Source organism: Rhipicephalus microplus, unplaced genomic scaffold, assembly GCF_043290135.1.
Source record: "Rhipicephalus microplus isolate Deutch F79 unplaced genomic scaffold, USDA_Rmic scaffold_13, whole genome shotgun sequence".
Classification (NCBI taxonomy): Eukaryota; Metazoa; Arthropoda; class Arachnida; order Ixodida; family Ixodidae; genus Rhipicephalus; species Rhipicephalus microplus.
Window position 1 is genome coordinate 23,753,195 of NW_027464586.1, and position 72,089 is coordinate 23,825,283.

At 44.0% G+C, this 72,089-nt stretch overlaps 2 protein-coding genes across 2 annotated transcripts; both read left to right on the plus strand.

Annotated features, from left to right (window-relative positions):
* The first annotated feature begins 38,029 nt into the window (after positions 1-38,029).
* LOC142784035 (uncharacterized) lies at positions 38,030-42,624 on the plus strand. The gene has a single exon (XM_075882659.1). It carries the CDS (start codon positions 39,544-39,546, stop codon positions 42,304-42,306), a length of 2,763 nt encoding a protein of 920 aa, XP_075738774.1. The 5' UTR covers positions 38,030-39,543; the 3' UTR covers positions 42,307-42,624.
* LOC142784006 (uncharacterized) lies at positions 38,682-39,395 on the plus strand. The gene has a single exon (XM_075882622.1). The coding sequence runs from the start codon at positions 38,682-38,684 to the stop codon at positions 39,393-39,395; it is 714 nt and encodes a 237-aa protein (XP_075738737.1).
* Positions 42,625-72,089: the final 29,465 nt, after the last annotated feature.

Genomic DNA, 72,089 nt, shown 5'->3' on the forward strand with positions numbered 1-72,089 from the left:
CTACCACGAGAGCCATCCCCCAGCCACTTTATAAGGTTTATATGAGAACTAATCGTGGAAGTGTCAGTCAGCGCCACCAGTAGCCATGGCGGCGAGTGTGGCATACTCTTTTGAGCCTGTTTGGCGTCACTTAGCACGGGAATTCTTTACGAGTGGGCAGCTGACCACTAGTCCCTCGTATACAACCTAAAGGCACTTTGTCTGCCAGTACGAGACACTCTTTATTAATTAAGAAAAGAAGTGTACACCTAAGGGCTCATTTTTCCGCGTTTTTACACAATATAATAGAGATCTAACAGACAATGTACCAAGGAAAGTATAGGGGAAGATATTAGACCAAATTGTAAGGTAAAATGAAAAAAAGTGGGTGAAAAAATAACTTTCTATGGGCAGAATGCGGAACTGCGACTTTTTAACGGACGCGTTCGATGTTCTACCACTGAGATACCACGACAGCCATCCCCCAGCTCCTTTTTAAGGTTTATATGAGAATTAATTGTCGGAGTGTCAGTCAGTGCCACCAGTAGCCATGGCGGCGAGTCTGGCACCTGGCACACTTTTTTGAGCCTGTTTGGCGTCACGTAGCATGTGAACCTGTTACGAGTTGGCAGCTGATCAATAGTCCGTCGTATACAACCTAAAGGCACTAAGTCTGCCAGTATGAGACCCTCGTTAATGAATAAGGAAAGAAGTGTATACCTAAAGGCTCGTTTTTCCTTGTTTTTACACAATATAATTGAGATATAACAGACAATATTACCAAGGAAAGCATAGAGGAGGATATTAGACCACATTGTAATGTAAATATGAATAAAAGTGGGTCAAAAGATAACTTGCTGTGGGCAGGATCCGAACCTGCGGCCTTCGAATCACGCGTTGATGCTCAACCACTGATCTACAAGGACAGCCATCCCCCAGCCACTTCATAAGGTTTATATGATAATTAAACTTGGAAGTGTCAGTCAGCGCTACCAGTAGCCATGGAGGCGTGTGTGGGACACTATTTTGAGCCTGTTTGGCGTCACATAGCACGTGAACTTGTGACGAGTGGGCAGCTGACCAATGGTTCCTCGTATACAACCTAAAGGCACTAAATGTACCAGTATGAGACCTTCGTTAATGAATAAGAAAATAAGTGTATACCCAAAGGCTCGTTTTTCCTAGTTTTTTACACAATATAATTAAGATATAACAGACACTATTACCAAGGAAAGTATAGAGGAGGATATTAGACCAAACTGTAATGTAAATATGAAGAAAAGTGGGTGAAAAGATAACTTGCCGTGGGCAGGATCCAAACCTGCGACCTTCGAATGACGCATTCGATGCTCTACCATTGAGCTAACGACAGCCATCCCCCAGCCACTTCATAAGGTTTATATGAGAATTAAACTTGGAAGTGTCAGTCAGCGCTACCAGTAGCCATGGAGGCGTGTGTGGGACACTATTTTGAGCCTGTTTGGCGTCACATAGCACGTGAACTTGTCACAAGTGGGCAGCTGACCAATAGTTCCTCGTATACAACCTAAAGGCACTAAGTGTGCAAGTATAAGAGCCTCGATAATGATTAAGGAAAGAAGTGTATACCTAAAGGCTCGTTTTTCCTTGTTTTTTACACAATATCATTAAGATATAACAGACAATATTATCAAGGAAAGTATTGAGGAGGATATTAGACCGAATTGTAATGTAAATATGAAGAAAAGTGGGTTGAAAGATAACTTGCCGTGGGCAGGATCTGAACCAGCGACCTTCGAATGACGCCTTGGAAGCTATACGACCGAGCTACCACGTCAGCCATCCCCCCAGCCACTTTATAGGGTCTATATGAGAAATTAACCTTGGAGTGTTAGTCAGCGCCACCAGTAGACATGGCGGTGAGCCTAGCCCACTCTTTTGAGCCTGTTTGGCGTCACGTAGCACGTGAACTTGTGATGAGTGGGCAGCTGACCAATAGTTCCTCGTATACAACCTAAAGGCACTAAGTGTGCCAGTATTAGAGCCTCGATAATGATTAAGGAAAGAAGTGTATACTCAAAGGCTCGTTTTTTCTTGTTTTTTACACAATATCATTGAGATATAACAGACAATATTATCAAGGAAAGTATAGAGTAGGATATTAGACCGAATTGTAATGTAAATATGAATAAAAGTGGGTGAAAAGTTAACTTGCCGTGGGCAGGATCTGAACCTGCGACCTTCGAATGACGCGTTCGATGCTATACCACTGAGCTACCACGTCAGCCATCCCACCAGCCACTTTATATGGTCTATATGAAAAATTAACCTTGAAGTGTTAGTCAGCGCGACCAGTAGACATGGCGGTGAGTGTAGCGCGCTCTTTTGAATCTGTTTGGCGTCACGTAGCACGTGAACTTGTGACGAGTGGGCAGCTGACCAATAGTTCCTCGTATACAACCTTAAGGCACTAAGTGTGCCAGTATGAGACCCTCGTTAATGAATAAGGAAAGAAGTGTATACCTAAAGGCTCGTTGTTTCTTGTTTTTACACAATAATAATGAGATCTAACAGACAATATTACCAAGGAAAGTATAGAGGAGGATATTAGACCAAATTGTAATGTAAATATGAAGAAATGTGGGTGAAAAGATAACTTGCCGTGGGCAGGATCCAAACCTGCGACCTTCGAATGACGCATTCGATGCTCTACCATTGAGCTAACGACAGCCATCTCCCTAGCCACTTCATAAGGTTTATATGAGAATTAAACGTGTGAGTGTCAGTCAGTGCCACCAGTAGCCATGGCGGCGAGTGTGGCACACTCTTTTGAGCCTGTTTGGCGTCACGTAGCACGTGAACTTGTGACGAGTGGGCAGCTGACCAATAGTTCCTCGTATACAACCTAAAGGCACTAAGTGTGCCAGTATTAGAGCCTCGATAATGATTAAGGAAAGAAGTGTATACTCAAAGGCTCGTTTTTTCTTGTTTTTTACACAATATCATTGAGATATAACAGACAATATTATCAAGGAAATTATAGAGGAGGATATTAGACCGAATCGTAATGTAAATATGAAGAAAAGTGGTTGAAAAGATAACTTGCCGTAGGCAGGATTTTAACCTGCGACCTTTCAACGGACGCGTTCGATGTTGTTCCACTGAGCTACCAAGACAGACATCCCCCAGCCACATTAAAAGGTTTATATGAGAATTATACGTGGAAGTGTCAGTCAGCGCCACCATTAGCCATGGCGGCAAGTGTGGCACACTCTTTTGAGCCTGTTTGGTGTCACGTAGCTTGTGAACTTGTGACGAGTGGGCAGCTGACCAATGGTTCCTCGTATAGAACCTAAAGGCACTAAGTGTGCCGGTATGAGACCCTCGCTAATGAATTAGCAAAGAAGTGTATACCTAAAGGCTCGTTTTATCTTGTTTTTACACAATATAATTGAGATATAACAGACAATATTACCAAGGAAAGTATAGAGGAGGATATTACACCAAATTGTAATGTAAATATGAAGAAAAGTGGGTGAAAAGATAACTTGCCGTGGGCAGGATCCAAACCTGCGACCTTGGAATGACGCGTTCGATGCTCTACCACTGAGCTACCACGTCAGCCATCCCCCCAGCCACTTTATAGGGTCTATAAGAGAAATTAAACTTGGAGTGTTAGTCAGTGCCACCAGTAGACATGGTGGTTAGTGTAGCACACTCTTTTAGGCCTGTTTGGCGTCACGAAGCACGTGAATTTGTGACGAGTGGGCAGCTGACCAATGGTTCCTGGTATACAACCTAAAGGCACTAAGTGTGCCAGTATGAGAGCCTCGATAATGATTAAGGAAAGAAGTGTATACCGTAAGGCTTGTTTTTTCTTGTTTTTACACAATATAATTGAGATATAGCAGACAATATTACCAAGGAAAGCATAGAGGAGGATATTAGACCACATTGTAATGTAAATATGAAGAAAAGTGGGTCAAAAGATAACTTGCTGTGGGCAGGATCCGAACCTGCGGCCTTCGAATGACGCGTTGATGCTCAACCACTGATCTACAACGACAGCCATCCCCCAGCCACTTCATAGGGTCTATATGAGAAATTAACCTTGGAGTGTTAGTCAGCGCCACCAGTAGACATGGCGGTGAGTGTGGCTCACTCTTTTGAGCCTGTTTGGCGTCACGTAGCTCGTGAACTTGTGACGAGTGGGCAGCTGACCAATGGTTCCTCGTATACAACCTACAGGCACTAATTGTGCCAGTATGAGACCTTCGTTAATGAATAAGGAACGAAGTGAATACCTAAAGGCTCGCTTTTCCTTGTTTTTTACACAATATAATTGAGATATAACAGACAATATTACCAAGGAAAGTTTAGAGGAGGATATTAGACAAAATTGTAATGTAAATATGAAGAAAAGTGGACGAAAAGATAACTTGCCGTGGGCCGGATCCGAACCTGTAACCTTCGAATGACGCGTTTGATGCTCTACTACTGAGTTACCACGAGAGCCATCCCCCAGCCACTTTATAAGGTTTATATGAGAACTAATCGTGGAAGTGTCAGTCAGCGCCACCAGTAGCCATGGCGGCGAGTGTGGCATACTCTTTTGAGCCTGTTTGGCGTCACGTAGCACGGGAATTCGTTACGAGTGGGCAGCTGACCAAATGTCCCTCGTATACAACCTAAAGGCACTTAGTCTGCCAGTACGAGACACTCTTTATTGATTAAGAAAACAAGTGTACACCTAAGGGCTCATTTTTCCGCGTTTTTACACAATATAATAGAGATCTAACAGACAATGTACCAAGGAAAGTATAGGGGAAGATATTAGACCAAATTGTAAGGTAAAATGAAAAAAAGTGGGTGAAAAGATAACTTGCTATGGGCAGAATGCGGAACTGCGACCTTTTAACGGACGCGTTCGATGTTCTACCACTGACCTACCACGACAGCCATCCCCCAGCTCCTTTTTAAGGTTTATATGAGAATTAATTGTCGGAGTGTCAGTCAGTGCCACCAGTAGCCATGGCGGCGAGTCTGGCACCTGGCACACTTTTTTGAGCCTGTTTGGCGTCACGTAGCATGTGAACCTGTTACGAGTTGGCAGCTGATCAATAGTCCGTCGTATACAACCTAAAGGCACTAAGTCTGCCAGTATGAGACCCTCGTTAATGAATAAGGAAATAAGTGTATACCTAAAGGCTCGTTTTTCCTTTTTTTTACACGATATAATTGAGATATAACAGACAATATTACCAAGGAAAGCATAGAGGAGGATATTAGACCACATTGTAATGTAAATATGAAGAAAAGTGGGTCAAAAGATAACTTGCTGTGGGCAGGATCCGAACCTGCGGCCTTCGAATGACGCGTTGATGCTCAACCACTGATCTACAAGGACAGCCATCCCCCAGCCACTTCATAAGGTTTATATTAGAATTAAACTTGGAAGTGTCAGTCAGCGCTACCAGTAGCCATGGAGGCGTGTGTGGCACACTATTTTGAGCCTGTTTGGCGTCACATAGCACGTGAACTTGTGACGAGTGGGCAGCTGACCAATGGTTCCTCGTATACAACCTAAAGGCGCTAAATGTACCAGTACGAGACCTTCGTTAATGAATAAGAAAATAAGTGTACACCCAAAGGCTCGTTTTTCCTAGTTTTTTACACAATATAATTGAGATATAACAGAAACTATTACCAAGGAAAGTATAGAGGAGGATATTAGACCAAATTGTAATGTAAATATGAAGAAAAGTGGGTGAAAAGATAACTTGCCGTGGGCAGGATCCAAACCTGGGACCTTCGAATGACGCATTCGATGCTCTACCATTGAGCTAACGACAGCCATCCCCCCAAGCCAATTCATAAGAATTATATGAGAATAAACGTGTGAGTGTCAGTCAGTGCCACCAGTAGCCATGGCGGCGAGTGTGGCACACTCTTTTGAGCCTGTTTGGCGTCACGTAGCACGTGAACTTGTCACAAGTGGGCAGCTGACCAATAGTTCCTCGTATACAACCTAAAGGCACTAAGTGTGCCAGTATAAGAGCCTCGATAATGATTAAGAAAAGAAGTGTATACCTAAAGGCTCGTTTTTCCTTGTTTTTTACACAATATCATTAAGATATAACAGACAATATTATCAAGGAAAGTATAGAGGAGGATATTAGACCGAATTGTAATGTAAATATGAAGAAAAGTGGATGGAAAGATAACTTGCCGTGGGCAGGATCTGAACCTGCGACCTTCGAATGACGCCTTCAATGCTATACCACTGAGCTACCACGTCAGCCATCCCCCCAGCCACTTTATAGGGTCTATATGAGAAATTAACCTTGGAGTGTTAGTCAGCGCCACCAGTAGACATGGCGGTGAGTGTAGCGCACTCTCTTGAGCCTGTTTGGCGTCACGTAGCACGTGTACTTGTGACGAGTGGGCAGTTGACCAATAGTTCCTTGTATACAACCTAAAGGCACTAAGTCTGCCAGTACGAGACCCTTGTTAATAAATAAGGAAAGAAGTGTATACCCAAAGGCTCGTCTTTCCTTGTTTTTACACAATATAATTGAGATATAACAGACAATATTACTAAGGAAAGCATAGAGGAGGATATTAGACCACATTGTAAAGTAAATATGAAGAAAAGTGGGTGATACGATAACTTGCCGTGGGCAGGATCCAAACCTGCGACCTTCGAATGACGCATTCGATGCTCTACCATTGAGCTAAGGACAGTCATCTCCCCACCCACTGCATAAGGTTTATATGAGAATTAAACGTGTGAGGGTCAGTCAGTGTCACCAGTAGCCATGGCGGCGAGTGTGGCACTCTCTTTTGAGCCTGTTTGGCGTCACGTAGCACGTGAACTTGTGACGAGTGGGCAGCTGACCAATAGTTCCTCGTATACAACCTAAAAGCACTAAGTGTGCCAGTATGAGAGCCTCGATGATGATTAAGGAAAGAAGTGTATACCTAAAGGATCGTTTTTCCTTGTTTTTTACACAATATCATTGAGATATAACAGACAATATTATCAAGGAAAGTATAGAGGAGGATATTAGACCGAATTGTAATGTAAATATGAAGAAAAGTGGGTGGAAAGATAACGTGCCGTGGGCAGGATCTGAACCTGCGACCTTCGAATGACGCGTTCAATGCTATACCACTGGGCTACCACGTCAGCCATCCCCCAGCCACTTTATAGGGTGTATATGAGAAATTAACCTTGGAGTGTTAGTCAGCGCCACCAGTAGACATGGCGGTGAGTGTAGCGCACTCTTTTGAGCCTGTTTGGCGTCACGTAGCACGTGAACTTGTGACGAGTGGGCAGCTGACCAATAGTTCCTTGTATACAACCTAAAGGCACTAAGTGTGCCAGCATGAGACCCTCGTTAATGAATAAGAAAAGAAGTGTATACCCAAAAGCTCGGTTTTCCTAGTTTTTTACACAATATAATTGAGATATAACAGACAATATTACCAAGGAAAGTATAGAGGAGGATATTAGACCAAATTGTAATGTAAATATGAAGAAAAGTGGGTGAAAAGATAACTTGCCGTGGGCAGGATCCAAACCTGCGACCTTCGAATGACGCATTCGATGCTCTACCATTGAGCTAACGAAAGCCATCCCCCCAGCCAGTTCATAAGGTTTAATGAGAATAAACGTGTGAGTGTCAGTCAGTGCCACTAGTAGCCATGGCAGCGAGTGTGGCACACTCTTTTGAGCCTGTTTGGAGTCACGTAGCACGTGAACTTGTGACGAGTGGGCAGCTGACAAATAGTTCCTCGTATACAACCTAAAGGCACTAAGTGTGCCAGTATGAGAGCCTCGATAATGATTAAGGAAACAAGCGTATACCTAAAGGCTCGTTTTTCCTTGTTTTTTACACAATATCATTGAGATATAACAGACAATATTACCAAGGAAAGTATAGAGGAGGATATTAGACCAAATTGCAATGTAATTATGAAGAAAAGTGGGCGAAAAGATAACTTGCCGTGGGCCGGATCTGAACCTGTAATCTTCGAATGACGCGTTTGATGCTCTACTACTGAGCTACCACGAGAGCCATCCCCCAGCCACTTTATAAGGTTTATATGAGAACTAATCGTGGAAGTGTCAGTCAGCGCCACCAGTAGCCATGGCGGCGAGTGTGGCATACTCTTTTGAGCTTGTTTGGCGTCACGTAGCACGGGAATTCTTTACGAGTGGGCAGCTGACCACTAGTCCCTCGTATACAACCTAAAGGCACTTTGACTGCCAGTACGAGACACTCTTTATTGATTAAGAAAAGAAGTGTACACCTAAGGGCTCATTTTTCCGCGTTTTTACACAATATAATAGAGATCTAACAGACCATGTACCAAGGAAAGTATAGGGGAAGATATTAGACCAAATCGTAAGGTAAAATGAAAAAAAGTGGGTGAAAAAATAACTTGCTATGGGCAGAATGCGGAACTGCGACTTTTTAACGGACGCGTTCGATGTTCTACCACTGAGCTACCACGACAGCCATCCCCCAGCTCCTTTTTAAGGTTTATATGAGAATTAATTGTCGGAGTGTCAGTCAGTGCCACCAGTAGCCATGGCGGCGAGTCTGGCACCTGGCACACTTTTTTGAGCCTGTTTGGCGTCACGTAGCATGTGAACCTGTTACGAGTTGGCAGCTGATCAATAGTCCGTCGTATACAACTTAAAGGCACTAAGTCTGCCAGTATGAGACCCTCGTTAATGAATAAGGAAAGAATTGTATACCTAAAGGCTCGTTTTTCCTTGTTTTTACACAATATAATTGAGATATAACAGACAATATTACCAAGGAAAGCATAGAGGAGGATATTAGACCACATTGTAATGTAAATATGAATAAAAGTGGGTCAAAAGATAACTTGCTGTGGGCAGGATCCGAACCTGCGGCCTTCGAATCACGCGTTGATGCTCTACCATTGAGCTAACGACAGCCATCCCCCCAAGCCAATTCATAAGGTTTATATGAGAATAAACGTGTGAGTGTCAGTCAGTGCCACCAGTAGGCATGGCGGCGAGTGTGGCACACTCTTTTGAGCCTCTTTGGCGTCACGTAGCACGTGAACTTGTCACAAGTGGGCAGCTGACCAATAGTTCCTCGTATACAACCTAAAGGCACTAAGTGTGCCAGTATAAGAGCCTCGATAATGATTAAGGAAAGAAGTGTATACCTAAAGGCTCATTTTTCCTTGTTTTTTACAAAATATCATTAAGATATAACAGACAATATTATCAAGGAAAGTATTGAGGAGGATATTAGACCGAATTGTAATGTAAATATGAATAAAAGTGGGTGAAAAGTTAACTTGCCGTGGGCAGGATCTAAACCTGCGACCTTCGAATGACGCGTTCGATGCTATATCACTGAGCTACCACGTCAGCCATCCCACCAGCCACTTTATATGGTCTATATGAAAAATTAACCTTGGAGTGTTAGTCAGCGCGACCAGTAGACATGGCGGTGAGTGTAGCGCGCTCTTTTGAATCTGTTTGGCGTCACGTAGCACGTGAACTTGTGACGAGTGGCCAGCTGACCAATAGTTCCTCGTATACAACCTTAAGGCACTAAGTGTGCCAGTATGAGACCCTCGTTAATGAATAAGGAAAGAAGTGTATACCTAAAGGCTCGTTGTTTCTTGTTTTTACACAATAATAATGAGATCTAACAGACAATATTACCAAGGAAAGTATAGAGGAGGATATTAGACCAAATTGTAATGTAAATATGAAGAAATGTGGGTGAAAAGATAACTTGCCGTGGGCAGGATCCAAACCTGCGACCTTCGAATGACGCATTCGATGCTCTACCATTGAGCTAACGACAGCCATCTCCCTAGCCACTTCATAAGGTTTATATGAGAATTAAACGTGTGAGTGTCAGTCAGTGCCACCAGTAGCCATGGCGGCGAGTGTGGCACACTCTTTTGAGCCTGTTTGGCGTCACGTAGCACGTGAACTTGTGACGAGTGGGCAGCTGACCAATAGTTCCTCGTATACAACCTAAAGGCACTAAGTGTGCCAGTATAAGAGCCTCGATAATGATTAAGGAAAGAAGTGTATACTCAAAGGCTCGTTTTTTCTTGTTTTTTACACAATACCATTGAGATATAACAGACAATATTATCAAGGAAATTATAGAGGAGGATATTAGACCGAATCGTAATGTAAATATGAAGAAAAGTGGTTGAAAAGATAACTTGCCGTAGGCAGGATTTTAACCTGCGACCTTTCAACGGACGCGTTCGATGTTGTTCCACTGAGCTACCAAGACAGACATCCCCCCAGCCACATTAAAAGGTTTATATGAGAATTATACGTGGAAGTGTCAGTCAGCGCCACCATTAGCCATGGCGGCAAGTGTGGCACACTCTTTTGAGCCTGTTTGGCGTCACGTAGCTCGTGAACTTGTGACGAGTGGGCAGCTGACCAATGGTTCCTCGTATAGAACCTAAAGGCACTAAGTGTGCCGGTATGAGACCCTCGTTAATGAATAAGCAAAGAAGTGTATACCTAAAGGCTCGTTTTATCTTGTTTTTACACAATATAATTGAGATATAACAGACAATATTACCAAGGAAAGTATAGAGGAGGATATTACACCAAATTGTAATGTAAATATGAAGAAAAGTGGGTGAAAAGTTATTTTGCCGTGGGCAGGATCTGAACCTGCGACCTTCGAATGACGCGTTCGATGCTATACCACTGAGCTACCATGTCAGCCATCCCCCCAGCCACTTTATAGGGTCTATAAGAGAAATTAAACTTGGAGTGTTAGTCAGTGCCACCAGTAGACATGGTGGTTAGTGTAGCACACTCTTTTAGGCCTGATTGGCGTCACGAAGCACGTGAATTTGTGACGAGTGGGCAGCTGACGAATGGTTCCTGGTATACAACCTAAAGACACTAAGTGTGCCAGTATGAGAGCCTCGATAATGATTAAGGAAAGAAGTGTATACCGTAAGGCTTGTTTTTTCTTGTTTTTACACAATATAATTGAGATATAGCAGACAATATTACCAAGGAAAGCATAGAGGAGGATATTAGACCACATTGTAATGTAAATATGAAGAAAAGTGGGTCAAAAGATAACTTGCTGTGGGCAGGATCCGAACCTGCGGCCTTCGAATGACGCGTTGATGCTCAACCACTGATCTACAACGACAGCCATCCCCCAGCCACTTCATAGGGTCTATATGAGAAATTAACTTTGGAGTGTTAGTCAGCGCCACCAGTAGACATGGCGGTGAGTGTAGCGCACTCTTTTGAGCCTGTTTGGCGTCACGTAGCACGTGCACTTGTGACGAGTGGGCAGCTGACCAATAGTTCCTCGTATACAACCTAAAGGCACTAAGGGTGCCAGTATGAGAGCCTCGATAATGATTAAGGAAAGAAGTGTATACCTAAAGGCTCGTTTTTCCTTGTTTTTTACACAATATCATTGAGATATAACAGACAATATTATCATGGAAAGCATAGAGGAGGATATTAGACCGAATTGTAATGTAAATATGAAGAAAAGTGGGTGAAATGATAACTTGCCGTGGGCAGGATCTAAACCTGCGACCTTCGAATGACGCGTTCAATGCTATACCACTGAGCTACCACGTCAGCCATCCCCCCAGCCACTTTATAGGGTCTATATGAGAAATTAACCTTGGAGTGTTAGTCAGCGCCACCAGTAGACATGGCGGTGAGTGTAGCGCACATATTTGAGCCTGTTTGGCGTCACGTAGCACGTGAACTTGTGACGAGTTTGCAGCTGACCAATAGTTCCTCGTATACAACCTAAAGACACTAAGTGTGCCAGCATGAGACCCTCGTTAATGAATAAGGAAAGAAGTGTATACCTAAAAGCTCGTTTTTTCTTGTTGTTACACAATAATAATGAGATATAACAGACAATGATGCCAAGGAAAGTATACGGGAAGATAATAAACCAAATTGTAATGTAAATATGAAGAAAAGTGGTTGAAAAGATAACTTGCCGTAGGCAGGATTTGAACCTGCGACCTTTCAACGTACGCGTTCGATGTTGTTCCACTGAGCTACCAAGACAGCCATCCCCCCAGCCACATTAAAAGGTTTATATGAGAATTAAACGTGGAAGTGTCAGTCAGCGCCACCAGTAGCCATGGCGGCAAGTGTGGCTCACTCTTTTGAGCCTGTTTGGCGTCACGTAGCTCGTGAACTTGTGACGAGTGGGCAGCTGACCAATGGTTCCTCGTATACAACCTACAGGCACTAATTGTGCCAGTATGAGACCTTCGTTAATGAATAAGGAACGAAGTGAATACCTAAAGGCTCGCTTTTCCTTGTTTTTTACACAATATAATTGAGATATAACAGACAATATTAACAAGGAAAGTTTAGAGGAGGATATTAGACCGAATCGTAATGTAAATATGAAGAAAAGTGGGTGAAAAAATAACTTGCCGTGTGCAGGATCCGAACCTGCGACCTTCGAATTACGCGTTGGAAGGTATACCACCGAGCTACCACGTCAGCCATCCCCCCAGCCACTTTATAGGGTCTATATGAGAAATTAACCTTGGAGTGTTAGTCAGCGCCACCAGTAGACATGGCGGTGAGTGTAGCGCACTCTTTTGAGCCTGTTTGGCGTCACGTAGCACGTGAACTTGTGACGAGTGGGCAGCTGACCAATAGTTCCTTGTATACAACCTAAAGGCACTAAGTGTGCCAGCATGAGACCCTCGTTAATGAATAAGAAAAGAAGTGTATACCCAAAGGCTCGTTTTTCCTAGTTTTTTACACACTATAATTGAGATATAACAGACAATATTACCAAGGAAAGTATAGAGGAGGATATTATACCAAATTGTAATGTAAATATGAAGAAAAGTGGGTGAAAAGATAACTTGCCGTGGGCAGCATCCAAACCGGCGACCTTCGAATGACGCATTCGATGCTCTACCATTGAGCTAACGACAGCCACCCCCCCAGCCAATTCATAGGGTTTATATGAGAATAAACGTGTGAGTGTCAGTCAGTGCCACCAGTAGCCATGGCAGCGAGTTTGGCACACTCTTTTCAGCCTGTTTGGAGTCACGTAGCACGTGAACTTGTGACGAGTGGGCAGCTGACAAATAGTTCCTCGTATACAACCTAAAGGCACTAAGTGTGCCAGTATGAGAGCCTCGTTAATGATTAAGGAAAGAAGTGTATACCTAAAGGCTCGTTTTTCCTTGTTTTTTACTCAATATCATTGAGATATAACAGACAATATTATCAAGGAAAGTTTAGAGGAGGATATTAGACCGAATTGTAATGTAAATATGAAGAAAAGTGGGTGAAAAGATAACTTGCCGTGGGCAGGATCTAAACCTGCGACCTTCGAATGACGCGTTCAATGCTATACCACTGAGCTACCACGTCAGCCATCCCCCCAGCCACTTTATAGGGTCTATATGATAAATTAACCTTGGAGTGTTAGTCAGCGGCACCAGTAGACATGGCGGTGAGTGTAGCGCACTCTTTTGAGCCTGTTTGGCGTCACGTAGCACGTGAACTTGTGACGAGTGGGCAGCTGACCAATAGTTCCTCGTATACAACCTTAAGGCTTTAAGTGTGCCAGTATGAGACCCTCGTTAATGAATAAGAAAAGAAGTGTATACCTAAAGGCTCGTTTTTTCTTGTTTTTACACAATAATAATGAGATCTAACAGACAATGATGCCAAGGAAAGTATACGGGAAGATAATAACCCAAATTGTAATGTAAATATGAAGAAAAGCGGTTGTAAAGATAACTTGCCGTGGGCAGGATCCGAACCTGCGACCTTTTAACGGACGCGTTCGATGCTGTTCCACTGAGCTACCAAGACAGCCATCTCCTCAGCCACATTAAAACGTTTATATGAGAATTAAACGTGGAAGTGTCAGTCAGCGCCACCAGTAGCCATGGCGGCAAGTGTGGCACACTCTTTTGAGCCTGTTTGGCGTCACGTAGCACGTGAACTTGTGACGAGTGGGCAGCTGACCAATGGTTTCTCGTATACAACCTAAAGGCACTAAATGTGCCAGTATGAGACCTTCGTTAATGAATGAGGAAAGAAGTGTATACCCAAAGGCTCGTCTTTCCTTGTTTTTACACAATATAATTGAGATATAATAGACAATATTACCAAGGAAAGTATAGAGGAGTTTATTAGACCAAATTGTAATGTAAATATGAAGAAAAGTGGGTGAAAAGATAAATTGCCGTGGGCAGGATTCGAACCTGCGACCTTCGAATGATGCGTTGGAAGCTATACCACCGAGCTACCACGTCAGCCATCCCCCCAGCCACTTTATAGGGTCTATATGAGAAATTAACCTTGGAGTGTTAGTGAGCGCCACCAGTAGACATGGCGGTGAGTGTAGCGCACTCTTTCGAGCCTGTTTGGCGTCACGTAGCACGTGAACTTGTGACGAGTGGGCAGCTGACCAATAGTTCCTTGTATACAACCTAAAGGCACTAAGTGTGCCAGCATGAGACCCTCGTTAATGAATAAGAAAAGAAGTGTATACCCAAAGGCTCGTTTTTCCTAGTTTTTTACACACTATAATTGAGATATAACAGACAATATTACCAAGGAAAGTATAGAGGAAGATATTAGACCAAATTGTAATGTAAATATGAAGAAAAGTGGGTGAAAAGATAACTTGCCGTGGGCAGGATCCAAACCTGCGACCTTCGAAAGACGCATTCGATGCTCTACCATTGAGCTAACGACAGCCATCCCCCCAGCCAATTCGTAAGGTTTATATGAGAATAAACGTGTGAGTGTCAGTCAGTGCCACCAGTAGCCATGGCAGCGAGTTTGGCACACTCTTTTGAGCCTGTTTGGAGTCACGTAGCAAGTGAACTTGTGACGAGTGGGCAGCTGACAAATAGTTCCTCGTATACAACCTAAAGGCACTAAGTGTGCCAGTATGAGAGCCTCGATAATGATTAAGGAAAGAAGTGTATACCTAAAGGCTCGTTTTTCCTTGTTTTTTACACAATATCATTAGATATAACAGACAATATTATCAAGGAAAGTTTAGAGGAGAATATTAGACTGAATTGTAATGTAAATATGAAGAAAAGTGGGTGAAAAGATAACTTGCCGTGGGCAGGATCTAAACCTGCGACCTTCGAATGACGCGTTCAATGCTATACCACTGAGCTACCACGTCAGCCATCCCCCCAGCCACTTTATAGGGTCTATATGATAAATTAACCTTGCAGTGTTAGTCAGCGGCACCAGTAGACATGGCGGTGAGTGTAGCGCACTCATTTGAGCCTGTTTGGCGTCACGTAGCACGTGAACTTGTGACGAGTTTGCAGCTGACCAATAGTTCCTCGTATACAACCTAAAGACACTAAGTGTGCCAGCATGAGACCCTCGTAATGAATAAGGAAAGAAGTGTATACCTAAAGGCTCGTTTTTTCTTGTTTTTACACAATAATAATGAGATATAACAGACAATGATGCCAAGGAAAGTATACGGGAAAATAATAAACCAAATTGTAATGTAAATATGAAGAAAAGTGGTTGAAAAGATAACTTGCCGTAGGCAGGATTTGAACCTGCGACCTTTCAACGGACGCGTTCGATGTTGTTCCACTGAGCTACCAAGACAGACATCCCCCCAGCCACATTAAAAGGTTTATATGAGAATTATACGTGGAAGTGTCAGTCAGCGCCACCATTAGCCTGGCGGCAAGTGTGGCACACTCTTTTGAGCCTGTTTGCGTCACGTAGCTCGTGAACTTGTGACGAGTGGGCAGCTGACCAATGGTTCCTCGTATAGAACCTAAAGGCACTAAATGTGCCAGTATGAGACCTTTGTTAATGAATAAGGAACGAAGTGAATACCTAAAGGCTCGCTTTTCCTTGTTTTTTACACAATATAATTGAGATATAACAGAGAATATTACGAAGGAAAGTATAGAGGAGGATATTAGACCAAATTGTAATGTAAATATGAAGAAAAGTGGGCGAAAAGATAACATGCCGTGGGCCGGATCCGAACCTGTAACCTTCGAATGACGCGTTTGATGCTCTACTACTGAGCTACCACGAGAGCCATCCCCCAGCCACTTTATAAGGTTTATATGAGAACTGATCGTAGAAGTGTCAGTCAGCGCCACCAGTAGCCATGGCGGCGAGTGTGGCACACTCTTTTGAGCCTGTTTGGCGTCACGTAGCACGTGAACTTGTGACGAGTGAGCAGCTGACCAATAGTTCCTCGTATACAACCTTAAGGCACTCACTAAGTGTGCCAGTATGAGACCCTCGTTAATGAATAAGGAAAGAAGTGTATACCTAAAGGCTCGTTGTTTCTTGTTTTTACTCAATAATAATGACATCTAACAGACAATATTACCAAGGAAAGTATAGAGGAGGATATTAGACCAAATTGTAATGTAAATATGAAGAAATGTGGGTGAAAAGATAACTTGCCGTGGGCAGGATCCAAACCTGCGACCTTCGAATGACGCATTCGATGCTCTACCATTGAGCTAACGACAGCCATCCCCCTAGCCACTTCATAAGGTTTATATGAGAATTAAACGTGTGAGTGTCAGTCAGTGCCACCAGTAGCCATGGCGGCGAGTGTGGCACACTCTTTTGAGCCTGTGTGGCGTCACGTAGCACGTGAACTTGTGACGAGTGGGCAGCTGACCAATAGTTCCTCGTATACAACCTAAAGGCACTAAGTGTGCCAGTATAAGAGCCTCGATAATGATTAAGGAAAGAAGTGTATACTCAAAGGCTCGTTTTTTCTTGTTTTTTACACAATATTATTGAGATATAACAGACAATATTATCAAGGAAATTATAGAGGAGGATATTAGACCGAATCGTAATGTAAATATGAAGAAAAGTGGTTGAAAAGATAACTTGCCGTAGGCAGGATTTTAACCTGCGACCTTTCAACGGACGCGTTCGATGTTGTTCCACTGAGCTACCAAGACAGACATCCCCCCAGCCACATTAAAAGGTTTATATGAGAATTATACGTGGAAGTGTCAGTCAGCGCCACCATTAGCCATGGCGGCAAGTGTGGCACACTCTTTTGAGCCTGTTTGGCGTCACGTTGCTCGTGAACTTGTGACGAGTGGGCAGCTGACCAATGGTTCCTCGTATAGAACCTAAAGGCACTAAGTGTGCCGGTATGAGACCCTCGTTAATGAATAAGCAAAGAAGTGTATACCTAAAGGCTCGTTTTATCTTGTTTTTACACAGTATAATTGAGATACAACAGACAATATTACCAAGGAAAGTATAGAGGAGGATATTACACCAAATTGTAATGTAAATATGAAGAAAAGTGGGTGAAAATATAACTTGCCGTGGGCAGGATCCAAACCTGCGACCTTTTAATGACGCGTTCGATGCTCTACCACTGAGCTACCACGTCAGCCATCCCCCCAGCCACTTTATTGGGTCTATAAGAGAAATTAAACTTGGAGTGTTAGTCAGTGCCACCAGTAGACATGGTGGTTAGTGTAGCACACTCTTTTAGGCCTGTTTGGCGTCACGAAGCACGTGAATTTGTGACGAGTGGGCAGCTGACCAATGGTTCCTGGTATACAACCTAAAGGCACTAAGTGTGCCAGTATGAGAGCCTCGATAATGATTAAGGAAAGAAGTGTATACCGTAAGGCTTGTTTTTTCTTGTTTTTACACAATATAATTGAGATATAGCAGACAATATTACCAAGGAAAGCATAGAGGAGGATATTAGACCACATTGTAATGTAAATATGAAGAAAAGTGGGTCAAAAGATAACTTGCTGTAGGCAGGATCCGAACCTGCGGCCTTCGAATGACGCGTTGATGCTCAACCACTGATCTACAACGACAGCCATCCCCCAGCCACTTCATAGGGTCTATATGAGAAATTAACCTTGGAGTGTTAGTCAGCGCCACCAGTAGACATGGCGGTGAGTGTAGCGCACTCTTTTGAGCCTGTTTGGCGTCACGTAGCACGTGCACTTGTGACGAGTGGGCAGCTGACCAATAGTTCCTCGTATACAACCTAAAGGCACTAAGGGTGCCAGTATGAGAGCCTCGATAATAATTAAGGAAAGAAGTGTATACCTAAAGGCTCGTTTTTCCTTGTTTTTTACACAATATCATTGAGATATAACAGACAATATTATCATGGAAAGTATAGAGGAGGATATTAGACCGAATTGTAATGTAAATATGAAGAAAAGTGGGTGAAAAGATAACTTGCCGTGGGCAGGATCTAAACCTGCGACCTTCGAATGACGCGTTCAATGCTATACCACTGAGCTACCACGTCAGCCATCCCCCCAGCCACTTTATAGGGTCTATATGAGAAATTAACCTTGGAGTGTTAGTCAGCGCCACCAGTAGACATGGCGGTGAGTGTAGCGCACATATTTGAGCCTGTTTGGCGTCACGTAGCACGTGAACTTGTGACGAGTTTGCAGCTGACCAATAGTTCCTCGTATACAACCTAAAGACACTAAGTGTGCCAGCATGAGACCCTCGTTAATGAATAAGGAAAGAAGTGTATACCTAAAAGCTCGTTTTTTCTTGTTGTTACACAATATTAATGAGATATAACAGACAATGATGCCAAGGAAAGTATACGGGAAGATAATAAACCAAATTGTAATGTAAATATGAAGAAAAGTGGTTGAAAAGATAACTTGCCGTAGGCAGGATTTGAACCTGCGACCTTTCAACGGACGCATTCGATGTTGTTCCACTGAGCTACCAAGACAGCCATCCCCCCAGCCACATTAAAAGGTTTATATGAGAATTAAACGTGGAAGTGTCAGTCAGCGCCACCAGTAGCCATGGCGGCAAGTGTGGCTCACTCTTTTGAGCCTGTTTGGCGTCACGTAGCTCGTGAACTTGTGACGAGTGGGCAGCTGACCAATGGTTCCTCGTATACAACCTACAGGCACTAATTGTGCCAGTATGAGACCTTCGTTAATGAATAAGGAACGAAGTGAATACCTAAAGGCGCGCTTTTCCTTGTTTTTACACAATATAATTGAGATATAACAGACAATATTACCAAGGAAAGTTTAGAGGAGGATATTAGACAAAATTGTAATGTAAATATGAAGAAAAGTGGACGAAAATATAACTTGCCGTGGGCCGGATCCGAACCTGTAACCTTCGAATGACGCGTTTGATGCTCTACTACTGAGTTACCACGAGAGCCATCCCCCACCCACTTTATAAGGTTTATATGAGAACTAATCGTGGAAGTGTCAGTCAGCGCCACCAGTAGCCATGGCGGCGAGTGTGGCATACTCTTTTGAGCCTGTTTGGCGTCACGTAGCACGGGAATTCGTTACGAGTGGGCAGCTGACCAAATGTCCCTCGTATACAACCTAAAGGCACTTAGTCTGCCAGTACGAGACACTCTTTATTGATTAAGAAAAGAAGTGTACACCTAAGGGCTCATTTTTCCGCGTTTTTACACAATATAATAGAGATCTAACAGACAATGTACCAAGGAAAGTATAGGGGAAGATATTAGACCAAATTGTAAGGTAAAATGAAAAAAAGTGGGTGAAAAGATAACTTGCTATGGGCAGAATGCGGAACTGCGACCTTTTAACGAACGCGTTCGATGTTCTACGACTGACCTACCACGACAGCCATCCCCCAGCTCCTTTTTAAGGTTTATATGAGAATTAATTGTCGGAGTGTCAGTCAGTGCCACCAGTAGCCATGGCGGCGAGTCTGGCACCTGGCACACTTTTTTGAGCCTGTTTGGCGTCACGTAGCATGTGAACCTGTTACCAGTTGGCAGCTGATCAATAGTCCGTCGTATACAACCTAAAGGCACTAAGTCTGCCAGTATGAGACCCTCGTTAATGAATAAGGAAATAAGTGTATACCTAAAGGCTCGTTTTTCCTTGTTTTTACACGATATAATTGAGATATAACAGACAATATTACCAAGGAAAGCATAGAGGAGGATATTAGACCACATTGTAATGTAAATATGAAGAAAAGTGGGTCAAAAGATAACTTGCTGTGGGCAGGATCCGAACCTGCGGCCTTCGAATGACGCGTTGATGCTCAACCACTGATCTACAAGGACAGCCATCCCCCAGCCACTTCATAAGGTTTATATTAGAATTAAACTTGGAAGTGTCAGTCAGCACTACCAGTAGCCATGGAGGCGTGTGTGGCACACTATTTTGAGCCTGTTTGGCGTCACATAGCACGTGAACTTGTGACGAGTGGGCAGCTGACCAATGGTTCCTCGTATACAACCTAAAGGCACTAAATGTACCAGTACGAGACCTTCGTTAATGAATAAGAAAATAAGTGTATACCCAAAGGCTCGTTTTTCCTAGTTTTTTACACAATATAATTGAGATATAACAGAAACTATTACCAAGGAAAGTATAGAGGAGGATATTAGACCAAATTGTAATGTAAATATGAAGAAAAGTGGTTGAAAAGATAACTTGCCGTAGGCAGGATTTTAACCTGCGACCTTTCAACGGACGCGTTCGATGTTGTTCCACTGAGCTACCAAGACAGACATCCCCCCAGCCACATTAAAATGTTTATATGAGAATTATACGTGGAAGTGTCAGTCAGCGCCACCATTAGCCATGGCGGCAAGTGTGGCACACTCTTTTGAGCCTGTTTGGCGTCACGTAGCTCGTGAACTTGTGACGAGTGGGCAGCTGACCAATGGTTCCTCGTATAGAACCTAAAGGCACTAAGTGTGCCGGTATGAGACCCTCGTTAATGAATAAGCAAAGAAGTGTATACCTAAAGGCTCGTTTTATCTTGTTTTTACACAGTATAATTGAGATACAACAGACAATATTACCAAGAAAAGTATAGAGGAGGATATTACACCAAATTGTAATGTAAATATGAAGAAAAGTGGGTGAAAAGATAACTTGCCGTGGGCAGGATCCAAACCTGCGACCTTTTAATGACGCGTTCGATGCTCTACCACTGAGCTACCACGTCAGCCATCCCCCCAGCCACTTTATAGGGTCTATAAGAGAAATTAAACTTGGAGTGTTAGTCAGTGCCACCAGTAGACATGGTGGTTAGTGTAGCACACTCTTTTAGGCCTGTTTGGCGTCACGAAGCACGTGAATTTGTGACGAGTGGGCAGCTGACCAATGGTTCCTGGTATACAACCTAAAGGCACTAAGTGTGCCAGTATGAGAGCCTCGATAATGATTAGGGAAAGAAGTGTATACCGTAAGGCTTGTTTTTTCTTGTTTTTACACAATATAATTGAGATATAGCAGACAATATTACCAAGGAAAGCATAGAGGAGGATATTAGACCACATTGTAATGTAAATATGAAGAAAAGTGGGTCAAAAGATAACTTGCTGTAGGCAGGATCCGAACCTGCGGCCTTCGAATGACGCGTTGATGCTCAACCACTGATCTACAACGACAGCCATCCCCCAGCCACTTCATAGGGTCTATATGAGAAATTAACCTTGGAGTGTTAGTCAGCGCCACCAGTAGACATGGCGGTGAGTGTAGCGCACTCTTTTGAGCCTGTTTGGCGTCACGTAGCACGTGCACTTGTGACGAGTGGGCAGCTGACCAATAGTTCCTCGTATACAACCTAAAGGCACTAAGGGTGCCAGTATGAGAGCCTCGATAATGATTAAGGAAAGAAGTGTATACCTAAAGGCTCGTTTTTCCTTGTTTTTTACACAATATCATTGAGATATAACAGACAATATTATCATGGAAAGTATAGAGGAGGATATTAGACCGAATTGTAATGTAAATATGAAGAAAAGTGGGTGAAAAGATAACTTGCCGTGGGCAGGATCTAAACCTGCGACCTTCGAATGACGCGTTCAATGCTATACCACTGAACTACCACGACAGCCATCCCCCCAGCCACTTTATAGGGTCTATATGAGAAATTAACCTTGGAGTGTTAGTCAGCGCCACCAGTAGACATGGCGGTGAGTGTAGCGCACATATTTGAGCCTGTTTGGCGTCAGGTAGCACGTGAACTTGTGACGAGTTTGCAGCTGACCAATAGTTCCTCGTATACAACCTAAAGACACTAAGTGTGCCAGCATGAGACCCTCGTTAATGAATAAGGAAAGAAGTGTATACCTAAAAGCTCGTTTTTTCTTGTTGTTACACAATATTAATGAGATATAACAGACAATGATGCCAAGGAAAGTATACGGGAAGATAATAAACCAAATTGTAATGTAAATATGAAGAAAAGTGGTTGAAAAGATAACTTGCCGTAGGCAGGATTTGAACCTGCGACCTTTCAACGGACGCATTCGATGTTGTTCCACTGAGCTACCAAGACAGCCATCCCCCCAGCCACATTAAAAGGTTTATATGAGAATTAAACGTGGAAGTGTCAGTCAGCGCCACCAGTAGCCATGGCGGCAAGTGTGGCTCACTCTTTTGAGCCTGTTTGGCGTCACGTAGCTCGTGAACTTGTGACGAGTGGGCAGCTGACCAATGGTTCCTCGTATACAACCTACAGGCACTAATTGTGCCAGTATGAGACCTTCGTTAATGAATAAGGAACGAAGTGAATACCTAAAGGCGCGCTTTTCCTTGTTTTTACACAATATAATTCAGATATAACAGACAATATTACCAAGGAAAGTTTAGAGGAGGATATTAGACAAAATTGTAATGTAAATATGAAGAAAAGTGGACGAAAAGATAACTTGCCGTGGGCCGGATCCGAACCTGTAACCTTCGAATGACGCGTTTGATGCTCTACTACTGAGTTACCACGAGAGCCATCCCCCACCCACTTTATAAGGTTTATATGAGAACTAATCGTCGAAGTGTCAGTCAGCGCCACCAGTAGCCATGGCGGCGAGTGTGGCATACTCTTTTGAGCCTGTTTGGCGTCACGTAGCACGGGAATTCGTTACGAGTGGGCAGCTGACCAAATGTCACTCGTATACAACCTAAAGGCACTTAGTCTTCCAGTACGAGACACTCTTTATTGATTAAGAAAAGAAGTGTACACCTAAGGGCTCATTTTTCCGCGTTTTTACACAATATAATAGAGATCTAACAGACAATGTACCAAGGAAAGTATAGGGGAAGATATTAGACCAAATTGTAAGGTAAAATGAAAAAAAGTGGGTGAAAAGATAACTTGCTATGGGCAGAATGCGGAACTGCGACCTTTTAACGGACGCGTTCGATGTTCTACGACTGACCTACCACGACAGCCATCCCCAGCTCCTTTTTAAGGTTTATATGAGAATTAATTGTCGGAGTGTCAGTCAGTGCCACCAGTAGCCATGGCGGCGAGTCTGGCACCTGGCACACTTTTTTGAGCCTGTTTGGCGTCACGTAGCATGTGAACCTGTTACCAGTTGGCAGCTGATCAATAGTCCGTCGTATACAACCTAAAGGCACTAAGTCTGCCAGTATGAGACCCTCGTTAATGGATAAGGAAATAAGTGTATACCTAAAGGCTCGTTTTTCCTTGTTTTTACACGATATAATTGAGATATAACAGACAATATTACCAAGGAAAGCATAGAGGAGGATATTAGACCACATTGTAATGTAAATATGAAGAAAAGTGGGTCAAAAGATAACTTGCTGTGGGCAGGATCCGAACCTGCGGCCTTCGAATGACGCGTTGATGCTCAACCACTGATCTACAAGGACAGCCATCCCCCAGCCACTTCATAAGGTTTATATTAGAATTAAACTTGGAAGTGTCAGTCAGCACTACCAGTAGCCATGGAGGCGTGTGTGGCACACTATTTTGAGCCTGTTTGGCGTCACATAGCACGTGAACTTGTGACGAGTGGGCAGCTGACCAATGGTTCCTCGTATACAACCTAAAGGCACTAAATGTACCAGTACGAGACCTTCGTTAATGAATAAGAAAATAAGTGTATACCCAAAGGCTCGTTTTTCCTAGTTTTTTACACAATATAATTGAGATATAACAGAAACTATTACCAAGGAAAGTATAGAGGAGGATATTAGACCAAATTGTAATGTAAATATGAAGAAAAGTGGGTGAAAAGATAACTTGCCGTGGGCAGGATCCAAACCTGCGACCTTCGAATGACGTATTCGATGCTCTACCATTGAGCTAACGACAGCCATCCCCCCAAGCCAATTCATAAGGTTTATATGAGAATAAACGTGTGAGTGTCAGTCAGTGCCACCAGTAGCCATGGCGGCGAGTGTGGCACACTCTTTTGAGCCTGTTTGGCGTCACGTAGCACGTGAACTTGTCACAAGTGGGCAGCTGACCAATAGTTCCTCGTATACATCCTAAAGGCACTAAGTGTGCCAGTATGAGAGCCTCGATAATGATTAAGGAAACAAGCTTATACCTAAAGGCTCGTTTTTCCTTGTTTTTTACACAATATCATTGAGATATAACAGACAATATTGCTACCTGTAGGCTGCCACAAACAATAGTGCGAATGCGCGTGTGCGCCTGACGAAGAAGATGAGGCTCGCTGGCTGCTCGAGCTCGGAGCCAGACTGGCCAGTGCTGCAACCGCTCTTGCAAATATATTTTTCGAATATATTCGCAATACTTTGTCTCGTTACTCACGTAACATATTTGGTGGAGGTGGAACGATCCCCGTCCTCACCACGCAGCTCCGCAGTGGCCGCATCCTCCAGCTTCCCGCCATGGCTTCCAGTGACAACGCGTCCGCTTCACCATCTGCGGCTTCTCCGACAACCTTTGTCGCCGTCCAAACACCACGTGATCCCGGGACATTTTCTGCGCAACCTGGCCTCGACGTCGACAAATGGCTTCGCCTTTATGAACGGGTCAGTCAAACTCACCGTTGGGACCCTACCATGATGCTCGCTAATGTTCTCTTCTACTTGGACGGAACCCCGCGTGTCTGGTACGAGACAAATGAGTCCGAACTCACCAGCTGGGACACGTTCAAGGAGAAGCTACGTGACATCTTTGGGGACCCGACCGGTCGCCACGCAGCTGCACGACAGGAGCTGGCTACCCGTGTCCAGTCGCCAACTGAATCGTATGTGTCATACATCCAAGAAGTTCTCGCTCTTTGCCGAAAAGTGGACGAGGCGATGTCTGAGGCTGAAAAGGTTGGACACGTTTTGAAGGGGATCGCGGACGACGCCTTCAATTTGCTGGTGTACACTAACGTCTCGACCATCGACCGTGTAATTCAAGAATGCCGCCGTTTCGAAACAGCAAAAAGCCGTCGGGTGCGCCCTCCTTTTTCTCGGTTGCCAAACACGGCGGCTACGTCCACCTGCTCCGATTCTACCGTCACACCGCCCTTTGAGCAGAGTGTAACGCGTATCGTTCGACGGGAACTTGAAGCAGCAAGTCCAGCGCCGCTTCAGCCCACTTCTTTCGAACATACGATACCGACAACCCCCGCGATCTCCGTTATTCAGGCGGTCGTACGACAAGAATTCGCCAACCGCGGGTTCCCTGATGCTTGCCCCATCTCTTGCCCCTCCTCCAGACCAATTCCCATTAATGCACCTCGACGTGACCCATTTGTTGCTCCACGATCTCGCAACCCGGCGGAATGGCGAACTCCTGACGACAAACCGATCTGCTTCCGGTGCCACCGCGTTGGACATGTCTCCCGCTACTGCCGTGCCTCCTGGACGCCGCCACATAGGAGCCAGTTTTTCGCACCTTATAGCCCATATGAAGATCTTCGCCGGTATCCGTCCAGCCGTACCGCCCCTGCTTTCGACACGTCTAACAGCCGCCTTCCTGCTCGTTCTCCGTCCCCTCAACGCCGTCGTTCCCCGTCGCCCCAGCCACGCCGCCATCACTCGCCGCCTAACTTTTCATCGTACCCGACGGAAAACTAGACAGTGCAGCCCCTGGAGGTAGTGCTGCATCATCCCTGTCTGAACCAAACCCTCCATTGACGCTTCATACGAACAAAAATCTTGTCGATGTACACGTGGACGGTATTTCTCTGTCGGCACTAGTCGACACTGGCGCTCATGTGTCCATAATCAGCGTTCATCTTTGCCGCCGCTTAAGAAAAGTACTCACGCCCCCTGCTACCGAAGCTGTACGTGTGGCCGATGGCGGCACTGTTCCTGTCATTGGCATGTGTACGGCTCGCATACGCATCGCCGACCGTTACATCCCTGTTCTATTCACGGTGCTCCAGAACTGTCCTCATGACCTCATCTTAGGGATGGACTTCCTGTCGACCCATTCTGCTCTGATCGACTGTTCCGCTGGTACTCTTTGCTTAGACCTTCCTCTTCAGCCGGATATTCACCCTGAACCTCAACACGGCCTTTCTGCCACAGACTTCCTCCGCTTACCGCCTAAAGCCCTCACATTCACCGAATTCGCCACGACCTCACCCGTATTGGATGGGAATTACATCGTCACGCCGATTCCTGATGTCCTACTGGCACGTGACGTCACCGTCCCTCACTGCATCGTAACTGTAGCCTCCAACCGGACCCGTCTACCCGTCATAAATTTCGGCTTCACAAAGCAAGTCCTCCCTGAAGGCATCCTAATTGCCACGTTGCGGTCCTTAGCCGATGATCACGTCACCACTTTCGCAGCCGACGCATGCCCCAATTTTCCTTGTCGCCCACTCGATGCCACATGCCTCGACATGTCAATACGTCCCATGATCGACCCTGACCTTCCCCCAGCGCAATCAGCCGCTCTCGCACGCCTTCTAGCTTCCTACCGTGACATCTTCGACCTTGACGACCGCCCACTCGGCCAAACTTCTCTTGTAAAGCACCGCATCAACACCGGTGATGCTGCTCCCATTCACCGTCGACCGTATCGCGTGTCCGCGTCGGAGCGCCAGATTATTCAAGCTGAAGTGAATAAGATGTTAACTAAAGGCATTATTGAGCCCTCATCAAGCCCATGGGCGTCACCCGTCGTCCTGGTTAAAAAGAAGGACAACACATGGCGTTTTTGCATCGATTACCGGCATCTAAATCGAATCACCAAAAAGGACGTGTATCCTTTACCACGTATTGATGACGCCCTCGATTGTCTCCACGGCGCACGCTACTTTTCATCCATCGACCTTCGTTCTGGTTATTGGCAGATTGCCGTAGACGAGAAAGACCAAGAAAAGACCGCCTTCATCACTCCAGATGGCCTATACCAATTCAAGGTTATGCCCTTCGGTCTATGCAATGCCCCCGCCACGTTCGAACGTATGATGGACTCTCTGCTACACGGGTTCAAATGGTCAACATGCCTGTGTTACCTAGACGACGTCCTCGTATTTGCACCTACGTTTGAGACCCACCTTGAGCGTCTGTCGGCCATTCTCGACGTCTTCCGCAAAGCTGGCCTCCAGTTGAACTCCTCGAAGTGTCACTTCGGCCGCCGACAGATTACCGTGCTGGGCCACCTTGTCGATGCTTCTGGTGTGAGACCGGACCCTGAGAAAATTCGTGCCGTCACGAGTTTCCCAGTACCCCAATCCGCCAAAGATGTCCGGAGCTTTGTGGGACTTTGCTCCTACTTTAGGCGGTTCGTGAAAGATTTTGCGGCAATCGCCCAACCACTTACCGATCTTTTGAAGAAAGGCGTTCCATTTTCGTGGGGGTCCACTCAAGCTGCCGCCTTCTCTCACCTCATAACACTTTTGACGACGCCCCCTATCCTCGCCCACTTTGACCCATCTGCCCGAACTGAGGTCCGAACTGATGCCAGTGGTCACGGTATCGGAGCCGTTCTCGCCCAATGCCAACAGGGACACGACCGCGTTATCGCGTATGCTAGCCGCCTCCTTACACCTGCAGAGCGTAACTATTCGATCACAGAGCGAGAATGCCTTGCTCTTGTCTGGGCGGTCTCAAAATTCCGTCCATACTTATATGGCACTCACTTTTCCGTCGTCACCGACCACCACGCGCTCTGCTGGCTTTCATCCTTAAGAGATCCTACAGGTCGACTTGGTCGCTGGGCTCTGCGACTGCAAGAATACACCTTTTCTGTGATATACAAGTCTGGACGCCTGCACCAGGACGCCGATTGCCTTTCTCGCTATCCAGTTGACCCATCGGCCACCATACCTGACAACGACGCCTGCGTGTGCTCCGTTTCTCAACTGAACCACATAGCCGACGAGCAACGCCGTGATGCAACCCTACGAGCTATCATTGAGCGCCTCGACTCCTCCCCATCGAACCGATCCTATCGCTCGTTCGTACTCCAGAATGGCACATTATACCGGCATAACTTCCATCCAGACGGCCCATCTCTGCTGCTTGCCATACCCAAACACCTCCGCTTGGCTGTACTCCACGAACTTCATGACGTTCCTACTGCCGGTCACCTGGGTGTGTCCCGCACATACGACCGGATTCGCCGTCGCTTCTATTGGCCAGGTCTGGCACGGTCCGTCAGAAGATACGTCGCGGCGTGTGAGGAATGTCAGCGCCGCAAAACACCATCGACGCTTCCGGCTGGGCGCCTTCAACCACTCGATATTTCTACTGAACCTTTCTTTCGCGTCGGCTTGGACTTACTCGGCCCTTTTCCTCTGTCTTCTGCTGGCAACAGGTGGATAGCTGTGGCCACAGACTACGCCACACGCTACGCAATCACACGCGCCCTTCCAACAAGTTGCGCCACTGACGTCGCCGATTTTCTTCTACACGACGTGATCTTGCAACATGGTGCTCCACGCCAGCTGCTCACGGACCGAGGCCGCACATTTCTATCGAAAGTCATAGCGGACATCCTACGCTCTTGTGCAACACGCCACAAGCTCACTACGTCGTACCATCCGCAAACAAATGGCCTCACAGAACGCCTGAACCGAACCCTAACTGACATGCTTGCAAAGTACGTTTCCTCAGATCACTCTGACTGGGACATCGCTTTACCATACGTGACATTTGCCTACAATTCTTCGCGCCACGACACGGCTGGTTACTCCCCTTTTTTCTTGCTGTTCGGCCGCGAACCCACATTACCCCTCGATACGACGATTCCGTTACCAGCAGCTCCAACTTCACAATATGCTCTGGACGCCATCAGCCGGGCCGCCCACGCACGCGAAACCGCTCGTGCTCGCCTTCTGACCTCCCAAGCAAACCAACGGCGTCGGTACGACCAACGACACCGCGATGTGCACTTTTCGCCCGGTTCGTTGGTTCTGCTGTGGTCTCCGACCAGGCACGTTGGCCTGTCTGACAAGCTGCTCTCTCGGTACACAGGGCCCTACAGAGTGCTTCGTGAGGTGACTCCCGTCACTTATGAAATCACTCCTGCTGCCTCGCCGTCTTCATCCACCCCTAGGGCCAGCGACATCGTACACGTCGCACGCCTGAAGCAGTACCACTCGCCCAATGATCTTGACATCTAGATGCGCCGAGACGGCGCCTTTGCCGACGGGGGTTATGCTACCTGTAGGCTGCCACAAACCATAGTGCGAATGCGCGTGTGCGCCTGACGAAGAAGATGAGGCTCGCTGGCTGCTCGAGCTCGGAGCCAGACTGGCCAGTGCTGCAACCGCTCTTGCAAATATATTTTTCGAATATATTCGCAATACTTTGTCTCGTTACTCACGTAACAATATTATCAAGGAAAGTTTAGAGGAGGATATTAGACCGAATTGTAATGTAAATATGAAGAAAAGTGGGTGAAAAGATAACTTGCCGTGGGCAGGATCTAAACCTGCGACCTTCGAATGACGCGTTCAATGCTATACCACTGAGCTACCACGTCAGCCATCCCCCCAGCCACTTTATAGGGTCTATATGATAAATTAACCTTGGAGTGTTAGTCAGCGGCACCAGTAGACATGGCGGTGAGTGTAGCGCACTCATTTGAGCCTGTTTGGCGTCACGTAGCACGTGAACTTGTGACGAGTTTGCAGCTGACCAATAGTTCCTCGTATACAACCTAAAGGCACTAAGTGTGCCAGTATGAGAGCCTCGATAATGATTAAGGAAAGAAGTGTATACCTAAAGGCTCGTTTTTCCTTGTTTCTTACACAATATCATTGAGATATAACAGACAATATTATCAAGGAAAGTATAGAGGAGGATATTAGACCAAATTGTAATGTAAATATGAAGAAATGTGGGTGAAAAGATAACTTGCCGTGGGCAGGATCCAAACCTGCGACCTTCGAATGACGCATTCGATGCTCTACCATTGAGCTAACGACAGCCATCCCCCAGCCACTTCATAAGGTTTATATGAGAATTAAACTTGGAAGTGTCAGTCAGCGCTACCAGTAGCCATGGAGGCGTGTGTGGGACACTATTTTGAGCCTGTTTGGCGTCACATAGCACGTGAACTTGTCACAAGTGGGCAGCTGACCAATAGTTCCTCGTATACAACCTAAAGGCACTAAGTGTGCAAGTATAAGAGCCTCGATAATGATTAAGGAAAGAAGTGTATACCTAAAGGCTCGTTTTTCCTTGTTTTTTACACAATATCATTAAGATATAACAGACAATATTATCAAGGAAAGTATTGAGGAGGATATTAGACCGAATTGTAATGTAAATATGAAGAAAAGTGGGTTGAAAGATAACTTGCCGTGGGCAGGATCTGAACCAGCGACCTTCGAATGACGCGTTGGAAGCTATACGACCGAGCTACCACGTCAGCCATCCCCCCAGCCACTTTATAGGGTCTATATGAGAAATTAACCTTGGAGTGTTAGTCAGCGCCACCAGTAGACATGGCGGTGAGCCTAGCCCACTCTTTTGAGCCTGTTTGGCGTCACGTAGCACGTGAACTTGTGACGAGTGGGCAGCTGACCAATAGTTCCTCGTATACAACCTAAAGGCACTAAGTGTGCCAGTATTAGAGCCTCGATAATGATTAAGGAAAGAAGTGTATACTCAAAGGCTCGTTTTTTCTTGTTTTTTACACAATATCATTGAGATATAACAGACAATATTATCAAGGAAAGTATAGAGTAGGATATTAGACCGAATTGTAATGTAAATATGAATAAAAGTGGGTGAAAAGTTAACTTGCCGTGGGCAGGATCTGAACCTGCGACCTTCGAATGACGCGTTCGATGCTATACCACTGAGCTACCACGTCAGCCATCCCACCAGCCACTTTATATGGTCTATATGAAAAATTAACCTTGAAGTGTTAGTCAGCGCGACCAGTAGACATGGCGGTGAGTGTAGCGCGCTCTTTTGAATCTGTTTGGCGTCACGTAGCACGTGAACTTGTGACGAGTGGGCAGCTGACCAATAGTTCCTCGTATACAACCTTAAGGCACTAAGTGTGCCAGTATGAGACCCTCGTTAATGAATAAGGAAAGAAGTGTATACCTAAAGGCTCGTTGTTTCTTGTTTTTACACAATAATAATGAGATCTAACAGACAATATTACCAAGGAAAGTATAGAGGAGGATATTAGACCAAATTGTAATGTAAATATGAAGAAATGTGGGTGAAAAGATAACTTGCCGTGGGCAGGATCCAAACCTGCGACCTTCGAATGACGCATTCGATGCTCTACCATTGAGCTAACGACAGCCATCTCCCTAGCCACTTCATAAGGTTTATATGAGAATTAAACGTGTGAGTGTCAGTCAGTGCCACCAGTAGCCATGGCGGCGAGTGTGGCACACTCTTTTGAGCCTGTTTGGCGTCACGTAGCACGTGAACTTGTGACGAGTGGGCAGCTGACCAATAGTTCCTCGTATACAACCTAAAGGCACTAAGTGTGCCAGTATAAGAGCCTCGATAATGATTAAGGAAAGAAGTGTATACTCAAAGGCTCGTTTTTTCTTGTTTTTTACACAATATCATTGAGATATAACAGACAATATTATCAAGGAAATTATAGAGGAGGATATTAGACCGAATCGTAATGTAAATATGAAGAAAAGTGGTTGAAAAGATAACTTGCCGTAGGCAGGATTTTAACCTGCGACCTTTCAACGGACGCGTTCGATGTTGTTCCACTGAGCTACCAAGACAGACATCCCCCAGCCACATTAAAAGGTTTATATGAGAATTATACGTGGAAGTGTCAGTCAGCGCCACCATTAGCCATGGCGGCAAGTGTGGCACACTCTTTTGAGCCTGTTTGGTGTCACGTAGCTCGTGAACTTGTGACGAGTGGGCAGCTGACCAATGGTTCCTCGTATAGAACCTAAAGGCACTAAGTGTGCCGGTATGAGACCCTCGTTAATGAATAAGCAAAGAAGTGTATACCTAAAGGCTCGTTTTATCTTGTTTTTACACAATATAATTGAGATATAACAGACAATATTACCAAGGAAAGTATAGAGGAGGATATTACACCAAATTGTAATGTAAATATGAAGAAAAGTGGGTGAAAAGATAACTTGCCGTGGGCAGGATCCAAACCTGCGACCTTGGAATGACGCGTTCGATGCTCTACCACTGAGCTACCACGTCAGCCATCCCCCCAGCCACTTTATAGGGTCTATAAGAGAAATTAAACTTGGAGTGTTAGTCAGTGCCACCAGTAGACATGGTGGTTAGTGTAGCACACTCTTTTAGGCCTGTTTGGCGTCACGAAGCACGTGAATTTGTGACGAGTGGGCAGCTGACCAATGGTTCCTGGTATACAACCTAAAGGCACTAAGTGTGCCAGTATGAGAGCCTCGATAATGATTAAGGAAAGAAGTGTATACCGTAAGGCTTGTTTTTTCTTGTTTTTACACAATATAATTGAGATATAGCAGACAATATTACCAAGGAAAGCATAGAGGAGGATATTAGACCACATTGTAATGTAAATATGAAGAAAAGTGGGTCAAAAGATAACTTGCTGTGGGCAGGATCCGAACCTGCGGCCTTCGAATGACGCGTTGATGCTCAACCACTGATCTACAACGACAGCCATCCCCCAGCCACTTCATAGGGTCTATATGAGAAATTAACCTTGGAGTGTTAGTCAGCGCCACCAGTAGACATGGCGGTGAGTGTGGCTCACTCTTTTGAGCCTGTTTGGCGTCACGTAGCTCGTGAACTTGTGACGAGTGGGCAGCTGACCAATGGTTCCTCGTATACAACCTACAGGCACTAATTGTGCCAGTAGGAGACCTTCGTTAATGAATAAGGAACGAAGTGAATACCTAAAGGCTCGCTTTTCCTTGTTTTTTACACAATATAATTGAGATATAACAGACAATATTACCAAGGAAAGTTTAGAGGAGGATATTAGACAAAATTGTAATGTAAATATGAAGAAAAGTGGACGAAAAGATAACTTGCCGTGGGCCGGATCCGAACCTGTAACCTTCGAATGACGCGTTTGATGCTCTACTACTGAGTTACCACGAGAGCCATCCCCCAGCCACTTTATAAGGTTTATATGAGAACTAATCGTGGAAGTGTCAGTCAGCGCCACCAGTAGCCATGGCGGCGAGTGTGGCATACTCTTTTGAGCCTGTTTGGCGTCACGTAGCACGGGAATTCGTTACGAGTGGGCAGCTGACCAAATGTCCCTCGTATACAACCTAAAGGCACTTAGTCTGCCAGTACGAGACACTCTTTATTGATTAAGAAAACAAGTGTACACCTAAGGGCTCATTTTTCCGCGTTTTTACACAATATAATAGAGATCTAACAGACAATGTACCAAGGAAAGTATAGGGGAAGATATTAGACCAAATTGTAAGGTAAAATGAAAAAAAGTGGGTGAAAAGATAACTTGCTATGGGCAGAATGCGGAACTGCGACCTTTTAACGGACGCGTTCGATGTTCTACCACTGACCTACCACGACAGCCATCCCCCAGCTCCTTTTTAAGGTTTATATGAGAATTAATTGTCGGAGTGTCAGTCAGTGCCACCAGTAGCCATGGCGGCGAGTCTGGCACCTGGCACACTTTTTTGAGCCTGTTTGGCGTCACGTAGCATGTGAACCTGTTACGAGTTGGCAGCTGATCAATAGTCCGTCGTATACAACCTAAAGGCACTAAGTCTGCCAGTATGAGACCCTCGTTAATGAATAAGGAAATAAGTGTATACCTAAAGGCTCGTTTTTCCTTGTTTTTACACGATATAATTGAGATATAACAGACAATATTACCAAGGAAAGCATAGAGGAGGATATTAGACCACATTGTAATGTAAATATGAAGAAAAGTGGGTCAAAAGATAACTTGCTGTGGGCAGGATCCGAACCTGCGGCCTTCGAATGACGCGTTGATGCTCAACCACTGATCTACAAGGACAGCCATCCCCCAGCCACTTCATAAGGTTTATATTAGAATTAAACTTGGAAGTGTCAGTCAGCGCTACCAGTAGCCATGGAGGCGTGTGTGGCACACTATTTTGAGCCTGTTTGGCGTCACATAGCACGTGAACTTGTGACGAGTGGGCAGCTGACCAATGGTTCCTCGTATACAACCTAAAGGCGCTAAATGTACCAGTACGAGACCTTCGTTAATGAATAAGAAAATAAGTGTACACCCAAAGGCTCGTTTTTCCTAGTTTTTTACACAATATAATTGAGATATAACAGAAACTATTACCAAGGAAAGTATAGAGGAGGATATTAGACCAAATTGTAATGTAAATATGAAGAAAAGTGGGTGAAAAGATAACTTGCCGTGGGCAGGATCCAAACCTGCGACCTTCGAATGACGCATTCGATGCTCTACCATTGAGCTAACGACAGCCATCCCCCCAAGCCAATTCATAAGAATTATATGAGAATAAACGTGTGAGTGTCAGTCAGTGCCACCAGTAGCCATGGCGGCGAGTGTGGCACACTCTTTTGAGCCTGTTTGGCGTCACGTAGCACGTGAACTTGTCACAAGTGGGCAGCTGACCAATAGTTCCTCGTATACAACCTAAAGGCACTAAGTGTGCCAGTATAAGAGCCTCGATAATGATTAAGAAAAGAAGTGTATACCTAAAGGCTCGTTTTTCCTTGTTTTTTACACAATATCATTAAGATATAACAGACAATATTATCAAGGAAAGTATAGAGGAGGATATTAGACCGAATTGTAATGTAAATATGAAGAAAAGTGGGTGGAAAGATAACTTGCCGTGGGCAGGATCTGAACCTGCGACCTTCGAATGACGCCTTCAATGCTATACCACTGAGCTACCACGTCAGCCGTCCCCCCAGCCACTTTATAGGGTCTATATGAGAAATTAACCTTGGAGTGTTAGTCAGCGCCACCAGTAGACATGGCGGTGAGTGTAGCGCACTCTCTTGAGCCTGTTTGGCGTCACGTAGCACGTGTACTTGTGACGAGTGGGCAGTTGACCAATAGTTCCTTGTATACAACCTAAAGGCACTAAGTCTGCCAGTACGAGACCCTTGTTAATAAATAAGGAAAGAAGTGTATACCCAAAGGCTCGTCTTTCCTTGTTTTTACACAATATAATTGAGATATAACAGACAATATTACTAAGGAAAGCATAGAGGAGGATATTAGACCACATTGTAAAGTAAATATGAAGAAAAGTGGGTGATACGATAACTTGCCGTGGGCAGGATCCAAACCTGCGACCTTCGAATGACGCATTCGATGCTCTACCATTGAGCTAAGGACAGCCATCTCCCCACCCACTGCATAAGGTTTATATGAGAATTAAACGTGTGAGGGTCAGTCAGTGTCACCAGTAGCCATGGCGGCGAGTGTGGCACTCTCTTTTGAGCCTGTTTGGCGTCACGTAGCACGTGAACTTGTGACGAGTGGGCAGCTGACCAATAGTTCCTCGTATACAACCTAAAAGCACTAAGTGTGCCAGTATGAGAACCTCGATGATGATTAAGGAAAGAAGTGTATACCTAAAGGATCGTTTTTCCTTGTTTTTTACACAATATCATTGAGATATAACAGACAATATTATCAAGGAAAGTATAGAGGAGGATATTAGACCGAATTGTAATGTAAATATGAAGAAAAGTGGGTGGAAAGATAACGTGCCGTGGGCAGGATCTGAACCTGCGACCTTCGAATGACGCGTTCAATGCTATACCACTGGGCTACCACGTCAGCCATCCCCCAGCCACTTTATAGGGTGTATATGAGAAATTAACCTTGGAGTGTTAGTCAGCGCCACCAGTAGACATGGCGGTGAGTGTAGCGCACTCTTTTGAGCCTGTTTGGCGTCACGTAGCACGTGAACTTGTGACGAGTGGGCAGCTGACCAATAGTTCCTTGTATACAACCTAAAGGCACTAAGTGTGCCAGCATGAGACCCTCGTTAATGAATAAGAAAAGAAGTGTATACCCAAAAGCTCGGTTTTCCTAGTTTTTTACACAATATAATTGAGATATAACAGACAATATTACCAAGGAAAGTATAGAGGAGGATATTAGACCAAATTGTAATGTAAATATGAAGAAAAGTGGGTGAAAAGATAACTTGCCGTGGGCAGGATCCAAACCTGCGACCTTCGAATGACGCATTCGATGCTCTACCATTGAGCTAACGAAAGCCATCCCCCCAGCCAGTTCATAAGGTTTAATGAGAATAAACGTGTGAGTGTCAGTCAGTGCCACTAGTAGCCATGGCAGCGAGTGTGGCACACTCTTTTGAGCCTGTTTGGAGTCACGTAGCACGTGAACTTGTGACGAGTGGGCAGCTGACAAATAGTTCCTCGTATACAACCTAAAGGCACTAAGTGTGCCAGTATGAGAGCCTCGATAATGATTAAGGAAACAAGCGTATACCTAAAGGCTCGTTTTTCCTTGTTTTTTACACAATATCATTGAGATATAACAGACAATATTACCAAGGAAAGTATAGAGGAGGATATTAGACCAAATTGTAATGTAATTATGAAGAAAAGTGGGCGAAAAGATAACTTGCCGTGGGCCGGATCTGAACCTGTAATCTTCGAATGACGCGTTTGATGCTCTACTACTGAGCTACCACGAGAGCCATCCCCCAGCCACTTTATAAGGTTTATATGAGAACTAATCGTGGAAGTGTCAGTCAGCGCCACCAGTAGCCATGGCGGCGAGTGTGGCATACTCTTTTGAGCTTGTTTGGCGTCACGTAGCACGGGAATTCTTTACGAGTGGGCAGCTGACCACTAGTCCCTCGTATACAACCTAAAGGCACTTTGACTGCCAGTACGAGACACTCTTTATTGATTAAGAAAAGAAGTGTACACCTAAGGGCTCATTTTTCCGCGTTTTTACACAATATAATAGAGATCTAACAGACCATGTACCAAGGAAAGTATAGGGGAAGATATTAGACCAAATTGTAAGGTAAAATGAAAAAAAGTGGGTGAAAAAATAACTTGCTATGGGCAGAATGCGGAACTGCGACTTTTTAACGGACGCGTTCGATGTTCTACCACTGAGCTACCACGACAGCCATCCCCCAGCTCCTTTTTAAGGTTTATATGAGAATTAATTGTCGGAGTGTCAGTCAGTGCCACCAGTAGCCATGGCGGCGAGTCTGGCACCTGGCACACTTTTTTGAGCCTGTTTGGCGTCACGTAGCATGTGAACCTGTTACGAGTTGGCAGCTGATCAATAGTCCGTCGTATACAACTTAAAGGCACTAAGTCTGCCAGTATGAGACCCTCGTTAATGAATAAGGAAAGAAGTGTATACCTAAAGGCTCGTTTTTCCTTGTTTTTACACAATATAATTGAGATATAACAGACAATATTACCAAGGAAAGCATAGAGGAGGATATTAGACCACATTGTAATGTAAATATGAATAAAAGTGGGTCAAAAGATAACTTGCTGTGGGCAGGATCCGAACCTGCGGCCTTCGAATCACGCGTTGATGCTCAACCACTGATCTACAAGGACAGCCATCCCCCAGCCACTTCATAAGGTTTATATGAGAATTAAACTTGGAAGTGTCAGTCAGCGCTACCAGTAGCCATGGAGGCGTGTGTGGGACACTATTTTGAGCCTGTTTGGCGTCACATAGCACGTGAACTTGTGACGAGTGGGCAGCTGACCAATGGTTCCTCGTATACAACCTAAAGGCACTAAATGTACCAGTATGAGACCTTCGTTAATGAATAAGAAAATAAGTGTATACCCAAAGGCTCGTTTTTCCTAGTTTTTTACACAATATAATTAAGATATAACAGACACTATTAGAAAGGAAAGTATACAGGAGGATATTAGACCAAACTGTCGGAAAAGAGGAAAAGACCGAGTCGGCGGTGGCACGCTGAGCAAGCGACTAACTGTTCCATGCTATTGATTTGTGCTGCATAGGGCTGCTGACATCACACCAGGAAGCTGTGGCCGTGGACGCGTGCGCAAGCACACTGTGTCATCTACGCCTACGAGAGAGGTCAGCACCAGCAGCATCGTGACGTCACCTGCTACCGAAGCTACAAAAAGACCCCTTCATCGGATCGGCCGTCCAGTCGGCGGTGGCACGCTGAGCAAGCGACTAACTGTTCCATGCTATTGATTTGTGCTGCATAGGGCTGCTGACATCACACCAGGAAGCTGTGGCCGTGGACGCGTGCGCAAGCACACTGTGTCATCTACGCCTACGAGAGAGGTCAGCACCAGCAGCATCGTGACGTCACCTGCTACCGAAGCTACAAAAAGACCCCTTCATCGGATCGGCCGTCCAGTCGGCGGTGGCACGCTGAGCAAGCGACTAACTGTTCCATGCTATTGATTTGTGCTGCATAGGTGAGTGCACCAGTACATAGGTGTACACCACCATTTTTTTTTTTTTTTTTTTTTTTTTTTTTGCCACTGCCGACTGAGTGTTTGTATTGCAATTTAGTTTCACCATGCCTCCCGCGATTGATGTTGTAAAGGCTATTGAAGACTTCAAGCGCGAAATGCGCGCTGAAATCCGAACGATGAATCAGAGCATAACATTTTGTTCTAGCACAGCTGATGATTTCAAAAGTGCTCTAGCGGAACTGAAAACTCTGACTGCTGAGGTCAAGAGGACAAGAGAGGATTGTGCCATTTTAAGGCAAGAAAACAAGAACCTAACCGAAAGGCTAGATAAAGCTGAAAGCAAAATCCTAGAACTAGAGCAATACAGCAGGCTCAATAATGTAGAAATAAAGGGCTTGCCACTCACGGTTAAAGACAGAGCCGCGGAGATGGCCTTGAGGATTGCGCAAACTATCAAGATTCCTCTCGACCTAGCAGACATTGACATTGCCCATAGCGTCAAGACCAAAAATAGTAACGATGCTAATCTTATTATCAGATTCACGACCCGAACCAAACGAAACCATTTTCTTGAGGCAGCAAAGAAAGCAAACCTGTCAACTTCTGATATTGACTTCACGGGGCCCAAACAGCGGATCTACGTCAATGAACATTTGACACCACACAACAAACGCCTTCTTGGCGCAGCTATCGGGAAGAAAAGGGAAATGTCTTGGAAATACGTGTGGACAAAGAACGGCAGCATACTAGCACGCAAAACGGAGACCTCCGATGTCATTCGGATCAACTGCCAAGCTGATTTGTCGAGAATGACTTAGTTCGATGCCATAACTACTCATACATGACCTGTTTGCTCTTTTCTCGCCTCTGGAAAATTGCCCGGGTACCACACCTCTTTTCACGCCTTCACAGCTTTATACACATGCTGCCACAGACAAAAACAAGTTGAAAATAATACATTTCAACATGCAATCTGCTGTGAACAAAGCTGATCAGCTGACCCATTTTTTGGCAGGCTTAACAAACTCGTTTGACGTCATCTGTTTAACTGAAACGTGGTACCGTCATGAAACGGATGTTTTGCGCATGCCCGGCTATAATTCTTTTTATGTTAACCGTACAGCGAAGCGTGGGGGAGGTGTTGCGCTACTAGTGAAAAACACCTATGTCTGTGAACTGCTATCTGAACACTGCTTTTGTAACGAGGACATAGAAATGCTAACTGTGAAGTCGGCCTGTCAAACATTCTCAGTCCTTTATCGCCGCCCTCAGGGAAATTTATCCACATTTTTTTATTACTTTGAACGCGAGATATTCTTTTTCAATTCAGAAAAATTCTCTTCTTGTATAGCTGGAGACTTCAACATAGATATGAGCACTCCCAGCCCCGCGCAGCAACAGTTGTCATCAATCATCCAGGCTGCCGGTTTTCACAGTGTAATTAGTAGTCCTACACGAATCACTGCTACTTGCTCTTCACTGCTGGACCTTATAATTACTAATAGCAATAGTGCGTTCCTTTCCGGCCGCATAGCAGTCGATATAAGTGACCACTTGCCTATTTTCTTGTTTCTGCAAAAGCAAATCGATTCAAAAGCAAATACAAAAACTCAGCGGCAACTTTTGTCTCAAGAGAGGCTCGAACAATTCAGGAGCCGCATTGCTTTAGTGGATTGGGCTCCAGTATACAAAGAAAATACAGCTGACGGTGCTTACAGCAAATTCCTAGAAATATTTCTTTTGTTATACAACGCGTGTTTTCCCATTGTTACTATAAATGCACCTAAGAATGCCCGTAAACCCTGGATGACCAGTCAGCTTACACGACAAGTTAAAAAGAAACACAAAATGTTTGCGGTGTTCATTAAAACGAGAGACACCGACGTACTAGCACAGTACAAATCACTGCGCAACCGCTTGAATAGAGAAATTAGAGTAGCAAGAACTGCTTATTACAATAACTTATTTGACAAAAATCTTTCTAAAAAGCCAAAAGAAAAATGGAGATGCTTAAACATGCTTTTAAATAGAAACACGATCGGCAGAAATATAACAAGTTTAGTAATTGAAGGCAACGTAACGTCCGGCTCGCATCTCGCTAACACTTTTAATAAATTTTTCTCTGAGGTAGGTCACAGTGATTTCAATGCTGGAATCTCTAGTTTTCTAGGCGACAAACTAGGACCATCCTTATTTTTTGCACCAACAGATGAAACGGAAGTTTTTTCTATATGCAGAAAGTTAAAAGATACCTCTAGTCTTGATACGCACAATATTCAAAGTCGGCCAGTGAAGTATGTTCTTGATATAATTACGCCTTGTCTAACACACATTTATAACACCGCGCTTACAACAGCTCATTTTCCTGCTGATATGCAACTAGCCAGGGTGACCGTGATTTATAAGAAAGGAGACGCCAACGTTTTGGGAAACTACAGGCCAGTGTCTATTCTTCCGTATTTCTCTAAGGGGTTAGAACAACTAATCCGCGTTCGACTCAACGGCTTTCTTCTTAAACATTCCGTAATAACTGACTGTCAATATGGCTTTACGCAAAACAGATCTACGGAACATGCGCTACTTGTTCAAAAAGAATATATATTAAAAAATTTTGAGACACAGCTCTTAACTCTTGGTATTTTTGTTGATTTCAGCAAAGCCTTCGACTGCTTAAATCATGATATTCTTTTTGCAAAATTAGAGCACTACGGTGTACGTGGACACGCCCTTAACCTATTGAAGTCATACCTGGGCTCACGGTCTCAATACGTAGTCATTAACAATTGCGCTTCACAGACTCTAAGTATTTCAAATGGCGTCCCTCAGGGTAGCATTTTGGGGCCGCTGCTATTTAATGTATATATAAATGATATTCCTAATATCAGCACTCATGCGAAATACATTATATATGCAGATGACACCAGCCTATTTTTTTCCTCTAATGACATAGGACACTTAGAAAAAATTGCAAACGATGCGCTCTCATCACTTGCTATGTGGTCTTCAGTTAACTCTTTGAAAATAAACAAACAGAAAACGAAAGCAGTACTTTTCCTACCTAAAAGAAAACAAGTGTTTCTACCTCCCTGCTTATACCTAGGTGATACTGTGATCGAGTGCGTGGACACCTTTAAATCATTAGGAATAACATTCAGCAATACAATGTCATGGGATGCACATGTTAATAATCTTTCCACAACACTCTCTAGAATAATTGGAATCACTTCTCGTAACAGATATATTTTTCCAACCAAAACAAAACTTACTTTGTACTATGCATTTTTCTATTCCCATATAAGCTATTGCCTACTAGTCTGGGGCAATACAACGGTGTCAAATATAATAAAACTACAAGCCCTACAAAAGAAAATGCTCCGCGCAATTGTGAATGGCTCCTACGATTCGCCCACTAAACATATCTTCCTACAATATAATATTGTACCAGTCAACAAATTATTCGACTACAGATTTGCATGTTTTTATAAAAGAATAATAAGGAAAAATGACCCCTTTTTATCTAAAATTGCTCCACTTACGTTTCGCCACTCATCATATGATACTAGAGCCCAAAGTAGTTATGTATTACCAAAGTGTAGAACAAATTATGGTTTTTCTATGTTGAGTTATATTGTGCCAAATTTCTTAAACACATCATTTTATGACTGCCTGAATACTATGTCTCTTTCTGCCATTCGCAAGAGCATTATTCAGCAATATGTATCATTGTAATATCAAATGTACTCATGTCTTCATATGTTGTACCAATTCTATGTTATTGCTTTATAGTGAAATTACTGTTGTCAATTATGATACATAGGTCTTTTTTTTTGTTGTTTTTGTCACTTTTTTTTTTTTTTTTTTTTTCGCTACCTACAAGACCTGGTTGTTTTACTTACAAGACCTGGAACAGTGGTTGTTTCTGCTTAGTGCCCTACTGCTGACATGTGGGGATGGCCAGGCTCGTCAAGCGGCGTAAAATTCGCTGCTTTTTTCTCGCCATCCCTAGTTTGTATGTTTGTATGTGCAAACTGAAATAAAGATTTTGATTGATTGATTGACTGTAATGTAAATATGAAGAAAAGTGGGTGAAAAGATAACTTGCCGTGGGCAGGATCCAAACCTGCGACCTTCGAATGACGCATTCGATGCTCTACCATTGAGCTAACGACAGCCATCCCCCCAAGCCAATTCATAAGGTTTATATGAGAATAAACGTGTGAGTGTCAGTCAGTGCCACCAGTAGGCATGGCGACGAGTGTGGCACACTCTTTTGAGCCTCTTTGGCGTCACGTAGCACGTGAACTTGTCACAAGTGGGCAGCTGACCAATAGTTCCTCGTATACAACCTAAAGGCACTAAGTGTGCCAGTATAAGAGCCTCGATAATGATTAAGGAAAGAAGTGTATACCTAAAGGCTCATTTTTCCTTGTTTTTTACACAATATCATTAAGATATAACAGACAATATTATCAAGGAAAGTATTGAGGAGGATATTAGACCGAATTGTAATGTAAATATGAAGAAAAGTGGGTGGAAAGATAACTTGCCGTGGGCAGGATCCAAACCTGCGACCTTCGAATGACGCGTTGGAAGCTATACCACCGAGCTACCACGTCAGCCATCCCACCAGCCACTTTATATGGTCTATATGAAAAATTAACCTTGGAGTGTTAGTCAGCGCGACCAGTAGACATGGCGGTGAGTGTAGCGCGCTCTTTTGAATCTGTTTGGCGTCACGTAGCACGTGAACTTGTGACGAGTGGGCAGCTGACCAATAGTTCCTCGTATACAACCTAAAGGCACTAAGTGTGCCAGTATTAGAGCCTCGATAATGATTAAGGAAAGAAGTGTATACTCAAAGGCTCGTTTTTTCTTGTTTTTTACACAATATCATTGAGATATAACAGACAATATTATCAAGGAAAGTATAGAGGAGGATATTAGACCGAATTGTAATGTAAATATGAATAAAAGTGGGTGAAAAGTTAACTTGCCGTGGGCAGGATCTGAACCTGCGACCTTCGAATGACGCGTTCGATGCTATATCACTGAGCTACCACGTCAGCCATCCCACCAGCCACTTTTTATGGTCTATATGAAAAATTAACCTTGGAGTGTTAGTCAGCGCGACCAGTAGACATGGCGGTGAGTGTAGCGCGCTCTTTTGAATCTGTTTGGCGTCACGTAGCACGTGAACTTGTGACGAGTGGCCAGCTGACCAATAGTTCCTCGTATACAACCTTAAGGCACTAAGTGTGCCAGTATGAGACCCTCGTTAATGAATAAGGAAAGAAGTGTATACCTAAAGGCTCGTTGTTTCTTGTTTTTACACAATAATAATGAGATCTAACAGACAATATTACCAAGGAAAGTATAGAGGAGGATATTAGACCAAATTGTAATGTAAATATGAAGAAATGTGGGTGAAAAGATAACTTGCCGTGGGCAGGATCCAAACCTGCGACCTTCGAATGACGCATTCGATGCTCTACCATTGAGCTAACGACAGCCATCTCCCTAGCCACTTCATAAGGTTTATATGAGAATTAAACGTGTGAGTGTCAGTCAGTGCCACCAGTAGCCATGGCGGCGAGTGTGGCACACTCTTTTGAGCCTGTTTGGCGTCACGTAGCACGTGAACTTGTGACGAGTGGGCAGCTGACCAATAGTTCCTCGTATACAACCTAAAGGCACTAAGTGTGCCAGTATAAGAGCCTCGATAATGATTAAGGAAAGAAGTGTATACTCAAAGGCTCGTTTTTTCTTGTTTTTTACACAATACCATTGAGATATAACAGACAATATTATCAAGGAAATTATAGAGGAGGATATTAGACCGAATCGTAATGTAAATATGAAGAAAAGTGGTTGAAAAGATAACTTGCCGTAGGCAGGATTTTAACCTGCGACCTTTCAACGGACGCGTTCGATGTTGTTCCACTGAGCTACCAAGACAGACATCCCCCCAGCCACATTAAAAGGTTTATATGAGAATTATACGTGGAAGTGTCAGTCAGCGCCACCATTAGCCATGGCGGCAAGTGTGGCACACTCTTTTGAGCCTGTTTGGCGTCACGTAGCTCGTGAACTTGTGACGAGTGGGCAGCTGACCAATGGTTCCTCGTATAGAACCTAAAGGCACTAAGTGTGCCGGTATGAGACCCTCGTTAATGAATAAGCAAAGAAGTGTATACCTAAAGGCTCGTTTTATCTTGTTTTTACACAATATAATTGAGATATAACAGACAATATTACCAAGGAAAGTATAGAGGAGGATATTACACCAAATTGTAATGTAAATATGAAGAAAAGTGGGTGAAAAGTTAACTTGCCGTGGGCAGGATCTGAACCTGCGACCTTCGAATGACGCGTTCGATGCTATACCACTGAGCTACCATGTCAGCCATCCCCCCAGCCACTTTATAGGGTCTATAAGAGAAATTAAACTTGGAGTGTTAGTCAGTGCCACCAGTAGACATGGTGGTTAGTGTAGCACACTCTTTTAGGCCTGATTGGCGTCACGAAGCACGTGAATTTGTGACGAGTGGGCAGCTGACGAATGGTTCCTGGTATACAACCTAAAGACACTAAGTGTGCCAGTATGAGAGCCTCGATAATGATTAAGGAAAGAAGTGTATACCGTAAGGCTTGTTTTTTCTTGTTTTTAGACAATATAATTGAGATATAGCAGACAATATTACCAAGGAAAGCATAGAGGAGGATATTAGACCACATTGTAATGTAAATATGAAGAAAAGTGGGTCAAAAGATAACTTGCTGTGGGCAGGATCCGAACCTGCGGCCTTCGAATGACGCGTTGATGCTCAACCACTGATCTACAACGACAGCCATCCCCCAGCCACTTCATAGGGTCTATATGAGAAATTAACCTTGGAGTGTTAGTCAGCGCCACCAGTAGACATGGCGGTGAGTGTAGCGCACTCTTTTGAGCCTGTTTGGCGTCACGTAGCACGTGCACTTGTGACGAGTGGGCAGCTGACCAATAGTTCCTCGTATACAACCTAAAGGCACTAAGGGTGCCAGTATGAGAGCCTCGATAATGATTAAGGAAAGAAGTGTATACCTAAAGGCTCGTTTTTCCTTGTTTTTTACACAATATCATTGAGATATAACAGACAATATTATCATGGAAAGCATAGAGGAGGATATTAGACCGAATTGTAATGTAAATATGAAGAAAAGTGGGTGAAATGATAACTTGCCGTGGGCAGGATCTAAACCTGCGACCTTCGAATGACGCGTTCAATGCTATACCACTGAGCTACCACGGCAGCCATCCCCCCAGCCACTTTATAGGGTCTATATGAGAAATTAACCTTGGAGTGTTAGTCAGCGCCACCAGTAGACATGGCGGTGAGTGTAGCGCACATATTTGAGCCTGTTTGGCGTCACGTAGCACGTGAACTTGTGACGAGTTTGCAGCTGACCAATAGTTCCTCGTATACAACCTAAAGACACTAAGTGTGCCAGCATGAGACCCTCGTTAATGAATAAGGAAAGAAGTGTATACCTAAAAGCTCGTTTTTTCTTGTTGTTACACAATAATAATGAGATATAACAGACAATGATGCCAAGGAAAGTATACGGGAAGATAATAAACCAAATTGTAATGTAAATATGAAGAAAAGCGGTTGAAAAGATAACTTGCCGTAGGCAGGATTTGAACCTGCGACCTTTCAACGTACGCGTTCGATGTTGTTCCACTGAGCTACCAAGACAGCCATCCCCCCAGCCACATTAAAAGGTTTATATGAGAATTAAACGTGGAAGTGTCAGTCAGCGCCACCAGTAGCCATGGCGGCAAGTGTGGCTCACTCTTTTGAGCCTGTTTGGCGTCACGTAGCTCGTGAACTTGTGACGAGTGGGCAGCTGACCAATGGTTCCTCGTATACAACCTACAGGCACTAATTGTGCCAGTATGAGACCTTCGTTAATGAATAAGGAACGAAGTGAATACCTAAAGGCTCGCTTTTCCTTGTTTTTTACACAATATAATTGAGATATAACAGACAATATTACCAAGGAAAGTTTAGAGGGGGATATTAGACAAAATTGTAATGTAAATATGAAGAAAAGTGGACGAAAAGATAACTTGCCGTGGGCCGGATCCGAACCTGTAACCTTCGAATGACGCGTTTGATGCTCTACTACTGAGTTACCACGAGAGCCATCCCCCAGCCACTTTATAAGGTTTATATGAGAACTAATCGTGGAAGTGTCAGTCAGCGCCACCAGTAGCCATGGCGGCGAGTGTGGCATACTCTTTTGAGCCTGTTTGGCGTCACGTAGCACGGGAATTCGTTACGAGTGGGCAGCTGACCAAATGTCCCTCGTATTAAACCTAAAGGCACTTAGTCTGCCAGTACGAGACACTCTTTATTGATTAAGAAAAGAAGTGTACACCTAAGGGCTCATTTTTCCGCGTTTTTACACAATATAATAGAGATCTAACAGACAATGTACCAAGGAAAGTATAGGGGAAGATATTAGACCAAATTGTAAGGTAAAATGAAAAAAAGTGGGTGAAAAGATAACTTGCTATGGGCAGAATGCGGAACTGCGACCTTTTAACGGACGCGTTCGATGTTCTACCACTGACCTACCACGACAGCCATCCCCCAGCTCCTTTTTAAGGTTTATATGAGAATTAATTGTCGGAGTGTCAGTCAGTGCCACCAGTAGCCATGGCGGCGAGTCTGGCACCTGGCACACTTTTTTGAGCCTGTTTGGCGTCACGTAGCATGTGAACCTGTTACGAGTTGGGAGCTGATCAATAGTCCATCGTATACAACCTAAAGGCACTAAGTCTGCCAGTATGAGACCCTCGTTAATGAATAAGAAAATAAGTGTATACCTAAAGGCTCGTTTTTCCTTGTTTTTACACAATATAATTGAGATATAACAGACAATATTACCAAGGAAAGCATAGAGGAGGATATTAGACCACATTGTAATGTAAATATGAAGAAAAGTGGGTCAAAAGATAACTTGCTGTGGGCAGGATCCGAACCTGCGGCCTTCGAATGACGCGTTGATGCTCAACCACTGATCTACAAGGACAGCCATCCCCCAGCCACTTCATAAGGTTTATATTAGAATTAAACTTGGAAGTGTCAGTCAGCGCTACCAGTAGCCATGGAGGCGTATGTGGCACACTATTTTGAGCCTGTTTGGCGTCACATAGCACGTGAACTTGTGACGAGTGGGCAGCTGACCAATGGTTCCTCGTATACAACCTAAAGGCACTAAATGTACCAGTACGAGACCTTCGTTAATGAATAAGAAAATAAGTGTATACCCAAAGGCTCGTTTTTACTAGTTTTTACACAATATAATTGAGATATAACAGAAACTATTACCAAGGAAAGTTTAGAGGAGGATATTAGACCAAATTGTAATGTAAATATGAAGAAAAGTGGGTGAAAAGATAACTTGCCATGGGCAGGATCCAAACCTGCGACCTTCGAATGACGCATTCGATGCTCTACCATTGAGCTAACGACAGCCATCCCCCCAAGCCAATTCATAAGGTTTATATGAGAATAAACGTGTGAGTGTCAGTCAGTGCCACCAGTAGCCATGGCGGCGAGTGTGGCACACTCTTTTGAGCCTGTTTGGCGTCACGTAGCACGTGAACTTGTCACAAGTGGGCAGCTGACCAATAGTTCCTCGTATACAACCTAAAGGCACTAAGTGTGCCAGTATAAGAGCCTCGATAATGATTAAGAAAAGAAGTGTATACCTAAAGGCTCGTTTTTCCTTGTTTTTTACACAATATCATTAAGATATAACAGACAATATTATCAAGTAAAGTATAGAGGAGGATATTAGACCGAATTGTAATGTAAATATGAAGAAAAGTGGGTGGAAAGATAACTTGCCGTGGGCAGGATCTGAACCTGCGACCTTCGAATGACGCATTCGATGCTCTACCATTGAGCTAACGACAGCCATCCCCCCAGCCAATTCATAAGGTTTATATGAGAATAAACGTGTGAGTGTCAGTCAGTGCCACCAGTAGCCATGGCGGCGAGTGTGGCACACTCTTTTGAGCCTGTTTGGCGCCACATAGCACGTGAACTTGTGACGAGTGGGCAGCTGACCATTGGTACCTCGTATACAACCTAAAGGCACTAAGTCTGCCAGTACGAGACCCTTGTTAATAAATAGGGAAAGAAGTGTATACCCAAAGGCTCGTCTTTCCTTGTTTTTACACAATATCATTGTGATATAACGGACAATATTATCAAGGAAAGTATAGAGGAGGATATTACACCGAATTGTAATGTAAATATGAAGAAAAGTGGGTGAAAAGATAACTTGCCGTCGGCAGGATCAGAACCTGTGACCTTCGAATGACGCGTTGGAAGCTATACCACCGAGCTACCACGTCAGCGATCCCCCCAGTCACTGTATAGGGTCTATATGAGAAATTAACATTGGAGTGTTAGTCAGCGCCACCAGTAGACATGGCGGTGAGTGTAGCGCACTCTTTTGAGCCTGTTTGGCGTCACGTAGCACGTGAACTTGTGACGAGTGGGCAGCTGACCAATAGTTCCTCGTATACAACCTTAAGGCACTAAGTTTTCCAGTATGAGACCCTCGTTAATGAATAAGAAAAGAAGTGTATACCTAAAGGCTCGCTTTTTCTTGTTTTTACACAATAATAATGAGATCTAACAGACAATAATGCCAAGGAAAGTATACGGGAAGATAATAACCCAAATTGTAATGTAAATATGAAGAAAAGTGGTTGTAAAGATAACTTGCCGTGGGCAGGATCCGAACCTGCGACCTTTTAACGGACGCGTTCGATGTTGTTCCACTGGGCTACCAAGACAGCCATCCCCCCAGCCACATTAAAACGTTTATATGAGAATTAAACGTGGAAGTGTCAGTCAGCGCCACCAGTAGCCATGGCGGCAAGTGTGGCAAACTCTTTTGAGCCTGTTTGGCGTCACGTAGCACGTGAACTTGTGACGAGTGGGCAGCTGACCAATGGTTCCTCGTATACAACCTAAAGGCACTAAATGTGCCAGTATGAGACCTTCGTTAATGAATAAGGAAAGAAGTGTATACCCAAAGGCTCGTCTTTCCTTGTTTTTTACACAATATAATTGAGATATAATAGACAATATTACCAAGGAAAGTATAGAGGAGTTTATTAGACCAAATTGTAATGTAAATATGAAGAAAAGTGGGTGAAAAGATAACTTGCCGTGGGCAGGATCCGAACCTGCGACCTTCGAATGACGCGTTGGAAGGTATACCACCGAGCTACCACGTCAGCCACCCCCCCAGCCACTTTATAGGGTCTATATGAGAAATTAACCTTGGAGTGTTAGTCAGCGCCACCAGTAGACATAGCGGTGAGTGTAGCGCACTCTTTTGAGCCTGTTTGGCGTCACGTAGCACGCGAACTTGTGACGAGTGGGCAGCTGACCAATAGTTCCTTGTATACAACCTAAAGGCACTAAGTGTGCCAGCATGAGACCCTCGTTAATGAATAAGAAAAGAAGTGTATACCCAAAGGCTCGTTTTTCATAGTTTTTTACACACTATAATTGAGATATAACAGACAATATTACCAAGGAAAGTATAGAGGAGGATATTAGACCAAATTGTAATGTAAATATGAAGAAAAGTGGGTGAAAAGATAACTTGCCGTGGGCAGGATCCAAACCTGCGACCTTCGAATGACGCATTCGATGCTCTACCATTGAGCTAACGACAGCCATCCCCCCAGCCAATTCATAAGGTTTATATGAGAATAAACGTGTGAGTGTCAGTCAGTGCCACCAGTAGCCATGGCAGCGAGTTTGGCACACTCTTTTGAGCCTGTTTGGAGTCACGTAGCACGTGAACTTGTGACGAGTGGGCAGCTGACAAATAGTTCCTCGTATACAACCTAAAGGCACTAAGTGTGCCAGTATGAGAGCCTCGTTAATGATTAAGGAAAGAAGTGTATACCTAAAGGCTCGTATTTCCTTGTTTTTTGCACAATATCATTGAGATATAACAGACAATATTATCAAGGAAAGTTTAGAGGAGGATATTAGACCGAATTGTAATGTAAATATGAAGAAAAGTGGGTGAAAAGATAACTTGCCGTGGGCAGGATCCGAACCTGTGACCTTCGAATGACGCGTTGCAAGCTATACCACCGAGCTACCACGTCAGCGATCCCCCCAGCCACTCTATAGGGTCTATATGAGAAATTAACATTGGAGTGTTAGTCAGCGCCACCAGTAGACATGGCGGTGAGTGTAGCGCACTCTTTTGAGCCTGTTTGGCGTCACGTAGCACGTGAACTTGTGACGAGTGGGCAGCTGACCAATAGTTCCTCGTATACAACCTTAAGGCACTAAGTTTTCCAGTATGAGACCCTCGTTAATGAATAAGAAAAGAAGTGTATACCTAAAGGCTCGTTTTTTCTTGTTTTTACACAATAATAATGAGATCTAACAGACATGATGCCAAGGAAAGTATACGGGAAGATAATAACCCAAATTGTAATGTAAATATGAAGAAAAGTGGTTGTAAAGATAACTTGCCATGGGCAGGATCCGAACCTGCGACCTTTTAACGGACGCGTTCGATGTTGTTCCACTGAGCTACCAAGACAGCCATCCCCCCAGCCACATTAAAACGTTTATATGAGAATTAAACGTGGAAGTGTCAGTCAGCGCCACCAGTAGCAATGGCGGCAAGTGTGGCACACTCTTTTGAGCCTGTTTGGCGTCACGTAGCACGTGAACTTGTGACGAGTGGGCAGCTGACCAATGGTTCCTCGTATACAACCTAAAGGCACTAAATGTGCCAGTATGAGACCTTCGTTAATGAATAAGGAAAGAAGTGTATACCCAAAGGCTCGTCTTTCCTTGTTTTTTACACATTATAATTGAGATATAATAGACAATATTACCAAGGAAAGTATAGAGGAGTTTATAAGACCAAATTGTAATGTAAATATGAAGAAAAGTGGGTGAAAAGATAACTTGCCGTGGGCAGGATCCGAACCTGCGACCTTCGAATGACGCGTTGGAAGGTATACCACCGAGCTACCACGTCAGCCATCCCCCCAGCCACTTTATAGGGTCTATATGAGAAATTAACCTTGGAGTGTTAGTCAGCGCCACCAGTAGCCATGGCGGCAAGTGTGGCACACTCTTTTGAGCCTGTTTGGCGTCACGTAGCACGGGAATTTGTTACGAGTGGGCAGCTGACCAATAGTACCTCGTATACAACCTAAAGGCACTTAGTCTGCCAGTACGAGACACTCTTTATTATTAAGAAAAGAAGTGTACAACTAAGGGCTCGTTTTTCCGCGTTTTTACACAATATAATAGAGATCTAACAGACAATGTACCAAGGAAAGTATAGGGGAAGATATTAGACCAAATTGTAAGGTAAAATGAAAAAAAGTGGGTGAAAAGATAACTTTCTATGGGCAGAATGCGGAACTGCGACCTTTTAACGGACGCGTTCGATGTTCTACCACTGAGCTACCACGACAGCCATCCTCCAGCTCCTTTTTAAGGTTTATATGAGAATTATTTGTGGGAGTGTCAGTCAGTGCCACCAGTAGCCATGGCGGCGAGTCTGGCACCTGGCACACTTTTTTGAGCCTGTTTGGCATCACGTAGCATGTGAACCTGTTACGAGTTGGCAGCTGATCAATAGTCCGTCGTATACGACCTAAAGGCACTAAGTCTGCCAGTATGAGACCCTCGTTAATGAATGAGGAAAAAAGTGTATACCTAAAGGCTCGTTTTTCCTTTTTTTTACACAATATAATTGAGATATAACAGACAATATTACCAAGGAAAGCATAGAGGAAGATATAAGACCACATTGTAATGTAAATATGAAGAAAAGTGGGTCAAAAGATAACTTGCTGTGGGCAGGATCCGAACCTGCAGCCTTCGAATGACGCACTGATCTACAACGACAGCCATCCCCCAGCCACTTCATAAGGTTTATATGAGAATTAAACTTGGAAGTGTCAGTCAGCGCTACCAGTAGCCATGGAGGCGTGTGTGGCACACTATTTTGAGCCTGTTTGGCGTCACATAGCACGTGAACTTGTGACGAGTGGGCAGCTGACCAATGGTTCCTCGTATACAACCTAAAGGCACTAAATGTGCCAGTATGAGACCTTCGGTAATGAATAAGGAAAGAAGTGTATACCCAAAGGCTCGTTTTTTCTAGTTTTTTACACAATATAATTGAGATATAACAGACAATATTACCAAGGAAAGTATAGAAGAGGATATTAGACCAAATTGTAATGTAAATATGAAGAAAAGTGGGTGAAAAGATACCTTGCCGTGGGCAGGATCCAAACCTGCGACCTTCGAATGACGCATTCGATGCTCTACCATTGAGCTAACGACAGCCATCCCCCCAAGCCAATTCATAAGGTTTATATGAGAATAAACGTGTGAGTGTCAGTCAGTGCAACCAGTAGCCATGGCGGCGAGTGTGGCACACTCTTTTGAGCCTGTTTGGCGTCACGTAGCACGTGAACTTGTCACAAGTGGGCAGCTGACCAATAGTTCCTCGTATACAACCTAAAGGCACTAAGTGTGCCAGTATGAGAGCCTCGTTAATGATTAAGGAAAGAAGTGTATACCTAAAGGCTCGTTTTTCCTTGTTTTTTACACAATATCATTGAGATATAACAGACAATGATGCCAAGGAAAGTTTAGAGGAGGATATTAGACCGAATTGTAATGTAAATATGAAGAAAAGTGGTTGTAAAGATAACTTGCCGTGGGCAGGATCCGAACCTGCGACCTTCGAATGACGCGTTCAATGCTATACCACTGAGCTACCACGTCAGCCATCCCCCCAGCCACTTTATAGGGTCTATATGATAAATTAACCTTGGAGTGTTAGTCAACGGCACCAGTAGACATGGCGGTGAGTGTAGCGCACTCTTTTGAGCCTGTTTGGCGTCACGTAGCACGTGAACTTGTGATGAGTGGGCAGCTGACCAACAGTTCCTCGTATACAACCTTAAGGCACTAAGTGTGCCAGTATGAGACCCTCGTTAATGAATAAGAAAAGAAGTGTATACCTAAAGGCTCGTTTTTTCTTGTTTTTACGCAATAATAATGAGATCTAACAGACAATGATGCCAAGGAAAGTATACGGGAAGATAATAACCCAAATTGTAATGTAAATATGAAGAAAAGTGGTTGTAAAGATAACTTGCCGTGGGCAGGATCCGAACCTGCGACCTTTTAACGGACGAGTTCGATGTTGTTCCACTGAGCTACCAAGACAGCCATCTCCCCAGCCACATTAAAACGTTTATATGAGAATTAAACGTGGAAGTGTCAGTCAGCGCCACCAGTAGCCATGGCGGCAAGTGTGGCACACTCTTTTGAGCCTGTTTGGCGTCACGTAGCACGTGAACTTGTGACAAGTGGGCAGCTGACCAATGGTTCCTCGTATACAACCTAAAGGCACTAAATGTGCCAGTATGAGACCTTCGTTAATGAATAAGGAAAGAAGTGTATACCCAAATGCTCGCTTTTCCTTGTTTTTTACACAATATAATTGAGATATAACAGACAATATTACGAAGGAAAGTATAGAGGAGGATATTAGACCAAATTGTAATGTAAATATGAAGAAAAGTGGGCGAAAAGATAACTTGCCGTGGGCCGGATCCGAACCTGTAACCTTCGAATGACGCGTTTGATGCTCTACTACTGAGCTACCACGAGAGCCATCTCCCAGCCACTTTATAAGGTTTATATGAGAACTAATCGTGGAAGTGTCAGTCAGCGCCACCAGTAGCCATGGCGGCGAGTGTGGCACACTCTTTTGAGCCTGTTTGGCGTCACGTAGCACGGGAATTTGTTACGAGTGGGCAGCTGACCAATAGTACCTCGTATACAACCTAAAGGCACTTAGTCTGCCAGTACGAGACACTCTTTATTAATTAAGAAAAGAAGTGTACACCTAAGGGCTCGTTTTTCCGCGTTTTTACACAATATAATAGAGATCTAACAGACAATGTACCAAGGAAAGTATAGGGGAAGATATTAGACCAAATTGTAAGGTAAAATGAAAAAAAGTGGGTGAAAAGATAACTTTCTATGGGCAGAATGCGGAACTGCGACCTTTTAACGGACGCGTTCGATGTTCTACCACTGAGCTACCACGACAACCATCCCCCAGCTCCTTTTTGAGGTTTATATGAGAATTAATTGTGGGAGTGTCAGTCAGTGCCACCAGTAGCCATGGCGGCGAGTCTGGCACCTGGCACACTTTTTTGAGCCTGTTTGGCGTCACGTAGCATGTGAACCTGTAACGAGTTGGCAGCTGATCAATAGTCCGTCGTATACGACCTAAAGGCACTAAGTCTGCCAGTATGAGACCCTCGTTAATGAATGAGGAAAGAAGTGTATACCTAAAGGCTCGTTTTTCCTTGTTTTTACACAATATAATTGAGATATAACAGACAATATTACCAAGGAAAGCATAGAGGAGGATATAAGACCACATTGTAATATAAATATGAAGAAAAGTGGGTCAAAAGATAACTTGCTGTGGGCAGGATCCGAACCTGCAGCCTTCGAATGACGCGTTGATGCTCAACCACTGATCTACAACGACAGCCATCCCCCAGCCACTTCATAAGGTTTATATGAGAATTAAACTTGGAAGTGTCAGTCAGCGCTACCAGTAGCCATGGAGGCGTGTGTGGCACACTATTTTGAGCCTGTTTGGCGTCACATAGCACGTGAACTTGTGACGAGTGGGCAGCTGACCAATGGTTCCTCGTATACAACCTAAAGGCACTAAATGTGCCAGTATGAGACCTTCGGTAATGAATAAGGAAAGAAGTGTATACCCAAAGGCTCGTTTTTTCTAGTTTTTTACACAATATAATTGAGATATAACAGACAATATTACCAAGGAAAGTATAGAGGAGGATATTAGACCAAATTGTAATGTAAATATGAAGAAAAGTGGGTGAAAAGATACCTTGCCGTGGGCAGGATCCAAACCTGCGACCTTCGAATGACGCATTCGATGCTCTACCATTGAGCTAACGACAGCCATCCCCCCAAGCCAATTCATAAGGTTTATATGAGAATAAACGTGTGAGTGTCAGTCAGTGCAACCAGTAGCCATGGCGGCGAGTGTGGCACACTCTTTTGAGCCTGTTTGGCGTCACGTAGCACGTGAACTTGTCACAAGTGGGCAGCTGACCAATAGTTCCTCGTATACAACCTAAAGGCACTAAGTGTGCCAGTATAAGAGCCTCGATAATGATTAAGGAAAGAAGTGTATACCTAAAGGCTCCTTTTTCCTTGTTTTTTACACAATATCATTGAGATATAACAGACAATATTATCAAGGAAAGTATAGAGGAGGATATTAGACCGAATTGTAATGTAAATATGAAGAAAAGTGGGTGGAAAGATAACGTGCCGTGGGCAGGATCTGAAACTGCGACCTTCGAATGACGCGTTCAATGCTATACCACTGAGCTACCACGTCAGCCATCCCCCAGCCACTTTATAGGGTGTATATGAGAAATTAACCTTGAAGTGTTAGTCAGCGCCACCAGTAGACATGGCGGTGAGTGTAGCGCACTCTTTTGAGTCTGTTTGGCGTCACGTAGCACGTGAACTTGTGACGAGTGGGCAGCTGACCAATAGTTCCTTGTATACAACCTAAAGGCACTAAGTGCGCCAGCATGAGACCCTCGTTAATGAATAAGAAAAGAAGTGTATACCCAAAAGCTCGTTCTTCCTAGTTTTTTACACAATATAATTGAGATATAACAGACAATATTACCAAGGAAAGTATAGAGGAGGATATTAGACCAAATTGTAATGTAAATATGAAGAAAAGTGGGTGAAAAGATAACTTGCCGTGGGCAGGATCCAAACCTGCGACCTTCGAATGACGCATTCGATGCTCTACCATTGAGCTAACGAAAGCCATCCCCCCAGCCAATTCATAAGGTTTATATGAGAATAAATGTGTGAGTGTCAGTCAGTGCCACCAGTAGCCATGGCAGCGAGTGTGGCACACTCTTTTGAGCCTGTTTGGAGTCACGTAGCACGTGAACTTGTGACGAGTGGGCAGCTGACAAATAGTTCCTCGTATACAACCTAAAGGCACTAAGTGTGCCAGTATGATAGCCTCGATAATGATTAAGGACAGAAGTGTATACCTAAAGGCTCGTTTTTCCTTGTTTTTTACACAATATCATTGAGATATAACAGACAATATTATCAAGGAAAGTTTAGAGGAGGATATTAGACCGAATTGTAATGTAAATATGAAGAAAAGTGGGTGAAAAGATAACTTGCCAAGGACAGGATCTAAACCTGCGACCTTCGAATGACGCGTTCAATGCTATACCACTGAGCTACCACGTCAGCCATCCCCCCAGCCACTTTATAGGGTCTTTATGATAAATTAACCTTGGAGTGTTAGTCAGCGGCACCAGTAGACATGGCGGTGAGTGTAGCGCACTCATTTGAGCCTGTTTGGCGTCACGTAGCACGTGAACTTGTGACGAGTTTGCAGCTGACCAATAGTTCCTCGTATACAACCTAAAGACACTAAGTGTGCCAGCATGAGACCCTCGTTAATGAATAAGGAAAGAAGTGTATACCTAAAGGCTCGTTTTTTCTTGTTTTTACACAATATTAATGAGATATAACAGACAATGATGCCAAGGAAAGTATACGGGAAGATAATAAACAAAATTGTAATGTAAATATGAAGAAAAGTGGTTGAAAAGATAACTTGCCGTAGGCAGGATTTGAACCTGCGACCTTTCAACGGACGCGTTCGATGTTGTTCCACTGGGCTACCAAGACAGACATCCCCCAAGCCACATTAAAAGGTTTATATGAGAATTATACGTGGAAGTGTCAGTCAGCGCCACCATTAGAGAATGGCGGCAAGTGTGGCACACTCTTTTGAGCCTGTTTGGCGTCACGTAGCTCGTGAACTTGTGACGAGTGGGCAGCTGACCAATGGTTCCTCGTATACAACCTAAAGGCACTAAATGTGCCAGTATGAGACCTTCGTTAATGAATAAGGAAAGAAGGGAATACCTAAAAACTCGCTTTTTCTTGTTTTTTACACAATATAATTGAGATATAACAGACAATATTACCAAGGAAAGTATAGAGGAGGATATTAGACCAAATTGTAATGTAATTATGAAGAAAAGTGGGCGAAAAGATAACTTCCCGTGGGCCGGATCCGAACCTGTAACCTTCGAATGACGCGTTGGATGCTCTACTACTGAGCTACCACGAGAGCCATCCCCCAGCCACTTTATAAGGTTTATATGAGAACTAATCGTGGAAGAGTCAGTCAGCGCCACCAGTAGCCATGGCGGCGAGTGTGGCACACTCTTTTGAGCCTGTTTGGCGTCACGTAGCACGGGAATTTGTTACGAGTGGGCAGCTGACCAATAGTACCTCGTATACAACCTAAAGGCACTTAGTCTGCCAGTACGAGACACTCTTTATTATTTAAGAAAAGAAGTGTACACCTAAGGGCTCGTTTTTCCGCGTTTTTACACAATATAATAGAGATCTAACAGACAATGTACCAAGGAAAGTATAGGGGAAGATATTAGACCAAATTGGAAGGTAAAATGAAAAAAAGTGGGTGAAAAGATAACTTGCTATGGGAAGAATGTGGAACTGCGACCTTTTAACGGACGCGTTCGATGTTCTACCACTGAGCTACCACGACAGCCATCCTCCAGCTCCTTTTTAAGGTTTATATGAGAATTATTTGTGGGAGTGTCAGTCAGTGCCACCAGTAGCCATGGCGGCGAGTCTGGCACCTGGCACACTTTTTTGAGCCTGTTTGGCGTCACGTAGCATGTGAACCTGTTACGAGTTGGCAGCTGATCAATAGTTCCTCGTATACAACCTAAAGGCACTAAGTGTGCCAGTATGAGAGCCTCGTTAATGATTAAGGAAAGAAGTGTATACCTAAAGGCTCGTTTTTCCTTGTTTTTTACACAATATCATTGAGATATAACAGACAATATTATCAAGGAAAGTTTAGAGGAGGATATTAGACCGAATTGTAATGTAAATATGAAGAAAAGTGGGTGAAAAGATAACTTGCCGTGGGCAGGATCTAAACCTGCGACCTTCGAATGACGCGTTCAATGCTATACCACTGAGCTACCACGTCAGCCATCCCCCCAGCCACTTTATAGGGTCTATATGATAAATTAACCTTGGAGTGTTAGTCAACGGCACCAGTAGACATGGCGGTGAGTGTAGCGCACTCTTTTGAGCCTGTTTGGCGTCACGTAGCACGTGAACTTGTGATGAGTGGGCAGCTGACCAACAGTTCCTCGTATACAACATTAAGGCACTAAGTGTGCCAGTATGAGACCCTCGTTAATGAATAAGAAAAGAAGTGTATACCTAAAGGCTCGTTTTTTCTTGTTTTTACGCAATAATAATGAGATCTAACAGACAATGATGCCAAGGAAAGTATACGGGAAGATAATAACCCAAATTGTAATGTAAATATGAAGAAAAGTGGTTGTAAAGATAACTTGCCGTGGGCAGGATCCGAACCTGTGACCTTTTAACGGACGAGTTCGATGTTGTTCCACTGAGCTACCAAGACAGCCATCTCCCCAGCCACATTAAAACGTTTATATGAGAATTAAACGTGGAAGTGTCAGTCAGCGCCACCAGTAGCCATGGCGGCAAGTGTGGCACACTCTTTTGAGCCTGTTTGGCGTCACGTAGCACGTGAACTTGTGACAAGTGGGCAGCTGACCAATGGTTCCTCGTATACAACCTAAAGGCACTAAATGTGCCAGTATGAGACCTTCGTTAATGAATAAGGAAAGAAGTGTATACCCAAATGCTCGCTTTTCCTTGTTTTTTACACAATATAATTGAGATATAACAGACAATATTACGAAGGAAAGTATAGAGGAGGATATTAGACCAAATTGTAATGTAAATATGAAGAAAAGTGGGCGAAAAGATAACTTGCCGTGGGCCGGATCCGAACCTGTAACCTTCGAATGACGCGTTTGATGCTCTACTACTGAGCTACCACGAGAGCCATCTCCCAGCCACTTTATAAGGTTTATATGAGAACTAATCGTGGAAGTGTCAGTCAGCGCCACCAGTAGCCATGGCGGCGAGTGTGGCACACTCTTTTGAGCCTGTTTGGCGTCACGTAGCACGGGAATTTGTTACGAGTGGGCAGCTGACCAATAGTACCTCGTATACAACCTAAAGGCACTTAGTCTGCCAGTACGAGACACTCTTTATTAATTAAGAAAAGAAGTGTACACCTAAGGGCTCGTTTTTCCGCGTTTTTACACAATATAATAGAGATCTAACAGACAATGTACCAAGGAAAGTATAGGGGAAGATATTAGACCAAATTGTAAGGTAAAATGAAAAAAAGTGGGTGAAAAGATAACTTTCTACGGGCAGAATGCGGAACTGCGACCTTTTAACGGACGCGTTCGATGTTCTACCACTGAGCTACCACAACAGCCATCCTCCAGCTCCTTTTTAAGGTTTATATGAGAATTATTTGTGGGAGTGTCAGTCAGTGCCACCAGTAGCCATGGCGGCGAGTCTGGCACCTGGCACACTTTTTTGAGCCTGTTTGGCGTCACGTAGCATGTGAACCTGTTACGAGTTGGCAGCTGATCAATAGTCCGTCGTATACGACCTAAAGGCACTAAGTCTGCCAGTATGAGACCCTCGTTAATGAATGAGGAAAGAAGTGTATACCTAAAGGCTCGTTTTTCCTTGTTTTTACACAATATAATTGAGATATAACAGACAATATTACCAAGGAAAGCATAGAGGAGGATATAAGACCACATTGTAATATAAATATGAAGAAAAGTGGGTCAAAAGATAACTTGCTGTGGGCAGGATCCGAACCTGCAGCCTTCGAATGACGCGTTGATGCTCAACCACTGATCTACAACGACAGCCATCCCCCAGCCACTTCATAAGGTTTATATGAGAATTAAACTTGGAAGTGTCAGTCAGCGCTACCAGTAGCCATGGAGGCGTGTGTGACACACTATTTTGAGCCTGTTTGGCGTCACATAGCACGTGAACTTGTGACGAGTGGGCAGCTGACCAATGGTTCCTCGTATACAACCTAAAGGCACTAAATGTGCCAGTATGAGACCTTCGGTAATGAATAAGGAAAGAAGTGTATACCCAAAGGCTCGTTTTTTCTAGTTTTTTACACAATATAATTGAGATATAACAGACAATATTACCAAGGAAAGTATAGAGGAGGATATTAGACCAAATTGTAATGTAAATATGAAGAAAAGTGGGTGAAAAGATACCTTGCCGTGGGCAGGATCCAAACCTGCGACCTTCGAATGACGCATTCGATGCTCTACCATTGAGCTAACGACAGCCATCCCCCCAAACCAATTCATAAGGTTTATATGAGAATAAACGTGTGAGTGTCAGTCAGTGCAACCAGTAGCCATGGCGGCGAGTGTGGCACACTCTTTTGAGCCTGTTTGGCGTCACGTAGCACGTGAACTTGTCACAAGTGGGCAGCTGACCAATAGTTCCTCGTATACAACCTAAAGGCACTAAGTGTGCCAGTATAAGAGCCTCGATAATGATTAAGGAAAGAAGTGTATACCTAAAGGCTCGTTTTTCCTTGTTTTTTACACAATATCATTGAGATATAACAGACAATATTATCAAGGAAAGTATAGAGGAGGATATTAGACCGAATTGTAATGTAAATATGAAGAAAAGTGGGTGGAAAGATAACGTGCCGTGGGCAGGATCTGAAACTGCGACCTTCGAATGACGCGTTCAATGCTATACCACTGAGCTACCACGTCAGCCATCCCCCAGCCACTTTATAGGGTGTATATGAGAAATTAACCTTGAAGTGTTAGTCAGCGCCACCAGTAGACATGGCGGTGAGTGTAGCGCACTCTTTAGAGTCTGTTTGGCGTCACGTAGCACGTGAACTTGTGACGAGTGGGCAGCTGACCAATAGTTCCTTGTATACAACCTAAAGGCACTAAGTGCGCCAGCATGAGACCCTCGTTAATGAATAAGAAAAGAAGTGTATACCCAAAAGCTCGTTCTTCCTAGTTTTTTACACAATATAATTGAGATATAACAGACAATATTACCAAGGAAAGTATAGAGGAGGATATTAGACCAAATTGTAATGTAAATATGAAGAAAAGTGGGTGAAAAGATAACTTGCCGTGGGCAGGATCCAAACCTGCGACCTTCGAATGACGCATTCGATGCTCTACCATTGAGCTAACGAAAGCCATCCCCCCAGCCAATTCATAAGGTTTATATGAGAATAAACGTGTGAGTGTCAGTCAGTGCCACCAGTAGCCATGGCAGCGAGTGTGGCACACTCTTTTGAGCCTGTTTGGAGTCACGTAGCACGTGAACTTGTGACGAGTGGGCAGCTGACAAATAGTTCCTCGTATACAACCTAAAGGCACTAAGTGTGCCAGTATGAGAGCCTCGATAATGATTAAGGAAAGAAGTGTATACCTAAAGGCTCGTTTTTCCTTGTTTTTTACACAATATCATTGAGATATAACAGACAATATTATCAAGGAAAGTTTAGAGGAGGATATTAGACCGAATTGTAATGTAAATATGAAGAAAAGTGGGTGAAAAGATAACTTGCCAAGGACAGGATCTAAACCTGCGACCTTCGAAAGACGCGTTCAATGCTATACCACTGAGCTACCACGTCAGCCATCCCCCCAGCCACTTTATAGGGTCTATATGATAAATTAACCTTGGAGTGTTAGTCAGCGGCACCAGTAGACATGGCGGTGAGTGTAGCGCACTCATTTGAGCCTGTTTGGCGTCACGTAGCACGTGAACTTGTGACGAGTTTGCAGCTGACCAATAGTTCCTCGTATACAACCTAAAGACACTAAGTGTGCCAGCATGAGACCCTCGTTAATGAATAAGGAAAGAAGTGTATACCTAAAGGCTCGTTTTTTCTTGTTTTTACACAATATTAATGAGATATAACAGACAATGATGCCAAGGAAAGTATACGGGAAGATAATAAACAAAATTGTAATGTAAATATGAAGAAAAGTGGTTGAAAAGATAACTTGCCGTAGGCAGGATTTGAACCTGCGACCTTTCAACGGACGCGTTCGATGTTGTTCCACTGGGCTACCAAGACAGACATCCCCCAAGCCACATTAAAAGGTTTATATGAGAATTATACGTGGAAGTGTCAGTCAGCGCCACCATTAGAGAATTGCGGCAAGTATGGCACACTCTTTTGAGCCTGTTTGGCGTCACGTAGCTCGTGAACTTGTGACGAGTGGGCAGCTGACCAATGGTTCCTCGTATACAACCTAAAGGCACTAAATGTGCCAGTATGAGACCTTCGTTAATGAATAAGGAAAGAAGGGAATACCTAAAGGCTCGCTTTTTCTTGTTTTTTACACAATATAATTGAGATATAACAGACAATATTACCAAGGAAAGTATAGAGGAGGATATTAGACCAAATTGTAATGTAATTATGAAGAAAAGTGGGCGAAAAGATAACTTCCCGTGGGCCGGATCCGAACCTGTAACCTTCGAACGACGCGTTGGATGCTCTACTACTGAGCTACCACGAGAGCCATCCCCCAGCCACTTTATAAGGTTTATATGAGAACTAATCGTGGAAGAGTCAGTCAGCGCCACCAGTAGCCATGGCGGCGAGTGTGGCACACTCTTTTGAGCCTGTTTGGCGTCACGTAGCACGGGAATTTGTTACGAGTGGGCAGCTGACCAATAGTACCTCGTATACAACCTAAAGGCACTTAGTCTGACAGTACGAGACACTCTTTATTATTTAAGAAAAGAAGTATACACCTAAGGGCTCGTTTTTCCGCGTTTTTACACAATATAATAGAGATCTAACAGACAATGTACCAAGGAAAGTATAGGGGAAGATATTAGACCAAATTGGAAGGTAAAATGAAAAAAAGTGGGTGAAAAGATAACTTGCTATGGGAAGAATGTGGAACTGCGACCTTTTAACGGACGCGTTTGATGTTCTACCACTGAGCTACCACGACAGCCATCCTCCAGCTCCTTTTTAAGGTTTATATGAGAATTATTTGTGGGAGTGTCAGTCAGTGCCACCAGTAGCCATGGCGGCGAGTCTGGCACCTGGCACACTTTTTTGAGCCTGTTTGGCGTCACGTAGCATGTGAACCTGTTACGAGTTGGCAGCTGATCAATAGTCCGTCGTATACGACCTAAAGGCACTAAGTCTGCCAGTATGAGACCCTCGTTAATGAATGAGGAAAGAAGTGTATACCTAAAGGCTCGTTTTTCCTTGTTTTTACACAATATAATTGAGATATAACAGACAATATTACCAAGGAAAGCATAGAGGAGGATATTAGACCAAATTGTATTGTAAATATGAAGAAAAGTGGGTGAAAAGATAACTTGCCGTGGGCAGGATCCAAACCTGCGACCTTCGAATGACGCATTCGATGCTCTACCATTGAGCTAACGACAGCCATCCCCCCAAGCCAATTCATAAGGTTTATATGAGAATAAACGTGTGAGTGTCAATCAGTGCAACCAGTAGCCATGGCGGCGAGTGTGGCACACTCTTCTGAGCCTGTTTGGCGTCACGTAGCACGTGAACTTGTCACAAGTGGGCAGCTGACCAATAGTTCCTCGTATACAACCTAAAGGCACTAAGTGTGCCAGTATAAGAGCCTCGATAATGATTAAGGAAAGAAGTGTATACCTAAAGGCTCGTTTTTCCTTGTTTTTTACACAATATCATTGAGATATAACTGACAATATTATCAAGGAAAGTATAGAGGAGGATATTAGACCGAATTGTAATGTAAATATGAAGAAATGTGGGTGGAAAGATAACGTGCCGTGGCGAGGATCTGAACCGGCGACCTTCGAATGACGCGTTCAATGCTATACCACTGAGCTACCACATCAGCCATCCCCCAGCCACTTTATAGGGTGTATATGAGAAATTAACCTTGGAGTGTTAGTCAGCGCAACCAGTAGACATGGCGGTGAGTGTAGCGCACTCTTTTGAGCCTGTTTGGCGTCACGTAGCACGTGAACTTGTGACGAGTGGCAGCTGACCAATAGTTCCTTGTATACAACCTAAAGGCACTAAGTGTGCCAGCATGAGACCCTCGTTAATGAATAAGAAAAGAAGTGTATACCCAAAGGCTCGTTTTTCCTAGTTTTTTACACAATATAATCGAGATATAACAGACAATATTACCAAGGAAAGTATAGAGGAGGATATTAGATCAAATTGTAATGTAAATATGAAGAAAAGTGGGTGAAAAGATAACTTGCCGTGGGCAGGATCCAAACCTGCGACCTTCGAATGACGCATTCGATGCTCTACCATTGAGCTAACAAAAGCCATCCCCTCAGCCAATTCATAAGGTTTATATGATAATAAGCGTGTGAGTGTCAGTCAGTGCCACCAGTAGCCATGGCGGCGAGTGTGGCACACTCTTTTGAGCCTGTTTGGCGTCACGTAGCACGTGAACTTTTGACGAGTGGGCAGCTGACCAATAGTTCCTCGTATACAACCTAAAGGCACTAAGTGTGCCAGTATGAGAGCCTCGATAATGATTAAGGAAACAAGTGTATACCTAAAGGCTCGTTTTTCCTTGTTTCTTACACAATATCATTGAGATATAACAGACAATATTATCAAGGAAAGTATAGAGGAGGATATTAGACCGAATTGTATTGTAAATATGAAGAAAAGTGGTGAAAAGATAACTTGCCGTGGGCAGGATCTAAACCTGCGACCTTCAAATGACGCGTTCAATACTATACCACTGAGATACCACGTCAGCCATCCCCCCAGCCACTTTATAGGGTCTATATGAGAAATTAAACGTGGAAGTGTCAGTCAGCGCCACCAGTAGCCATGGCGGCAAGTGTGGCACACTCTTTTGAGCCTGTTTGGCGTCACGTAGCTCGTGAGCTTGTGACGAGTGGGCAGCTGACCAATGGTTCCTCGTATACAACCTAAAGGCACTAAATGTGCCAGTATGAGACCTTCGTTAATGAATAAGGAAAGAAGTGAATACCCAAAGGCTCGTGTTTCCTTGTTTTTTACACAATATAATTGAGATATAATAGACAATATTACCAAGGAAAGTATAGAGGAGGATATTAGACCAAATTGTAATGTAAATATGAAGAAACGTGGGTGAAAAGATAACTTGTCGTGGGCAGGATCCAAACCTGCGACCTTCGAATGACGCAATCGATGCTCTACCAATGAGCTAACGACTGCCATCCCCCAGCCACTTCATAAGGTTTATAAGAGAATAAACGTGTGAGTGTCAGTCAGTGCCACCAGTAGCCATGGCGGCGAGTGTGGCACACTCTTTTGAGCCTGTTTGGCGTCACGTAGCACGGGAATTTGTTACGAGTGGGCAGCTGACCAATAGTCCCTCGTATACAACCGAAAGGCACTTAGTCTTCCAGTACGAGACACTCTTTACTGATTAAGAAAAGAAGTGTACACCTAAGGGCTCGTTTTTCCGCGTTTTTACACAATATAATAGAGATCTAACAGACAATGTACCAAGGAAAGTATAGGGGAAGATATTAAACCAAATTGTAAGGTAAAATGAATAAAAGTGGGTGAGAAGATAACTTGCTATGGGCAGAATGCGGAACTGCGACCTTTTAACGGACGCGTTCGATGTTCTACCACTGAGCTACCACGACAACCATCCCCCAGCTCCTTTTTGAGGTTTATATGAGAATTAATTGTGGGAGTGTCAGTCAGTGCCACCAGTAGCCATGGCGGCGAGTCTGGCACCTGGCACACTTTTTTGAGCCTGTTTGGCGTCACGTAGCATGTGAACCTGTTACGAGTTGGCAGCTGATCAATAGTCCGTCGTATACAACCTAAAGGCACTAAGTCTGCCAGTATGAGACCCTCGTTAATGAATAAGGAAAGAAGTGTATACCTAAAGTCTCGTTTTTCCTTGTTTTCACACAATATAATTGAGATATAACAGACAATATTACCAAGGAAAGCATAGAGGAGGATATTAGACCACATTATAATGTAAATATGAAGAAAAGTGGGTGAAAAGATAACTTGCCGTGGTCAGGATCTATACCTGCGACCTTCGAATGACGCGTTCAATGCTATACCACTGAGCTACCACGTCAGCCATCCCCCAGCCACTTTATAGGCTCTATATGAGAAATTAACCTTGGAGTGTTAGTCAGCGCCACCAGTAGACATGGCGGTGAGTGTAGCGCACTCTTTTGAGCCTGTTTGGCGTCACGTAGCACGTGAACTTGTGACGAGTGGGCAGCTGACCAATAGTTCCTCGTATACAACCTAAAGGCACTAAGTGTGCCAGCATGAGACCCTCTTTAATGAATAAGGAAAGAAGTGTATACCTAAAGGCTCGTTTTTTCTTGTTTCTACACAATATTAATGAGATATAACAGACAATGATGCCAAGGAAAGTGTACGGGAAAATAATAAACCAAATTGTAATGTAAATATGAAGAAAAATGGTGTAAAAGATAACTTGCCGTAGGCAGGATTTGAACCTGCGACCTCTTAACGGACGCGTTCGATGTTGTTCCACTGAGCTACCAATACAGCCATCCCCCCAGCCACATTAAAAGGTTTTTATGAGAATTAAACGTGGAAGTGTCAATCAGCGCCACCAGTAGCCATGGGGGCAAGTGTAGCACACTCTTTTGAGCCTGTTTGGCGTCACGTAGCACGTGAACTTGTGACGAGTGGGCAGCTGACCAATGGTTCCTCGTATACAACCTAAAAGCACTAAGTGTGCCGGTATGAGACCCTCGTTAATGAATAGGGAAAGAAGTGTATACCCAAAGGCTCGTTTTTCCTAGTTTTTTACACAATATAATTGAGATATAACAGACTATATTACCAAGGAAAGTATAGAGGAGGATATTAGACCAAATTGTAATGTAAATATGAAGAAAAGTGGGCGAAAAGATAACTTGCCGTGGGCCGGATCCGAACCTGTAACCTTCGAATGACGCGTTTGATGCTCTACTACTGAGCTACCACGAGAGCCATCCCCCAACCACTTTATAAGGTTTATATGAGAACTAAACGTGGAAGTGTCAGTCAGCGCCACCAGTAGCCACGGCGGCGAGTGTGGCACACTCTTTTGAGCCTGCTTGGCGTCACGTAGCACGGGAATTTGTTACGAGTGGGCAGCTGACCAATAGCCCCTCGTATACAACCTAAAGGCACTTAGTCTGCCAGTACGAGACCCTCTTGATTGAATAAGAAAAGAAGTGTACACCTAAGGGCTCGTTTTTACACAATATAATAGAAATCCAACAAACAATATACCAAGGAAAGTATAGGGAAAGACATTAGACCAAATTGTAAAGTAAACTGAAGAAAAGTGGGTGAAAAAATAACTTGCTATGGGCAGAATGCGGAACTGCGACCTTTTAACGGACGCGTTCGATGTTCTACCACTGAGCTACCACAACAGCCATCCTCCAGCTCCTTTTTAAGGTTTATATGAGAATTATTTGTGGGAGTGTCAGTCAGTGCCACCAGTAGCCATGGCGGCGAGTCTGGCACCTGGCACACTTTTTTGAGCCTGTTTGGCGTCACGTAGCATGTGAACCTGTTACGAGTTGGCAGCTGATCAATAGTCCGTCGTATACGACCTAAAGGCACTAAGTCTGCCAGTATGAGACCCTCGTTAATGAATGAGGAAAGAAGTGTATACCTAAAGGCTCGTTTTTCCTTGTTTTTACACAGTATAATTGAGATATAACAGACAATATTACCAAGGAAAGCATAGAGGAGGATATAAGACCACATTGTAATATAAATATGAAGAAAAGTGGGTCAAAAGATAACTTGCTGTGGGCAGGATCCGAACCTGCAGCCTTCGAATGACGCGTTGATGCTCAACCACTGATCTACAACGACAGCCATCCCCCAGCCACTTCATAAGGTTTATATGAGAATTAAACTTGGAAGTGTCAGTCAGCGCTACCAGTAGCCATGGAGGCGTGTGTGACACACTATTTTGAGCCTGTTTGGCGTCACATAGCACGTGAACATGTGACGAGTGGGCAGCTGACCAATGGTTCCTCGTATACAACCTAAAGGCACTAAATGTGCCAGTATGAGACCTTCGGTAATGAATAAGGAAAGAAGTGTATACCCAAAGGCTCGTTTTTTCTAGTTTTTTACACAATATAATTGAGATATAACAGACAATATTACCAAGGAAAGTATAGAGGAGGATATTAGACCAAATTGTAATGTAAATATGAAGAAAAGTGGGTGAAAAGATACCTTGCCGTGGGCAGGATCCAAACCTGCGACCTTCGAATGACGCATTCGATGCTCTACCATTGAGCTAACGACAGCCATCCCCCCAAACCAATTCATAAGGTTTATATGAGAATAAACGTGTGAGTGTCAGTCAGTGCAACCAGTAGCCATGGCGGCGAGTGTGGCACACTCTTTTGAGCCTGTTTGGCGTCACGTAGCACGTGAACTTGTCACAAATGGGCAGCTGACCAATAGTTCCTCGTATACAACCTAAAGGCACTAAGTGTGCCAGTATAAGAGCCTCGATAATGATTAAGGAAAGAAGTGTATACCTAAAGGCTCGTTTTTCCTTGTTTTTTACACAATATCATTGAGATATAACAGACAATATTATCAAGGAAAGTATAGAGGAGGATATTAGACCGAATTGTAATGTAAATATGAAGAAAAGTGGGTGGAAAGATAACGTGCCGTGGGCAGGATCTGAAACTGCGACCTTCGAATGACGCGTTCAATGCTATACCACTGAGCTACCACGTCAGCCATCCCCCAGCCACTTTATAGGGTGTATATGAGAAATTAACCTTGAAGTGTTAGTCAGCGCCACCAGTAGACATGGCGGTGAGTGTAGCGCACTCTTTAGAGTCTGTTTGGCGTCACGTAGCACGTGAACTTGTGACGAGTGGGCAGCTGACCAATAGTTCCTTGTATACAACCTAAAGGCACTAAGTGCGCCAGCATGAGACCCTCGTTAATGAATAAGAAAAGAAGTGTATACCCAAAAGCTCGTTCTTCCTAGTTTTTTACACAATATAATTGAGATATAACAGACAATATTACCAAGGAAAGTATAGAGGAGGATATTAGACCAAATTGTAATGTAAATATGAAGAAAAGTGGGTGAAAAGATAACTTGCCGTGGGCAGGATCCAAACCTGCGACCTTCGAATGACGCATTCGATGCTCTACCATTGAGCTAACGAAAGCCATCCCCCCAGCCAATTCATAAGGTTTATATGAGAATAAACGTGTGAGTGTCAGTCAGTGCCACCAGTAGCCATGGCAGCGAGTGTGGCACACTCTTTTGAGCCTGTTTGGAGTCACGTAGCACGTGAACTTGTGACGAGTGGGCAGCTGACAAATAGTTCCTCGTATACAACCTAAAGGCACTAAGTGTGCCAGTATGAGAGCCTCGATAATGATTAAGGAAAGAAGTGTATACCTAAAGGCTCGTTTTTCCTTGTTTTTTACACAATATCATTGAGATATAACAGACAATATTATCAAGGAAAATTTAGAGGAGGATATTAGACCGAATTGTAATGTAAATATGAAGAAAAGTGGGTGAAAAGATAACTTGCCAAGGACAGGATCTAAACCTGCGACCTTCGAATGACGCGTTCAATGCTATACCACTGAGCTACCACGTCAGCCATCCCCCCAGCCACTTTATAGGGTCTATATGATAAATTAACCTTGGAGTGTTAGTCAGCGGCACCAGTAGACATGGCGGTGAGTGTAGCGCACTCATTTGAGCCTGTTTGGCGTCACGTAGCACGTGAACTTGTGACGAGTTTGCAGCTGACCAATAGTTCCTCGTATACAACCTAAAGACACTAAGTGTGCCAGCATGAGACCCTCGTTAATGAATAAGGAAAGAAGTGTATACCTAAAGGCTCGTTTTTTCTTGTTTTTACACAATATTAATGAGATATAACAGACAATGATGCCAAGGAAAGTATACGGGAAGATAATAAACAAAATTGTAATGTAAATATGAAGAAAAGTGGTTGAAAAGATAACTTGCCGTAGGCAGGATTTGAACCTGCGACCTTTCAACGGACGCGTTCGATGTTGTTCCACTGGGCTACCAAGACAGACATCCCCCAAGCCACATTAAAAGGTTTATATGAGAATTATACGTGGAAGTGTCAGTCAGCGCCACCATTAGAGAATGGCGGCAAGTATGGCACACTCTTTTGAGCCTGTTTGGCGTCACGTAGCTCGTGAACTTGTGACGAGTGGGCAGCTGACCAATGGTTCCTCGTATACAACCTAAAGGCACTAAATGTGCCAGTATGAGACCTTCGTTAATGAATAAGGAAAGAAGGGAATACCTAAAGGCTCGCTTTTTCTTGTTTTTTACACAATATAATTGAGATATAACAGACAATATTACCAAGGAAAGTATAGAGGAGGATATTAGACCAAATTGTAATGTAATTATGAAGAAAAGTGGGCGAAAAGATAACTTCCCGTGGGCCGGATCCGAACCTGTAACCTTCGAACGACGCGTTGGATGCTCTACTACTGAGCTACCACGAGAGCCATCCCCCAGCCACTTTATAAGGTTTATATGAGAACTAATCGTGGAAGAGTCAGTCAGCGCCACCAGTAGCCATGGCGGCGAGTGTGGCACACTCTTTTGAGCCTGTTTGGCGTCACGTAGCACGGGAATTTGTTACGAGTGGGCAGCTGACCAATAGTACCTCGTATACAACCTAAAGGCACTTAGTCTGACAGTACGAGACACTCTTTATTATTTAAGAAAAGAAGTATACACCTAAGGGCTCGTTTTTCCGCGTTTTTACACAATATAATAGAGATCTAACAGACAATGTACCAAGGAAAGTATAGGGGAAGATATTAGACCAAATTGGAAGGTAAAATGAAAAAAAGTGGGTGAAAAGATAACTTGCTATGGGAAGAATGTGGAACTGCGACCTTTTAACGGACGCGTTTGATGTTCTACCACTGAGCTACCACGACAGCCATCCTCCAGCTCCTTTTTAAGGTTTATATGAGAATTATTTGTGGGAGTGTCAGTCAGTGCCACCAGTAGCCATGGCGGCGAGTCTGGCACCTGGCACACTTTTTTGAGCCTGTTTGGCGTCACGTAGCATGTGAACCTGTTACGAGTTGGCAGCTGATCAATAGTCCGTCGTATACGACCTAAAGGCACTAAGTCTGCCAGTATGAGACCCTCGTTAATGAATGAGGAAAGAAGTGTATACCTAAAGGCTCGTTTTTCCTTGTTTTTACACAATATAATTGAGATATAACAGACAATATTACCAAGGAAAGCATAGAGGAGGATATTAGACCAAATTGTATTGTAAATA

Bases quoted from the DNA above. Each gene is read 5' to 3' on its own strand.
- LOC142784035 (XM_075882659.1), top strand. From the start codon at position 39,544: ATGCAATCTGCTGTGAACAAAGCTGATCAGCTGACCCATTTTTTGGCA.
- LOC142784006 (XM_075882622.1), top strand. From the start codon at position 38,682: ATGCCTCCCGCGATTGATGTTGTAAAGGCTATTGAAGACTTCAAGCGC.